At 43.9% G+C, this 54,435-nt stretch overlaps 1 protein-coding gene across 4 annotated transcripts; it reads left to right on the forward strand.

The window, feature by feature from the left end:
* Positions 1-16,013: 16,013 nt before the first annotated feature.
* HEMD (uroporphyrinogen-III synthase family protein) lies at positions 16,014-50,566 on the forward strand. Of its 4 annotated transcripts, none has more exons than XM_087385977.1 (11): positions 16,014-16,144; positions 16,267-16,394; positions 16,510-16,597; positions 16,691-16,757; positions 42,681-42,790; positions 43,065-43,160; positions 43,387-43,442; positions 43,709-43,794; positions 43,967-44,098; positions 49,985-50,146; positions 50,293-50,566. In XM_087385977.1, exons 1-10 carry the CDS (start codon positions 16,075-16,077, stop codon positions 50,040-50,042), a joined length of 891 nt encoding a protein of 296 aa, XP_087242103.1. In that variant the 5' UTR covers positions 16,014-16,074; the 3' UTR covers positions 50,043-50,146; positions 50,293-50,566. The 4 variants fall into 4 exon arrangements, with proteins under 4 accessions (XP_087242103.1, XP_087242102.1, XP_087242104.1 ...); XM_087385976.1 differs by having other exon boundaries at positions 49,985-50,119; XM_087385978.1 differs by lacking the exon at positions 50,293-50,566 and having other exon boundaries at positions 44,014-44,098; positions 49,985-50,118.
* The last annotated feature ends 3,869 nt before the right edge of the window (positions 50,567-54,435 follow it).

Here is a 54,435-nt window from a genome sequence, read left to right on the forward strand (position 1 = left end):
ATCTACAACAAGTTGTGATTTTTTTGCCAAAATCTCAAACGGACACTTTTATGTCCTATTATGCTACTAAACTAGTGTTAAAGAGACAAAACATGCCATCTGGCACAACCAAGGTTGCAACAATTGTTAAGAATGTTGTTAAACCACGTGCATGGCAGAGATTGTGATGCACACTCTATCTTGTTGTTGAAGTCCATGGCAGAGTGGAACCAAGGGTCCAGCCCATGTGGCTCTCTACTTTTGAAAACCTAAATGTTGTCTAGCAGATGCTGTGACTTGGTCTCCCATAGTTGTAAATACTTCTTAGTATTGTTTGTAAATGATGAATAAAATACCCTATTTTGAGGAAAACCTTGTAATATTGTTCTCTTACCATGGCAACCCCCATTTGATATTTAACTAGCTTATGTTCTATGGTACTTTACTCGGTGTACTAGATTTTCTACTCAGTGCACAAGTTATGCTATTGAGCACACACTGATATACTTATGGTCCCAACTACCCTATGTTAGTTAGCATTCATGCAGAGAGTACTAACTTGCCAAACTTCTACTTATGCGCTAGTTAAATAGCACTTGTAAGCTAATGTTTTATTGATAGAAACATACTAGATAGAGGTACTCCACTTATTTGAGCTTTCATTGTTGGATTGTTGTTTTCTGTAGATCCATGAATGTGTACTAGAGCTGCACGTGCTTCAACTCTAGAGTTGTAGGATAGAATTGCACAAAGGTTTAATAACTATTGAGATATTGAGCTCCACTCGTGATATGCCAGGGTGACTGTTGTGCATTTATGCCACCGACTTGTTAGTTGCAGATGCAGTTGGTACACCGCCCATGAATAATAGCTGAATGACAGCTATCCTTATCTACTCTAGTTCGTGGCTCAGTTAGTATGCCACCTTAGTTAGCTGAGTTTGGTTTGAGACCCACATATAGGGTTCTTCTATTTCTTTGTACTTGAGTCCTTTTGGCTTTCACAACTAAGAAGAGGAAAACAGTTTTCAGCCTCCACCTTTGTGTGTATTCCCCCATTGTGTATTCCCCCATTGTGTATGTGAGAAAGCCGCAAGTGAGACTCCTTCCTTCTCTCCCACTATCTTCACATGGTATCAGAGCCTGGTTCGTGGTAAGGAGCTCAAGAAAGCAAACCAAGTTCGTAGTGTCCTGGTAAGAGGACCAGTGTTGCTTTCCTTTTTTCGAGTTTGGGAGAAAATCTCTGCAGGTAGCATAGCAGAAGTGCAAGAGTGCACTGTCTCAGATTGAGATGCCCTTTGCGGTGTGGTGAGAGGGCAATATATGCTGCGGGTAAGGGCAAAGCCCTTGGTGACTATATTTTTCTGATTCGAGGCCATTTTGAGGCCCATTTTGAAGGCGGAAGTTCTTCGCGGGCACTCAGAAAAAGGCCCTATTTTTGCTATGCGACCACTGCTCCGCAGGTCGGTGAAAAGTTGCCATAGAAATTGCATCGTATGCCTGTGCGCAGAGATATTGGGAGTTATAGAATCATCCTTATTGCCTGTTCATGCAAAATCGTCACTAGGAAGTGACTATGTGGTCAAATACCACTTTCGTCAGTTTTGCAGATTTGCCTGTGTGAGGCAGAAGCTGTGTTTTTTTGCAGTGTTCTGTAATGGCGTCTGATTCTCTTTCACAGATTGTCACTGAAAAGCTTGACAAGAACAACTTCCAAGCATGGAAGTTTAGAATGACGAATTTTCTTATGGGAAAAGGCTATTGGGAGTTCATTACAGGAAATGAAGAAGAACCAGTTCTTCCTAATGTTCCCAATCAACAGGAAATGCAGCATTTAAAGGATGGCATGAGAGAGCCAAAAAAGTTATGTATTAGTTGTCTATCAGTATTTCAGATTCTATGATTGTGCATATTCAGGATGCAAGTACGCCAAAGGAGGCATGGGATACTTTGGCAAAAATGTACAGCACAAATACGCAAGTCAAGAAAATGCAGCTCAGTAGGAGTTACACAATGTGTGGAGAGAAAATATGAGCATCAATGACTACCACATGAAGGTGAAGAAAATTGCAGATGCACTTGCTTCCATTGGGTCGCCAGTGGAAGATGATGATTTGGTTTCTGTGACCTTGAATGGTCTAGGAAAGGATTATGCACAGTTCCGGACATCCATTGCCATCCGTGAAAAATTTCATGATTTTGAGTTGTTTGCTCTTCTAATTTCTGAAGCGTAGAGAAATGGTGGTGCATCTTCTTCAGGAGGAATTTCAAAAGAAACTATCTTCTACTCAAATGCTAGAAGAGGTAGAGGAAGAGGTAGAGGAGGCCGATCTGGAGGCTGTGGTAGAAATCAAAATATGCAGCAAACTCAAGAAAACCAGTCCTATGGAGGAGGACGTGGTAACTCTAGAGGTAGGGGGAGCCAAAGAGGCCGTGGTGGATGGCAGAGAGGTCAAAATGCAAACAGCAATGTTGAATGCTACTATTGTGGTAGAATGGGTCATATGGCTAAAGACTGCTACAAAAAGCATAATGACATCATGAATCAAAAATTGCAGCAAGGGAATTATGCATCTTCTAGTAGATAGGGTGATGATAGAAATGAGCATCTATTTATGGTGCAGCACATGACCAATTCTGTGACAAGTGCAGAAGAAAGCAATGATGTATGGTATGTTGACTCAGGTGCATCAAACCACATGACAGGTCATGCAGAATGGATGCAGGATGCAAGGAAAATGGAAAGACCAGGATTTGTGGAGACTGGTGATGATACTGCACATCCTATTGTGCAGATTGGTAAAATTCCTTTGTCTATGCAGGATGGGAAAAAGAAATACCTGTCTGATGTATTTCATGTCCCAAACATCACCAAGAACCTGGTTTCTGTTGGTCAAATGGTTGAGCAGGGCTTGCAGGTCAGATTTAATCCTCATGGATGCTTTGTTGAGGATATGAAAAATAATGGTCGCTTGATAGCAAAAGGAAAGAAGAATGACAGGATATTTACGTTGGATGCGGACATGGCTGAATTGAGTGCAGCAATGTTTGCACATGGGACCGGTGTAGTTGCAGATATTGATATCTGGCATAAATGCATTGGTCATGTTAATGTATAGCGACTTAAATCAATGCAGGCCCAAAATATTGTTGCAGGATTGCCTAAATTCAAGGTTGCAGAAATGCATAAGATATGTGAAGCCTGTCAATTTGGAAAACAGGCAAGGAAACCATTTCCTAGGCATGTTCAAGAGAGTAAGAAGCCATTGGAATTAATCCACTCTGATGTGTGGACTACTAAAGCTGCATCTATTGGAGGCTGTCATTATTTTGTCACTTTTATTGATGACTACAGCAAAAAAGTTTGGGTGCATTTTATGAAAAAGAAAAGTGAAGTGTTTGGGCATTTCAAAGCTTTTAAAGCTATGGTTGAAAAAGAAACAGGCCTGCAAATAAAATGCCTAAGGTCAGATGGAGGGGAAGAGTACCTCTCAAATGAGTTTGCAAGGTTCCTGCAGGAGCATGGCATAAAGCAACAATATTCATGTAGTCATACCCCATAGCAAAATGGACTTGCAGAAAGGAAAAACAGGCATATTGGAGAGGTATCTCGGGCCATGCTAAATGAAAAATACCTACCAAATTAAATTGGGCTGAAGCAGTTGCTACAGTAGTTTACATAATGAACAGGACTCCCACTGCAGCAATACATGGCATGACGCCAGAGGAGATGTATACTAGTAGGAAACCAGATATTTCTCATTTGAAAATTTTTGGTTGCATTGCCTATGTTCATGTGCCAGATGAGTTGAGGTCCAAGGATCCAAAAGCTGAGAAGTGCATCTTTATTGGTTATTCTCTGCAGCAGAAATGGTATAGATGCTATAACCCTTCTACTTGTAAGTTTACAGTGAGCAGAGATGTTTTTGATGAGATGAGTAGCTGGTATAAACCAGTAAATGTGATTGATGATATAGATGCACAAAATGGTAATGCTGCATAGAATTCACAGCAGCAATCACAAAATATTAGTGGACTTGCAGTGTCCTCTAGCAGTGGTTCACATACTTTGCCATGGACAGGCAGATTGAGATCAGGAGAATCTCCTCAAAGCAATGCAGATAGTGGTATGCAGGTATCACAAAAAGGAAAAGAGAAGGTAGATCAGCCCATGTTTGATGTGAATGCAGGTCACTCTTATGTGGATGGTGAATCCAGTGGCTCAGAACAGAGCATTGATGATGAGTTAGGTATTCCTTCTGATGTTACACCTGGAGTAAGGAAGACCAGGGATGTTTTGAGAGCACCTGGAAGTGAGCCTATTTTGCGCAGGTCTACCAAAGCTAGGTATCCTGTGGATAGGCTGAAATATGATGGATTTACAACCATTCACTATGCCTATATGGTCAAAGTGATACAGTAACCAGAACCCACTTCTTTTGAGCAAGCCATGGGAAAAGAAAAATGGGAGAAAGCCATGGATGAAGAAATGGATGCCTTGGAAGCAAATGCTACATGGGAATTGGTGCCTTTGCCTAAAGACAAGAATGCAATTGGCTGTAAGTGGGTTTATAAGGTGAAGCACAATGTAGATGGTTCTGTGAACAGATACAAGGCAAGATTAGTTGTCAAGGGGTATGCACAAACATATGGGATTGATTATGAAGAAACATTCAGTCCGGTTGCAAGGATGGCAATCGTAAGAGTAGTCATTGCTATGACTGCATCGAAGGGATGGTCTTTACATCAGATGGATGTAAAGAATGCCTTCTTGCATGGTGATTTGCAAGAAGAGGTCTTTATGGAGCAGCCACCAGGTTATGTTCATGCTGTCCATCTTGAGTTTGTTTGCAGGTTGAAGAAAGCATTGTATGCCTTGAAGCAAGCACCTAGAGCATGGTCTGACAAGATAGGACAGTATCTTGTCACTATTGGGTTTCAGATTTCCAAGGCAGATTTCTCACTTTATGTGAGAAAAACATAGAAAGGTATTATGTTGCTTGTCATCTATGTTGATGATTTGATCATCACAGGTGATAGTGATGAGGATATCCTTCATGTGAAAATGCTATTGAAGCAGAAGTTTGAGATGAAGGATTTGGGAGAGCTGCGTTATTTCTTGGGCATTGAGGTGATTAGATCACCAAGTGGGATATGGCTCTTGCAGAGGTAGTATGGATTGGACATGCTGTCCAAATATGGGATGACAGGCTGTAAGCCTATTTCAGTTCCTTTGGAGCAGAATGTGAAGTTGAGCGCAGATGTAGATGAGCTTCTGGAAGACCCTACTATGTAGAGACGCATAGTAGGAAGTTTGATTTATATGACTATTACAAGGCCGAATTTGAGCTATGCTATTGGATTGGTAAGTCAGTTTATGCACGCTCCAAGGAAACCGCATTTGGATGCGGCTAGATGCATACTCAGGTATGTGAAGTCCACATTGCAGTATGGACTATTTTATGAGGCTGGGGTTCAGATACAGTTGCATGGATACACTGATGCTGATTGGGCTGGTAGTATTTCTGATAGATGATCTACCAGTGGATATGTGTTCTCTTTTGGGAGTGCTGCAATCACTTGGAGCAGCAAGAAACAGCCTACAGTTGCCTTGTCGAGCACAAAGGCTGAGTACAGGGGTGCAGCAATGGCTGCATGTGAGGTAGCTTGGTTGCATAAGCTACTTTATGATATGCATCAGTCTACAGATGGGCCAGTTGTCATTTATTGTGACAATATGAGAAGTATACACTTGGCAAATAACCCATTCTATCATGCTAGAACAAAGCAGATTGAGGTGCATTATCACTATGTGTAGGAAAGGGTTTTACTAGGTCTTATTAATCTAGTTTATGTCAGCACAGAGGATCAGGTAGCTAACATATTCATGAAGGCATTGGGCGCAGAGAAGCTACACAAGTTCAGAGACCTGCTTGGTGTGCAGGAATTGGGATTGAGCTCGAGGGGGAGTGTTGAGATATTGAGCTCCACTCGTGATATGCCAGGGTGACCATTGTGCATTTATGTCACCGACTTGTTAGCTACAGATGCGGTTGGTACACCGCCCATGAATAATAGCTGAATGATAGCTATCCTTATCTACTCTAGTTTGTGGCTCAGTTAGTATGCCACCTTAGTTAGCTGAGTTTAGTTTGAGACCCACATATAGGGTTCTTCTATTTCTTTGTACTTGAGTTCTTTTGGCTTTCACAACTAAGAAGAGGAAAACAGTTTTCAGCCTCCACCTTTGTGTGTATTCCCCCATTGTGTATGTGAGAAAGCTGCAAGTGAGACTCCTTCCTTCTCTCCCACTATCTTCACAATAACATCATGAGAGACCTTATAGATGCAAGGTATAACCCAAAATATATTACAACTGTGGATATCCAAGACCACAATTCCTCGAGTCACCTATTAAAAAGGATGATGAGGAAGAAGGGCCATGATCTCCTAGGTTCTAGGGTCATTCCCACAACATAGTATACTGGGGTGTGTGGAGTGTAGCATAGAGCTATTGTATCCAAGTCATTTGGGATGTATACTGGGGTGTGTGGAATGCAACGCAGAGGTATTGTATTCAAGTTGTTTGGGCTATTTACTAGGGGGTGTAGAGTACAGCACATAACTATTGTATTGAAGCCATTTGGGCTAAGTAATAGAAGCGATATTTATAGGTTCTTGATTTTGTATGGCTCATTATTATATATTGTTTGAGGTTATGTCTCATTGAGATTTTATATGGCTCATTCTGATTTTACATGTTTGATATCATATGAGTGATTTTATATGGCTCCAGGTGTTGTGCCTCCTATGTTTCCTTACTCATAGAACCAAGAATGCCTTGCCCATTACATCGGCTAGATCTTAAGCCTCACACAAAAAACCTGTTCCAAGTTGACAGAGGTCTTTTAATCCAAGGGAGCAAGCAAATCCAGCCAATGAGCAAGCAAGCCAAACAAAAAGGCTATGAAGTTCTACCTTCTATCAAGCTCGAAGCTATGAGGACAAAGTCCTTAAGCTCTTCTAGAGTGATGCCTTTTACAAGGGCCATACCCACAATTTCACATAAAAGGTCTTGTTAAATGATCTAAGAAGGATTTGAAGAACAAATGTTGTGAGAAAAGGTTGGATAATGAATGCAACTTGCATGCAGAAGATGCTTTGCCTGGAATCCGACATTATCACGCCCAAAATTGGTTCTACACATTAATCACAAAATCTTCAAAAACCAAGGTAATAACACGTTGCTGAATATTTCATTTACACAACAAGAAACCACACAAAAAAAAAAAGAAAATATTTTTTTCCTTTGAAAGTTGAATCATCACTAAGGCCTCCCTAAAGGGCATGCCAAAAAAAGGTGGTGGGGCAGCTACCCTTGTTTGGGCCAATGGAACCACAACTCTTGGGCTATAGTGTGTGCTGCTAGATTGCTCATAGACATGAAGATGACTTGGAATTTCTTTTGCTCCAGACATGACAAGGGTGAGCATGATGGGGTGGGTGTAGTAGTGAAAAGATCTTTAACACATGAGAAACTAAAGATAAATGGGAAAAAACTATAATGTGTTGTAGATGTTGTGGCCTTCTTGATAGCTAAATTGTCCCATGGTGCAAAATCTAGCCCTCCAAAGGGAGGGATGTGGCAAGGGTGTTTTGGGAGATCAAATATGGCAAAGTTTGTAGAGACAAAAATTGGGATTGTAAAGCCATTCAAAAGAAACAATGTTTAAGGGTTTTCAAAAGAGGATGGCAAGGCATTAACATTAAGAAGCCTGACATGCTATTGCAATGCTTGCATGCAAGGTAACTACAATAGATGCATCAACAAATCATATGTGAAGCCATGGAACAATCATACCCATTCTAGATGAAAGTGAGGATGAGGAAGCAAGAGAGAACACTGAATAGATGGTAAAAAAGGTATTAAGGAAATAAGGCACTTAGGGTGCCAAAGAGAGTGGAAGAAGAGGAGCCACCCAACTCCGGTAACTCAAAGGTTTTGGACTTGATGCAATGGATGTTCAAGAGGACCTAGTGCTGCAAAACCTAAGAGAAGAGGAAGACCTCTATGGCTTCAAGGATCCACTATCGGTGGTGAGGGAGACCTGTCAAGAACCACATGATATTGCCAAGTTATTAGCCTTTCTGTCCACAGAGGTCAAGATGCCAATTGCATCCTTGTTAAGAGGGAATCTTGCCTTTGGCAAGACCTCTCAAACCAAATGAATGGACAAATCCTGGCCCAAGGTCCTACCAACCCTAAAGACAACCAACCTCATGAGGGTTAGAACCTACCTAAGGTCCCCATCAATAAGTTAGGCCAATACTTCAAAGGTGATGACACTAATGCAGCTATCCCCATAACCTATCGGAAGCAAAAGGTTGACACCATCCTAGATGGGAAAGCTAGTGTGTGTTTGCACCAACGAATGCTGGGAGATGTAGGGAAAGCTTGCCCTCGAGAAAACCCTAGTAAAGCTAGCTGATAGCAAAATTGTTAAACCCTTGGGAGGTCTCATTGGTATTAACATTAAGGTGTTTGGCTTCACGTACCCTGTTTGATTTGTGGTTATGGACTTCGCCCAATAGCCCAAATATGAAGCCATCCTAGGTAGGTCCTTCCTGTGAATATCTAGACTCGTACATGATTGGTGCATGGACAACATCTATTTATGTCATGAGGAGCAAATCGTGCATGGACCTGCGCACATACAAGTCCCACCCACTGTTATGCCACCTATTTGCTATAGACTCTGACACATCAAGTAGGAGTGCATCCCTGAAACTGTTGTTCCAAACTTGTGAGAGAGAAGGTGACAACGGGAAGGAGGCAAGTGAGTTTTTTAATCCCCTCTCCCTAAGCCAGAGCTCTCTCAAAATTGGATTCACATTTTGGCAAACATTGATGTCCCATAAAGAATAGGGTTCCAAATAACAACCCCTGAGCTTGAAGAGTTGAATACGATGGTGCTCCTCATAATGTATAACATGCTCAAACCCCACGAGGTGAGCAGGGGGGTAGTAAGGGTCAAATCAGACCTCCATTGGCTAACATATGTGGGTGCCACTACTGCCCACCATGAGTTTTCCTCCAGTTGTTTGGGGATCTCGGCTCAGTAGAATTACCTCTCCTATTGGCTCCATGAGTACCATGGAAGATCCCCCTTTAGGTCTGCAGCTCCAAAGTTCCAAAATCGTAAAGGCTTCCACCAGGGGCAAGCAAGAAGCCACCCAAAAGGGAGTGGAGGAGGAGGATGAAGAAAAAGAGGACCTGTGATAGGTACCTTCTCATTGGGGGTTGCAGGGTCTAGGAGGAGTCCAAGGTTGAGGAGTGGAGAGCTAGTCTACTTTGCAGATTCAAGGGGTAGGGGTTGAGGAGAAGGGAGGAAGGAAGAGGGAGGAAGGAGGAGGAGGAGGGAGGAGGAGGAGGAGGAAGGAGGAGGAGGAGATGGAGGAGGAGGAGGAGGGAGTTCAAGGGAGGGAGGAAGGAGGAGGAGGAGGAGGGAGTTCAAGGGAGGGAGGAAGGAGGAGATGGGAGGAGAAGGGAGGGAGGAAGAGGAGGAGATGGAGGAGAAGGGAGTAGGAGGAGGAGGGAGTTCAAGGGAGGGAGGAAGGAGGGGAAGGTAGGAGGATGAGGAGGAGGAAGGAAGAGGGAGGAAGGAGGAGGAGGAGAGAGTTCAAGGGTAGAGAGTGCAAGGGTAAGGGCATGCTGGAACACGATCGTGTAAGAGAGCATGGATGCAATGGAAATCAATCGCATGAACACAATAGTGAACTTGAACACTGAATCCCAAAGAGTGGGAGCTTCATTCCATTTGAGAGATATTTATACATGTTAGTCTCTCCACTTTTGGGGGGGACCTTTTGGGTCTCTACACAAAGTGCAGGGACCTCCAAAAGTGTAGGCTTTTAGTCTTTCTCTCTCTAGATTTAGTATTTCTCTCTCTAGATCCTGATTTTGCAAGTATGATTGGATCTTTTCTAGAGAGGATTTTGGCTATCCTCATCTTTTAAGATTTATCATACTATCTTTCAGGATCAAGATATTACAAGCGAAGCTTCGCCGCTACTCTACACACACAATGCTCTCATAGTTGTCCTAGACTGCACTTCTGGCCCTTGTTGCCATAGGGTTAACAACTCCCTTGGACCGATTCGATTATCCGTCCTCGGGTTATGGTTGGGTCTTTAGACGATGTTGTGATGCGGTTGTCTTTACCCAATGAGTATGGTAAAGATAGCGGCAGTGATAGATGGAGCGAGCTTCTTGTCGATTTTTTCCTTGTAATCCACGAACACCGTAGTTTGCTTGCTCAGTTTTTAAGAAACCAATGTCAACCATTTCTTCAAACAAACACACATAATGTCCTTGAAGAGATATGGCCCTTTGAAAGAGGCAACTTGTTGTTTGAGCATCTATCTGTCATGAAATTTGGGTTCAATCCGGGTGCAATTTGTTCTTTAAGCAGCCGTGATATGGGTTCCCAAAAAAAGGAGTCATTATTAGGGGGTTAGAGATGTGTTAGTGTCGTAGGGACCGTCGTGTTGAAAACGTGCCTAGGATTGTTCCACGTGAGTGCGAAAATGTGCCAATGTAGACAGATTATCAATCGGAGGTCTTGGCGGAATTTTGTGAGCGAAAAATTCACCCACACGGGGGTGAAAATTAACATGTTTTATGGATGCCTAAATGGTGTGGGATGGGCTAGAAAAATGCCCATAGCGTGGTGTTTTCGTGTGTGAAATTCTGGTTCAAACGGGGTCCAATTTGGGTCCCAAATGGATGAGTTACAAGGGTTTAAAGTAAGGGTAAAAATGATCCTTTTTTGTGGGGGGGTCCTTGCCCTTAAGTTTGGTATGAATGGTCCTAAACTCTAACTGGGATGGACTAACTGAACTAAGGAAGATAAGCTAATCTACTAGTTAAGCTAACTTTGTAGTTACAATAACTATCCTAGCTAACTACAATTAGGCCACTAACTGAAATACACTTAGTCTAACCTAACTAACTAAACCGAGGTTTTACTAACCTAATTAGAGTCTATCTAACCTAATCTAGGTTAATTTTTAGGGCTTCTTTAACCCCCTTTTTTTTCAGAGGGGGGGTCAACGGGCGGTGGCTTCGGTGGTTTTTTTTTTTTTTTTGGGTTTGAGGGGGGGGAAAAGGCCTAAAGCCTTAGCCTCTTAAGGCTAAGGCTTGGCGGGTGCTGCGCTGCCGCCTCTTGGCGCACGAGCGGGTGCCACCGCCGTCGGTGTGGGTGGGCTTTGTCGCGTGGCTCTAGTGCCGCCGCCATTGGCACGCGGGCGGGTGCCACCTCTATGCGAGTGTCACCGCTGTCGGTGTGGTTGGGCTTTGCCGCGTGGCTCTGGTGCCGCCGCCATTGGCACACGGGCGGGTGCCACCTCTATGCGAGTGTCACCGCGTGCAGTCACCTTCAAGGCTTTAAGGCCTAATGGCCTTATGGCCTTGAAGGGGAGGGGGGGGGGTCGACAAAGAGAGAGAGAGAGAGAGAGAGAGAGAGAGAGAGAGAGAGAGAGAGGAAGGGGGGGGGGAGGGGGAGGGAGAGAGAGAGAGAGAGAGAGAAGGGGTGGAGGAAAAAAGAGAGGGGGGTGAGGGGGATGGAGGGAGGGGTAGAGGGGGTGAGGGGGGGGGTGGAGAGGTGGAGGTAGAGATGGGGGGAAAGAGGGAAGGGGGGGTAGAGGTGGAGATGGTGGGGAAGGAGGGAAAAAAAGGGGAACCTTCCTCCAAGCCCGTGCAAACACCATCAAAAGTCACCGTGACCCGCTATGTCACCCGGACCTACACCTCCTATCAAATCAAAGGTCATGGTACCACAAGAACCTACTGTGACACCAAAATTTGATTTTTTTAAATTTGGCATTGGTATTGTTTTTCTCTATGTTTGATAAGAGTTTGAGTATCAAGTGATAGCCTAGCGGCTCTCACTTATTTCTATTTTCTAAGATATTGTATGGGATTGAGAGGATGAGTGGAATGGATCATTGTAAATATCAGGTGTATGAATGATAAACACCTTGGTATGGGGTGAGAGTTATTTGTGTATGGGATATTATGGGGTTTTTAGAAAATAGGAAGAGTGAGTCATATAAAGGGGTGGGCTCATGTCCATGTGTTCCAATAATATAAGAGAGGCCACATGCCAACCGTGTGGAAGGCATGTGGAGGAGTGTGGAGTCAAGAGGAATCCTTCTAGAATTCCTATGTGGAATAAGGAGGATGTGGACATATGGAAAAGAGAGGGTCCCTATGGACTCCATGTGGGGAGACTCTTGACTTTCTCAATATTTTAAGAGTCTTGAGCATCTTTTAATGGGACACATGGCAAGAGTAGCTAAAAAGGACATGGATGGTGACATACAGGCTTCTTATGTGATTGATGGGGAAAGGAATCTACACAGGCAGCAATTGTGAATGGGTGAAGGAGGGTGATAAAATCTCTATAAAGGGAGCCCTCCTCTCCCTTGTTCATTATCTCTTTCACCATTAGGCCTCATGTTGATGTAGCTCTAGTCTCCTCAATCCTCTTCCATGAGCCTTCTCTCTCTCTTGTAGGATATTCTCTTATGTAGACTCTTGAGTCCATCTCTCTCTAGTTCATTCTCTCTCTATGAGTAGTCTTGGAGCTTCCACTCCCTCTTGTACATATGAAACCTCTTCTTATCCCTTGTGTTTATAGTATTTTGAGTTGCATTGGAGTGGAGTCTCACTCTATTGGTAATGAAGGTCACTTCAGGCTCTCTCTCTTGAGTGTCTCTTCCCTTTTTCCATCGCTTTCTCTTCCAAAGTGCTCAAAAGTGTTGTATATTTGGCCGCTCATTGCGCATACATGTTTTATCTATTTCCCAAGCCACAAAGGGAGCTCTTCCTTTCCTCCTAGGTGACCTCTGTGGGACTTGGATCGTTGATTAATTCTAAGCATGGAGATAGTATTCTCCCAAGTTGGCACCAGTAGGAGTAGGTGTTTTTCATGACAGTTTGACCCCCTGTCAGTATTTTGCTCATAACTTTTTGCTCGATGGTTCGATTTGGACGAAACTTATATCAACACAAAGCTCTCTTCAAGGAGCATAATTCTTGTCTTCAGTTATTATATTAGATGTTAAACCAAAAATCTATGACTCTCTGTGTGTGACTGTTTCTTTTTCAGATAGTTTTTACCCCCGTCCAGTAAACTGCCCATATCTTTCCGACTGCTTCTCTGTTTCTCACTAAACTTATATCAGAGTGAAGCCCATTTGAAGGCGCATCTTGATATCTGTTTGAATATTTAATATCATGTCTCTGCTAAAAGTTATGGGTCTCTGTGTCTTATGATATTTTGTAGAGTGTTTTGAGCTAATTGTAAAGGTATTTATGAAGGAGTTGCAATGTTTCCCCGGAACCTACCCATCTGACCCAATCAGCCCCTTCAAACTCCTTGATATATATCAGCTTATGTCATGTTGAGCTGCAAGATCTTCTTTCAACAACATATCACTCTTCTCTTTGGCACAGACTGGCTTGCTGAGATTAAAATTATGGCCTCTGCTGATCCTTTCCTTCTCCCTATGCTTGAGTACAACATCACTTGGGATGTTACCATCTTCATTCTCATCTAAGGGAGGAAAGTATGGTGTGGTCTCTTAGAATAAAAGCTTCTTTTTAATGTCCCTTTCCCAGTGATAAATATCTCTATCACTCAGTTTGAAAGCAGTAGGAAGTGAAGAGGTGCGTGAAGTTTATTACCCCCAACTTCATGTCACACTACCTTGCAGCCACACAAGAACCCGCATGCCTTATTCCAAGAGAGATCCATCAAAGCAAATGCCAGACAACCCGCATGCACACCTGACAACTAGAATGATTGTATATCTTCATGTTCATTGTCAATACACTTAGTGTACAGGTAGCTATATCATGTGCACTCCTCTCTCTCTCCCTCTCTCACTTCCGTTATCAAAATCCATGTATAGATGCCTAGTATGCATGCAGGATAGCCTAGGTTTAAAATCAAAAAATTTGGTTGGAGTTTGTACACCCTACATTATATTTTTTATTCCTACACTTGAAATTGAATAAATTTGACTCTCCACTTCCACGACCCCCTCCAACTTGCCCCTGCCACTCCATTTGTGGAAAAAATTAGGTAGGTTGAATCTCATTTAAAAATCTTGAAAGTTTTGAAAGAATGAGAGTGAAATGGGAGGGAAATGCAGGTAGAGAACAGAAGTGATGAGATTTTGGCGTGAAAGTCCATTCGATGAGAGGAAGAATAGAGAAAGAAGATTCCCGCTCAACAGCCAGCAAGAAATTTGAAAAGAGGGATGCAGCAAAGAAAAATTCGAAATGGTGCTCAGAAATGAGGGGGAAGGAAGAGGAATGAGAGAGAATGAAAGGAGTGTGGTAGCAGGATAGGAGGATTTGGTTTCAGGTCAAATGGTACAAGTTTGATTGAGAAACTAGGTTTCGCAGTTTGGTTACAGTTAAAAAACGTGATGGGAGAGTTGAGGGAGCAAGTGGGTGCTCCACATCATTGTTTGGGCCATTGAAGAAAGAAATAGAGAAGTCAGACCACTTCCAATATTCTATTGCCCTCCACCAACCAATATTCTATTGGGTTTGTCACCGAAGGGCTCCCTTACAAGGCCCTTTTTGAGTCCAATTTTTTTGTAAAGCATACATTTCTTCTTACTAATCTTCTATGAGTCTATAAACATGGCTCATTGCAGGAGCTATTTATGGAATCCAAGTTGTTGTGTGTGCATAAACATAAGAATTGATAGATTGCTTTGAAATTGGCTACTAAAGAAGACAAGATGTGAATTCCTAGATTGATCAAAGCTGGCAATAGAGGAGCAATGGCAAGAGTGTACTACATCAAGGATTCATGAGCCCTGAAGGAGCATGCCACCCAACAATCTCGTGAATAGTGCATTCTCATCTAGATTTTTTCATCTCTAAGGACAGATTGGGACCAATGTGGGTGAAAGGAGGTGAGACAATTAGCGACACTTAGTAGCAACACTATAGGGAACTAGTGTGGCTTTGTAATGAAACAAATTTAGCTCACCACCATAGCCATCTAATTACCTACCATAGCCATTCCTCAATTGAATATTATAGCTACCTTTTAAATTTTTGTGTGGATCAAAAAAATAAATTCTAAATTCATGCATCGCTCATTCTAGTGTGTCAGTTCATGAGTGGCTTTCCAACTTATAGCTCTACCGCCCTCCTCCATGTCAACAAGGTGCTGCATTGGAGAGTTGAAGCCGGGGGTGCACAGTATCACCAAGCAACTTTACGTGTTGTTAACAATGGAGGATGGGAGCCTATCGAGGGGGGAAGGGGGGTCGATTAATGAGGGAGGAAGCTATGGGGGAGGGGGATGGAAGCGTAGCATGTTCAAGGGTCATAAATGGAGGAATTGGTGATGGGAGTTGGAGAAGCAGGAAGGCAACGCAAAGGGTAAAAGAAAAAGTGGGCAACGTCTACCTTCTCTTCTAATCTCAGAATACTATAATTTGTTGTGATTATGTTAATTGTCTTCTTTTTTTTCCTACTCTAGTCTAAAGGCTACCTACCCAACCTAGTTGAATTCTCGAGGAGCTTCTATGAGAAATTATGGAGAAGGTAATGTGGTGACACAAGAACGTGCAATGTGCATGGATATTTTGCTGCTTCCAGGTCTTTTTGAAAGCAACTGAGGTTGGGTTCACACCAACCGGCGGCAGCCAAGGGAGCTTGACGCGCGGTTGCTGTTGCGAGTCCAAACTATCTGCGACAGCCCAATCTTGAAGTAGTCTAGTTATTGGCTGTCAAGGAATGCTGCAGCAGCAGCTTACATCAGTCTTGGATTGGTGCAACTGTGGGTGGGTTGGCGGCGGGGAGAAGTGGGGTGTGTGCGAGAAGTTATTTCCTCTAAAACGGACAATGCAAATGTGGAGTGGGAAGTGTGCCTATTACAATCTTGTGCCGCTAGTTATATATCCATGTTCCACAATCAAGGTAGGTAACCATCATTTAGTTATCCATGTTCCACGTAATGAGCGACCTTTTACACTCCTTGACTACTAGGGAGTTGGAGCTTCAATGGCTATGGCGATGGAGATGCGAGTCCCTTCCCCTCTCTCCTTCTCCTCCTCTCGACGCCAAGTTTCTGGTTTCTTTCTGCCACCTTCTTCCCAGTCTACTCAAACACAAATTTCCTGTTTTTGCACCAGATTCTTTGCTTTTCAATCCTCACACTTTGACGGCCTTTCATCGTTTGGTTGGTTTTTGTAGTGGATCTGCATCTCAGACGCCTTGCAGTTCAGGCCGTAAGCGCACCATTTTTGGGCGCAAACGCATTGTCGACGTCCGTAGTTGCGACCCGTGAGAAAGGGAAAAATGCCAAGCTGATAAGTGTCCTGGTAGGATCCAGCGACCCTTCTCAGCTTGAATTGATCTCTCAGGCGACTCGCTGTTCTTTCTATTCGAATCAAGGGCTCTCTAAAACAGATAATTGCGTCCTTTTATTACTTTCAGCGTACCCATGGAATTTCTAGTTTGGAGCTACCGCTTATTGAGCATAAAGAAGGGCCGGATTTTGAGCGACTACCAACTTTTCTTCGTGGTATGTCAATTCAAATGCGCTAGAAGACTGTGAAGGGTAATTCTCGCCTATTTGGAGATGGTTTTAACTTATAACGCTGTGTTATTTTACCAGAACGCAGCTTTGAGTGGATTGTTATTACGTCACCAGAGGCAGCCTCAGTCTTCCTAGAAGGTTGGAAGTAAGCTTCGAAATCTCAACCATCATACACATTAATTGAGATGCATTTAGAAAACTGGAGACAACTAGGGGATCAGAAAACGGAACCATTGCAATTTGCACACGTCAAATTTTTGGTGAGACCCAAAAAACCGCGGAAGAGCAACTTCTTTCGAATTAAAAACATTGATCATTAATCGTGGACCTAAGCTCGTCGTTCAATGCCTTAGCAGAGCCTCCCCAGCTCCACCTGCACTTCCACCTCCACCTCAACCTCAACCTCAGAATGGCTCAATCATCATCAGGAGCAGTCGGCCTTTTTGGCCTGCCATGAGGTAGGTCTAAGTGAAGGCTATTACCAAGAAGCAAAAAATGGTCATTTTCGATTTTAGAATTTATTTTATGATCCCTTTGCTATTTTCTTCTCTATAAACCTCCATATTTTTAGCCTTTCTCTCCTTCGCCCCCCCCGCCCCCCCACCCCCCCCTCTCTCTCTCACACATGAGCTTTCAATTTATCATCTTTTTTGCGCTACAAATTCAATTCATCTTCTTTTTTGGTATTTTAGATTATGGGCAGGCCTTATGAATGATTTATTATCATTCACCTTGTTTGTCTTTTAGTCACTTCAGTCTATATTGGCTTAGCAATACATAATTAAAGTAGAAGCAAGTTGCAACCAATGCCCCACATTAGGTGCATATGAGCACTTCGCTTATTAGCACTGCCTTCCAGGCAGGGCTATACTAATAGTTTTGTTAAAAAGTGTCCCACACAGTTTGTTGCCAAGTGGCCCCTTCTATTTTGGTTCTCACACACACCCACACACACTTTCATTTTTTAAGAACTCTCTCTCTCTCTCTCTCTCTCTCTTGCACACACATAGCGTTTGCAAATCTCTTTGCATTTGCAAGCGGTTGCATCATCTATTCATCTTGACAATTGTTTGCGTCTGGCAAAACCTAAGGCAGTGCTCACGAGTACTTGTACTCACTTGTTTTGGGTCATTACTTTTTTAATGCTTGCACTGTTAGTAAATAGCATGTGCATGTGTCAGATACAGTGGGCAGGTTGCATGCATGCATTTTGGTATCGAGCTTTAAAGTTTTTTGGGAGCAAGCAGTGGGGACTTTCATGGTGGATAGCCTTGTTGCAAGCCGTAGACAGACGTCCATCCATTACTTGTTGGGGGGCCTTTCAGCTACCATGAGCCTGAACGTTGTTGCATTTTGGATGATCCACTGCCATGATGAACGCCTCAAATACTATGACATCTGACAAAGAAAAATACGGTTTGGAATGAGACTCCCTCAAAGAATGGGAACACGTGACATGAGAACCCAAAGAAGCCTAGGACCGTGACTTGTTGCTCTCTTGATTTGCACTCAGAACATGGATACTAGAGCATCAACATAGCCATATCAGACATCATTCCAGGGAAAAATTGATCTCTAAGTTGTCGGCTTGGTTGTCTGCAAGGTTGGCAATAGACAGATTTATGGTCAATGAAAGCAAATCGTTCCCCCATTTAAAGCACTAGAGCAGCCCAGACAAGCAGCATGTGCTGGGTAGAGGAGGAAGAAGAGTGTCCAAGCAGGGCCTATGTTCTTACCATACTTCGATAGGCTGGCTTCTATCCACCTAGGCTACCTACCAAAATAACCGGCATCCCTGAAAATTTTATTGTAGAATTAGCTTAAAAAGCAACAATTTTACATGAAAATGACCATAGTGTGGTGCTCCAAAAAGCACTCTCTATCTCCTAGTTTGTTCGTTTGCAAGTAAGTATTGACAAATTCAATTCTAAGCCTCTGTTCCATGACTTGGTTGTGGGCCAATACCCTTGCATCTAATGAGATCCTCTAGCTTATTTGTAAGAACCTTGGTGGACATGTCAGCCTAATCTATTTGATGCTAACTACCTTCTGTTTTAGTGGCATGTCCACAAAATCCCCTATGTTGCTTTTCAAGAGGCAATTGAATTCCATTCCATGCCTGTTCTATCCCCAAAGGACTTTGGCTTCATGACCTCATTGATTTGAGCCTTTATGGCATAGCTCGATTATAATGCAACTTTGGTTTTCATATTGGAATATTGTAGTCTTCAATTGTGGAACATTCATGTCCTCTAATATCCATTTCCGCCATATAGACATGCAGATCGCCATGCATACAGCCTAAATTCGGTCTCTGTTGCTTCTTGTTGCTTCTTTCTGACCATGACAAGAAATAATATCCTATTGTTGAACGTTTGGTGTTGGAATCACCAGCTCACTCTGTATTGCAATAACCTCTAAATGTAGTTTGAGATTTGCGTGATGTTATCTTGTCTTTGTAAACCTACTCGGTGCTAATTACTTATTGTTTTAGTGGCATGTTTACCAATTCCAAACGGCTTCTTCAGAATGCAATTGACCTCTGTCTCCATGGCTGCCCTCAATTCTAGACTATCCTTTCCAGCATGAAAGACTTCAATTCTAGACCATCCTTTCCAGCATGAAAGACCTCAATTCTAGACCATCCTTTCCAGCACGAAAGCACAGTTCTGTTAGAAATCACTGACCTCACATGTGAGCCCCGGATTTGAGGGGACAAAGGGGCAGTAGATTGTATTGGGGAAGGGTAGGCACCACTACAGCATAGGGGGCCTGCACATAAGGCCTTCACAAGGGCCTGGAAAGAAGGCTGGCTGTAGGGCAGCAAAGGCCCTACAGCAGGGCCTTAAATAGGCCTAGATTAGGGCCTGATTGGTCGGCCAAATGGCCGACTGCAGGGCCCCCCATGCTGCCCAGGTCAGCTGAAGGGGCTGAATCGGCCCCTTCTGGTCAGTTGTTTTGGCCCAGCCCAAGCGCTATAAAAGGGGGTCCTATCCCCCCTCATTCCTCTCTCACTCCAGCCCGCTTATTACTACAAAGGACAGTGCATCCAGGAGGAAAGTGAGGAGAGTTTTCCAGCAGACTTGCCTCAGTTTGTGAGGTGTTCTTGTGAGCTCAGTTTTTCCACACTTGGTGGATCAATATACTCTTAGTTTCTCTCTCTCTTGCTGTCTACATAGATCTCTATCTGTGAGTGTTTCTGAGTGTTCTTTGAGCTGAAGGTTGAAGAGAGGTGTGAGAGATTCTATCCTCCGATTTCCAACATGGTATCAGAGCAAGGTGTCCAGCTCTAGAAAGGAGTTCCTAAGCAAGTAGGCGACTCCAATCGACACTCAGGCTTGCTGCATGGTCAAGTTTTCTGCTGCAAGTCCATTTTTCAGTTTGCTGTGCGCTATTATGCGAAGATGGAAGAGAAAGAACCATCTATAGCCTCTTCATCCCATGTTCGTCCTTCCTCCTCCTCTTCTCATCTTCTTTCCTCATTCATCCCCATCTTTGGTGAGTCTAGGAAGCTGGTTGGACCTAACTATCCCATATGGAAGGTGAAGATCCGGAGTCATCTCATGGCTCAGAAACTCTAGAAGCTTGTGACGGGTATTGATGAAAGGCCGGAGGATGTTTTGGACAAGAAGGAAATAATTTTGATTCCAGTAGATGTGGACAATCTCGCAGCGTTGGAAGAGAAAGATGCCCAAGCCCTAGCCATGCTGATAGGGATGACGGCAGACACAGTAATTCCCAATATTCAGATGGTGGAGACGTCTGTAGAGGCGTGGGCCATCATGAAGGATCTATACGAAACAGATAACACGTCTTGGATCCTCACTCTCCAGCATCAGTTGTACAATCTGGATATGAGTAAGGGAGACAACGTTCATGACCATATGACGAAAGTCAAGGTGGTAAGGGACCAGCTCGCAGTAGTTGGTCAGAAGGTAGACTCAAGTCATCTAGCATTGCTGACACTACACAAGCTACCTTGAAGTCTCAAAAGTTTCGTGACGACAGTCACTACAGGACAGAGGACCAAGCCTCTCACATTTGAAGAGCTTGGCCCTTTACTATTGCAGGAGGCAGATCGGGAGAAACTATCCAATCAATTGGACGAGAAAGCACTTGTTGCAAGGGACAAGCCAGGGAACAACAAGTCCAAGGATTCCAAGAACAATAAGACCGAGGATGCAGAGAAAAAGAAGATGAAATGCTTCTACTGTGAGAGGCTTGGTTACTCGGCTAAGGAATGCCACAAGAAGAAGGCAAAGCTCAAGCGGAAGGAGTCTAAAGCCAATGAGGAGCCAAAGACTGAATCGGCCAACATCACTACCGGCGCACTTTTTATCATTATTGAGTACTGCTCAGCCTATGCAGTTAGCGAAGGCAAGGAGGGCTGGTATGTTAGAAATGACCCAACAGAGGGTACGCACATCGGAAGACTGATAGAATAGCCCAGGAGCTCACATAGTGTGGTGTGGGTGTGGAATCACAAACTTCTTAACTTATGTGCATAGATGTGCAAGCCAGTAAATAGACAATGCTCAGAGACAAATATAGAAGCAACACTTTATATTTCCATCCGTCTAGAAAGTAGGGCAGGATACAATACCAAAAGGTTCTCCTACTACAAGCCTGGCACTTCTAGATCTCTGAGCCTGCGTGCTCCACCTCGAGCAAATGTAAACTCTCTGTCTAGATCCCTTTCACCTTGCTGTCCAGAAGCCAGCCTAGGTGGGCAGCACCTTGAGCTCAGTCTGGGTGGGCTAGGTGCTGCTGCTGTCTGCTCCCCAACTGCTACTGCAAGTGATGATGAATGAGGGCTGGAGGCCCTCCTTTTATAGGGCACAAGGCCTGCCCCAAAAAAACCGACCAGCAGCCTGAATTTGGCCGACCCAATCAGGTCGACCAGGCTGCTATAAAACTGCCCTGAAAGGGCTCACTTAACCAGGGCCCCTGGCCCACAAAACTAGGGCTTTGGCCCTCACTTCAAGGGCTGATGCCCTCTTATATATGCGGGGTCCAGCCCCCTTTTGCCCTGCCATTTCTAGGCATGGTAGGCTGGCTGGAACCAGCCCTACCAGCCCTATGACTGGCCGACCAGGGTGCTGGTCAGCCCCGTCCTGTTGTGCCTCTGCCAGGTCTTTTTCCAATGCCGTACAGATCTGATAAGCCTCTGTACAGCCCCGTACAGTGGGGCCATACCCTGCTTGTCAGCGTGCCCTTCACAGGGCCTTGTTGTAGGCCATACGCCTGTCCTTTGCTTTGACAGCTGCCCACATGGAAGCTCTTGTGCTGCCCATGTGACAGCCCCAATCTCTCCAGGTCTACCTCCCCCATGCTCTCTCATATGGGGGCTTACAGATGGGGAGGTGACCATTCCAACATGGTATGTGGATAGTGGAGCCTCAAAGCACATGTCCAATAAGAAAGATTGGTGACTCCAAAGGTAACTGTGGGGGATAACCGGACATGCTGTGTGAAGGGTGTTGGTAGTATCCCATTCATCACGACTGCAGGAGACGAGGAGGTGTGACACGTCCCCAGCACTCCTGAAACCTCTGATCTACAAGCAAACACAAGAACACACCAAACGTGAGGAATCTGAGCAGGCTGCTCACCACCCAACCATGACATCTACAGGATGCGATCCCGAATCAGAAGATGTCCCCTCCGAGCCACAAGCTGAGCTACAACCAGATCCTAACCGGCCTGGTGTCCCATACCACCAGGTGGCGCCTAGAGGCCTGGAATCTGCTGTTGGGCCTTGGGCTACACTAAGATGCAAGTGCGCGTCCGCGACTCAATCCAGGATCAGACCTAGCACCTAGGAACGAGACTTGCTCCCCTCGGCTCTCTGAGAACTGAACCTCTGGGCCCCTTATATAGACTCGGGCCCAATGCGCCAAAAATAGCGAAGACCTCTAACTGGTTCGTACCCTTGCCACTCAACCTGAGAATCAGGCCTGCCTAGCCCTAAGCCTCCCCAAGCTACCTGAGCTAGTCTTGTGTACCCCAGTACACGTCAGATACCAATCCGTGCATATTCACTAAAAAACCCGAGAATGTCCTTTGGAGGTTCAGTAATGTCTCCCATGTTGCATCCTCCTCAACACGATCCTTCCACTTGATCTTGTATTCCGTGATAGTTCTATTACGAATCTGTCTTTCACAAAATTCAATAATACTCTCAGGTTCGTGTGGAATAAAGGTCAAGTCTGTAACCTCTACTATTTCTTGAGGAGAAACAAGTTGATCATCTGCACCCAGTAACTCTTTCAGTCTACTGACATGAAACATTGGATGTACTTTAACATCAGGAGGCAATTCTAGTTTATATGCAACTGGTCCAACTCTTTTAATAATGTTGAAAGGACCATAGTATTTGGGGGATTTTTTAGGAACCAAACCAGTACTTAGACTCTTGGATTCCTTGGGAATACGTAAATATACCATCGTCTCTTCAAAGTACTCTCTAGGTGAACGATGTCTATTAGCATAAATTCTGTCCCGATCTTGGGCACTTCTAATAGACTCCTTGGCAAACTGCAACATTTCTTGCATGTCTTGTAAGAATGTCCTTGCAGCATAATTTTGAATTTCCTTGAACCCAACCATAACTGGTGACTTAGGTTGAAACCCGTACATAAGCATAAAAGGACTGTAACCAGTACTTGAATGCTTTGCACTGTTATAAGCAAATTCTATCATGGGGAGATAATCTTCCCATGAAGACTATCTCTTAGAAACATATGCCCAAAGCATATCTTCAACCAATTGGTTGACCTTCTTTGTACTGCCATCAGATTGTCCATGATCTGAGGAACTCATACTTCGAGTAGTTTCCAACTTCTTAAAAACAAGTGTCCAAAAGTTACTTGTAAACTTAGAGTACTTGTCACTGACAATGTTAGAAGGCAAACCATATAGCTTAAACAATTGGTCGACAAACTCGTGAGCCAACTGAACAGCTAATATGGTCGATCTAGTAGGTATGAATCTAGCCATTTTTATGAGACGGTCCACTATGACCCAAATGGAGTCATGACCCTTGCGCACTCTAGGCAAACCGGTAATGAAATCCATGGAAATACTTTCCTATTTATTACTCGGGATTTGCAATGGTCGTAATAAATCCGCGCTTCTAAGACATTCTGCCTAACCTGACAAACTCGGCAACCTACCACATAGTTTTCAATAAATGCACGCATCTCAGGCCAATAAAAGGTATGTTTCACAAGAGACAGAGTTCGATGTATACCTATATGTCCAGCACTAGGAGCATCATGACACTCCCAGAGAATCTTGGATTGAAGATCCGAAACATTTAGCACACATATCTTTCCATACGGAACAGCAAGCCGTTCCCAATCATCCATTGACCTCCTGCCGCTTGTACCATAGGTGGCATAATCCCCGAGTCTTGATCAACCATGGAGCTCCCATCCTGGACCTTCTACCAATAAGAACTGAAATGACTATCAGTTGCGCAAAGCCCTCTCAAGGATTGAAATAGGTCTGAGGATATTTCCGTAAATGACATTGCATTTACAAACTTGACTTGACTCAAGGCATCTGCTACACTATTCATGGAACCCTTTCGATAATGTATTTCAAAATCAAAATCTTGCATTAACTTTGCCCATCTAGCCTTTCGTCCCCGCAATTCAGACGAGTCACACACATACTTGATTGACTGATGATCTGTCAATACAAGGAACTTCGAACCATACAAATAGTGTCTCCAAACCTTTAGAGCATACACAACTGCATATAGTTCTTTTTCTAGTGTGGGCTAACGATATTGGGTATCGTCTAACTTTTTACTCTCAAAAGCTACAGGTCTGCCCTCTTGGAATAAAGCTGCTCCAATCACAAAATCACTCGCATCGGCCTCTAAAACATAAGGCTGGGTAGGATCAGGTAATGCAAGAATAGGAGCTTCCTTGATAGTTAGCTTTAAGGTTTCAAAAACCTTGTTCAATGCATCATTCCAAGAGATCGGCTGGTAGACCTGCGTCTCCACGACCTTTCAATATGTTGGTCAAGGCTGCCGTGATGTTCGAATAATCACGCACAGACTTCCGTAGAAAAACCGTGAATCCTAGGAAAGAACGAATTTGTTTCTTTGAGGGATGGGCTATTTTAAAACCTTCTGGATACGATCTAGATCAATGCTAATACCTTCAGAAGAAATCTTGTGTCCTAAGTAAATGATCTCCTTCATAAAGAAGTCACATTTACTCATCTTGGCATAGAGCTTATGCTGTCTTAGAATAACTAAGACAATCCGGAGGTGTTCAATGTGATCCTTTAGCGTTCGGCTATATACCAAGATGTCATCTAAGAACACGACAATGAATTTGCCCAGAAAATCTCGGAACAAATCGTTCATCATTTGCTGAAAGGTAGCAGGAGCATTGGTTAGGCCAAAAGGTAATACGAGAAACTCGTAGTGGCCATACCTAGTTCGAAATGTGGTTCTATCTATGTGTTTAGCGTGGATACGGATTTGGTGATAACCCGTACGCAAATCAATCTTAGTCAAATACTTCGCTCTAGCCAAACGGTCTATCAAATCATTGGAACGAGGAAGAGGGTATCGATTCTTAATAGTCACTTTATTTAGTCGTTTATAATCTATACACATTCTCCGCGAACCATCTTTCTTCTTTCTTAAGAGGACAGGTGCACCCCATGGTGATTTACTTGGGTGAATATAGCCCATATTCAGATAATCTTGTAGTTGTAAAGCTAACTCATCCTCCTCAAGCTGGCTCATCCTATAACGTGGAATACTGATAGGTTGAGCCCCAGGTACTAACAACGTTCTCAATTCATGGTGTTCAAGCACGCTTAAATCATTTTTGTTATTAACAGAGACAACAAATGAAGAAAGCGGAATCAAAACACATTGATACACATCATAGATACAATAGGTGTCCCTGTGTTAGAAACTCACTGTGCGCACCTGTGAGCCCCCGATTTGAGGGGACAAGGGGCAGTGAGAGGTAGGAGGGCTGGGGAGAGAGAGAGACTCAGGCCGGCATCATAGGCAACCAGCACACGCGCTGGTTGCAGCCTGCAACAGCAGGTAAAACAGGGCTTTAGGCCTCACATGGAGGCTCCTGCAACAGCGCAGACTGGCTGCACAGGGCACCCTTATATAGGGGCCTGTGGCAGGCCAAGTCGGCCCAACCAGGGCCACCGACCAGGGCCAACCCTGGTCGGTTTTCTAGGGCCCATGTAGTCGGCCACCAGATAGGGTACTGACCCTGCTGGTGGGTCAACTCAAGGGGCCTATAAAAGGCCTACTCCTCCATTCATTCCAGCATCCAGTGCAAGACTTAAAGCCCCTCTCCAAGGCTGTGTTCAGCACTCAGATCTGGAGGAGTGGCTGAGAGAGAAAGTCCATCAATATTCTCCAACACTTTGCTGTGTTTGTACTGCTCCCTTGGCTATTTTTCTGCCCACCATCTGGTGGATGAATAAACTCTCTTTCTCTCTCCGTCCATATTTATTTATGAGAGAGTGTTTGTTGCATCTGTGATCATCTATCTGAGTTGAGTGTGTGTAAGAGTTGGAGAGATCTTGGGTGGAGGTTTGAGTGATTCATTCCTTCTTGATTTCTAACATGGTATCAGAGCCATAGGCTCTCAACTCTTCTTCATCAAAGCACTCTCTGAAGGAATGAGTCCCTTGGCAGAAAGGCGATTCTGTTTTCAGCTCAGGCTAGCACAGGAGGTCAGTACATCTTTTTTGCTTCAGTTTTACAGTTTGCTATTCACCGAGATGGATCAGCGTTCAGAAGCCTCTACACCCCCTGCTTGTCCTTCCTCCTTCTCCAGTCATCTTCCTTCTTCATTTATTCCCAATTTTGGTGAAGCTGGAAAGCTCGATGGGACGAACTATCCAATCTGGAAAGTCAAGATACGAAGCCATCGGTTGGCACGGAAGCTGAGGAAGATAGTGATTGGGACCGAGGAGAAGCCGGTGGACATTGTGGACAAAAGAGGTGAAGTTTTATTTGAAGCCGACTCAGGCCGGCATCATAGGCAACCAGCACACGCGCTGGTTGCAGCCTGCAACAGCAGGTAAAACAGGGCTTTAGGCCTCACATGGAGGCTCCTGCAACAGCGCAGACTGGCTGCACAGGGCACCCTTATATAGGGGCCTGTGGCAGGCCAAGTCGGCCCAACCAGGGCCACCGACCAGGGCCAACCCTGGTCGGTTTTCTAGGGCCCATGTAGTCGGCCACCAGATAGGGTACTGACCCTGCTGGTGGGTCAACTCAAGGGGCCTATAAAAGGCCTACTCCTCCATTCATTCCAGCATCCAGTGCAAGACTTAAAGCCCCTCTCCAAGGCTGTGTTCAGCACTCAGATCTGGAGGAGTGGCTGAGAGAGAAAGTCCATCAATATTCTCCAACACTTTGCTGTGTTTGTACTGCTCCCTTGGCTATTTTTCTGCCCACCATCTGGTGGATGAATAAACTCTCTTTCTCTCTCCGTCCATATTTATTTATGAGAGAGTGTTTGTTGCATCTGTGATCATCTATCTGAGTTGAGTGTGTGTAAGAGTTGGAGAGATCTTGGGTGGAGGTTTGAGTGATTCATTCCTTCTTGATTTCTAACATGGTATCAGAGCCATAGGCTCTCAACTCTTCTTCATCAAAGCACTCTCTGAAGGAATGAGTCCCTTGGCAGAAAGGCGATTCTGTTTTCAGCTCAGGCTAGCACGGGAGGTCAGTACATCTTTTTTGCTTCAGTTTTTCAGTTTGCTATTCACCGAGATGGATCAGCGTTCAGAAGCCTCTACACCCCCTGCTTGTCCTTCCTCCTTCTCCAGTCATCTTCCTTCTTCATTTATTCCCAATTTTGGTGAAGCTGGAAAGCTCGATGGGACGAACTATCCAATCTGGAAAGTCAAGATACGAAGCCATCGGTTGGCACGAAAGCTGTGGAAGATATAGTGATTGGGACCGAGGAGAAGCCGGTGGACATTGTGGACAAAAGAGGTGAAGTTTTATTTGAAGCAGATGCGGATGAACTCAGTGCATGGGAGGAGAGGATGCTCAAGCCTTAGCAATGCTAATTGGCACGACAGCAGATGCTATGATTCCTCATATCCAGTTGGCAGAGACGTCTTCAGAGGCGTGGGCCATACTGAAGGAGCTGTATGAAACCGATAATACAACTCGTATCATTACTCTTCAGCATCAGCTTTATAATCTTGATATGAATGAGGGTGAGAGAGTGCATGACCATTTGACAAAGGTGAAAGTCGTGCGGAACCAGCTCGCAGCGGTTGGTCAGAAGGTGGACTCGAGTCAATTGGCGTTGCTCACACTCCACAAGTTGCCACGGAGTTTCAAAAGTTTTGTGACTACGGTCACTGCGGGTCAACGGACTAAGCCAATCACCTTTTAGGAGCTTGGCCCACTCCTGCTTCAAGAGGAGGCTCGAGAGAAACTCTTTACGCAAATTGACGAGAAGGCATTGGTGGCCAAAGACAAGCCTGGAAAAGACAAGCTAAAGGAGTTCAAGAAGTTAGAGGACGCTGACCGAAAGAAGAAAATGAAGTGCTATTACTGTGAAAAGCTTGGCCACTCCGCCAAAGAATGTCGAAAGAAGAAGGCGGATTAGAAGCGGAAGAGAGAAGAGAGATTAGGTGAGAACTGATAAGGCTAGTTTTAGCTCTATGTAGCATTTTGAGAATGTATCAGTTGGTAGGTGAGCTGTGGTTGGAAGCTTCATAGTTCAAAGGCTATGAAACTCAGGGATGTTCTTCTGGTGATGGGCAGGGTGGCCAGCCTGAGTTATTACTTCTCTTACAGCTTTCCTTGTGAAAAGTTTTACTAGGAAGCTGCAATTTGTTTCAATCTCACTGGCGCATTTTTTCAGGAAATTAGAGATCCTTGACTGTTTTCCTGCTGCTTTTGATAATGCAGCCCACTATGTATCTTTGCTTACTCAGATTATTTTCATGAAAGTTAAAAAGTCCAGCATTCCAGGACAATTCCTTCTGTAGATTGCCCTGTCTGGGCTGTGGACTTCTAAAAATGGTTGAACTTGACTTGATTGTTAGAGAAACCTAGATCCTTGGCTAATTTGGTGAGGAGAAGGATATCTCTGGAGTACTTTATGTACCCAACCTTTGCAAGAACTTACTGTCTGTAAGTCAGATGGACAAAAACAACATGGCAGTTCTCTTTCAAGATGGCAAGGTCACCGTGACATCTAAAGCAAATGGACAGATGGTGGCTCAAGGAGTTGAAGAGAACGGACTGTACCGCCTCAGTGCAATGTTGTTTCATGAAGACAACGGAAAGTCCAAACTTTGGCATGAGCGCTTCGGTCACGTCAGCTATGGAACCTTGGCTGAAATGTCAAAGTCGAAGATGGTGGATGGACTTCCACCAATTACAGGCAAGGATGATGTCTGTAGGGCTTGTCTAGAAGGCAAGCAGCACAGGGACAAGTTCCCACAAGAGGCCTCGTTTCGGGCCAGCAAACCTCTTGAGTTGGTTCATGCCAACATTTGTGGCCCAATGTCTACAGCATCGTGGGCAGGATCCAGGTACTCACTTCTCTTTGTGGATGATTTCAGTAGAATGACCTGGGCGTATTGCTTGGCCAAACGAAACTTTTGCTCCCACAGCTCGCATGGTTACTATCCGGACAGTGATTGCCCTTGCTGCCCAATTCCAGTGGCCTATTTTTCAAATGGACGTGAAGTCCACATTCCTTAATGGAACCCTGGAGGAGGAGGTATACGTAGAGCAGCCACCGGGCTTTCAAGATCCAGGGTCCCCATTAAAGGTCTGCAGGTTGAAGAAGGCGCTATACGGGCTGAAACAGGCCCCGAGAGCTTGGTACCAAAGGATTGATGTATTCTTTCAGAAGATAGGGCTAAGTCGGAGCCCTTCTGAGGCAAACCTCTACTTGTTCATTGAGAAGGGGTTGCGATTGGTACTCATCCTCTATGTTGATGATCTTATCTTGATAGGTGACCATGTCAAGAAGATTTCTCAGGTCAAGGAGCTACTCATGTCTGAGTTTGAGATGACTGACCTTGGGTTATTACACTACTTCTTTGGGATAGAAGTAAAGCAAGCCAAAGACAGGATCTTCATTTCACAGGAGAAATATTGCAGAGAACTTCTGAAGAGATTTCAGATGGAGGATTGCAGGACAGCAGTAGCTACCATGGAAGTCGGGCTCAAGCTAAGTGTTCATGACACATCTCAGCCGGTCGATACTCCTTTGTACCGACGATTGGTAGGAAGTTTGCTTTACCTTACCAATACTCGACCGGATATTTGTTATGCAGTTGGGCTATTATGCCAGTTCTCTGCTTCTCCCAGGAAGAGTCATTGGGATGCAGGTTTACGGGTGCTGAGGTATCTAAAGGGTACTTGCACCTACGGGATCACCTATACCAAAGGCATCGAACTAGGCGAGTTCTGTGACAGTGATTGGGCGGGTGATGCTAACACCAGGAGATCAACAACAGGGTATTGTTTTTTACTTGCATCTGGTGCCATCTCTTGGTTGAGTAAGAAGCAACCCATAGTGGCCCTTTCATCTACAGAGGCAGAGTACAGAGCTGCATGTACAGCAGCGTGTGAGACACTGTGGTTGAGGTGGATTCTGGAGGACATGGACATGTGTCAGGAGGATGCAACAGTGCTGATGTGCGACAATCAGAGTTGCATAGCCATTGCCAAGAATCCAGTGTACCATGCGCGGACCAAGCACATCGAAGTTCATTACCACTTTGTTCGAGAGCTCATCATCGACGACGTGATCGAGCTTATGTACTGCCCGACCGCCGACAACTTGTCCGACCTCTTCACGAAGGCACTTCCTCGAGAACAGATGGAGCACCTCATCAAACGAATGGGGATTGGCCCACAGTTGTGACATTGAGGGGGGGTGTTAGAAACTCACTGTGCCCACCTGTGAGCCCCCGATTTGAGGGGACAAGGGGCAGTGAGAGGTAGGAGGGCTGGGGAGAGAGAGAGACTCATGCCGGCATCATAGGCAACCAGCACACGGGCTGGTTGCAGCCTGCAACAGCAGGTAAAACAGGGCTTTAGGCCTCACATGGAGGCTCTTGCAGCAGCGCAGACTGGCTGCACAGGGCACCCTTATATAGGGGCCTGTGGCAGGCCAAGTCGGCCCAACCAGGGCCACCGACCAGGGCCAACCCTGGTCGGTTTTCTAGGGCCCATGTGGTCGGCCACCAGACAGGGTACTGACCCTGCTGGTCGGTCAACTCAAGGGGCTTGGGCAGTGCCTATAAAAGGCCTACTCCTCCATTCATTCCAGCATCCAGTGCAAGACTTAAAGCCCCTCTCCAAGGCTGTGTTCAGCACTCAGATCTGGAGCAGTTGCTGAGAGAGAGAGAGTCCATCAATATTCTCCAGCACTTTGCTGTGTTTTGTACTGCTCCCTTGGAGCTATTTTTCTGCCCACCATCTGGTGGATGAATATACTCTCTTTCTCTCTCCATCCATATTTATTTATGAGAGAGTGTTTGTTGCATCTGTGATCATCTATCTGAGTTGAGTGTGTGTAAGAGTTGGAGAGATCTTGGGTGGAGGTTTGAGTGATTCATTCCCTCTTGATTTCTAACACCCTAAGAAGAGGGAATATTATCACATTGAATACAAAATTGGGTGTCCTTGTCCAAAAAAGAGAGCGTATGCTCTTTCCATCCAATCCGAATATCATGGGTTTTAAACCACTCTTTTCTGATTAACAAGTCCACATGTTCCAAGTGCGTGACATAGCATGTAAGAGCAGCTATGTAGTCTTGAATCTGGATAGAAAGTGCGTCGACCTTATGATTCCAAAATTGCTTCCTAGCTGGAAGCTGCACCTCGTAGGTGTGATCGCTAGGTGTCGTGGACAGCCCCATCCTTTGCACAAGTTTGTAATTAACAAAATTGTGAGAGCTGCTCGGGTCAAAGAGAATGTGGACTCTTTGGTCCCTTACTTCTCCATAAACTCGGAAAAGGTCATGGGGGCCAAATAATGAATTATTAAAAGTGCAATTACAAGAAAGTGGGCAGGTAATGACATTTATAGAAATACCTGTCATCGAAGCTTGGTTAGCTCCCTTAGCTTTGGTGCCTTGTCCCGCATGGAGCTTTGGTCCCGGCGCTTGCATCTGGTTCTTGCACTTGGGACAATCATTCCGAGTGTGGCCCTGCTCCTCGCATATAAAGCAACATCCTTCTTTCTTTAACTTCAAGGTGCGTAAAAAACGGGCTCGACCATTCTTCGTCTGAGTCGAGTTCTTCTTGGAGGTGTTGTCGATTGACTTCCACTCCCGGGTACCAGTTGTTGAATGGAAGAACTTCCTCTTGTTCTTCCCACTCGTGTAAAAGGTAGGCTGGTACGAAGCTGAGGATCAGCCCCGAATCACTGAACCCTGCTACTCCCGCTCTTGGCTGTACCGTACGTCTGCAGCAGGTCGTACCACGTGACAGGCTCCCGAACAAGATGACGTGAAGAGGCTTCAAGCATGCCCGGTCCACGGGCTTGGGGTAAGAGGCAAATTGGCCGAGTTATAAGGTGGGTAAGCAGGCTTTTAGAAAGCCCTGCTTTTCAAAAGCCCGCCCTCCAAACTTGGAGGGGATGGTGCTTTTCTTAGCCTCCAGGCCCCCCCGAATAGCTCCCGGCCCAGACCGCAATCTGGCTCCTGCATGCTGCGCACCTCCCCGCGCTCCACTTTTGCACGCCATCATGTTCCCTGAGCAGCCAGCCCGTACACGGGATCTCTTGGGCTTGCCTCAGCTCTACGCTTGCCTAACGGCTCCCTTCGCACCTCTCCACCCGGACCTCATTGCTCCCTCCTAACTATACCTCTCTCTCTCTCAGCCCCTCACATGTGTCCCTTGTGGCTTCCTCATTCCATCGGAGCCAGACTTTGGAATGTCTTGGATCTTTAATCTGCTTGGGTCTTCTTTAACCATTTGGTGAGGTCCTCTCCTTTCATGGTTCAAGCTCCTCAGTCTTGGTGTCTTCCTAATGGCCTTCAGCTGATTCTTAGATTCTTTCCCTTTGAGTGCCACACCATGATCTTCTTTGACATCGGATGGTACACTACCTTTCAACTCTACATTGATGAGATGCACTTTGTGCTTTTCGACTCTAGCTTTGCCTTATCTTCAACTAATACATGAACAAACACATTAGAACAAAATACTATCTAGAGCGATGCCCTGCTTTTGTACTTCCGACTGCTCCTAAGAGCAGCTTTGTGAACTTGTGGGCCATCACTGCTGAACCCGTGTGCATTTATAGCTTCCAATTGTCCAACCTTTGCTGCTGTCCACCTTTGCTACAATCTACAACTGATATTCAGCCGCTTATTTCCACCCCCTGTTTCAATTTCATCCATATCTAAGGCAAAAACCTCTCTTTTGGTTACAATTTTGCCACAGCTTCCTAGTTTGCAGCCATAACTTGCAGTGCGCCACTACTAGAGCCGAGATCTTGCAACCATGGGGTTTTCCAGCTGAAGGCCAGGGCACCTCCTAGGCCAACGTTTTGCACCACATGCGATCATAGGCGATTTTCTCCAGGCCACATGTTCCTAGTTGCCATTTACTTATGGGGATGTTTTGGGTTGACCTTACCATGTTTTGGGGTTTTGGAGCTATTGTGGCTGATTTTTCTTCAGATTTGGTACTGGAAGAAGGTTATTTGGCATTATAGTTGTGTTTGGTATTGTTTTTCTACATTAGGGCACTGTATATTGTTGTGCCGAGAGTGGAATACATGTGGCAGAGTGTGCGACTCTACATAGCAGATTAGTATCAGGTCCTGAATTTGTTCTCAGCACAACTCTTGCTGAGTTTTGGCACCGGACACAGGATTTTGCATAGGTCTTGATTCTTGGACATATCTAGGACATTTAACAGAGGATCTTCAGCGATATTTATGTTATTGGAGTCCTATTTGGAGGAGGGATCGTTGTAATTCAGTTGACTGCTATATAATAGGTTTGTAGGTTGGATTCTGTCCAAACTTTGAAAATACAGTTGTATTTGAAGTCAAGTATCATTGAATAAATACATAGCCAAGAGTTGATTCCTGTTAGGGGGTCCTCATCACATACGATGTTGCTCTTTTCTTTATTTAGTTTGTCTCTAAACCATACCTTACTGTGGTTAAGTTCATCTCCTAGCTCAATTGCTATTCTAAGTTCTAGTCTTAATTAAGGAATTCACTGGAAATCATAGGCATCACTCTGACAGTATCAGAGCCAAGCTTCTTTCCTGATGGATTATTTGATTAGCTCTTGGAAAATGGTCTTATGCGTGCCTAGGATTGCTTGTTTGTGTGATTGTGTGACTGTGCTTGAGAGTTAGTGCTACCCCTAAACTTCATCATGGTAAACACAAGGAACCAGAATGTTAAGGGTGCAAAGAAACCAGCTGGCTCTTGGTCTAGAAGACAGCTCCTCGCAAGAAGAAACAGTGTGTCAGACATGGCAGCAAGATGTGATTTTTTGCCTTTGATGATGAGCAGGAACGACCAGTTTAAAACAGCCAATGCAAGCCACAGGCTAAGGACAAGGAATCCATGGCATTGTTTCAGCTTTTTGATGCTTTTAAGGCTGAAATGCAAACTGATTTGCAGAAGTAGTTCTCCACCATGTGCACAGCTTTGCCAAAAGCCTGGGAAAAGTCAAAGAGAAAGGATAGCTAGTCCAGAAACATGGTTCAACGAAGGGGAAGGAGAAGAGAAGAGGAAAGCAGTTGGATTCATAGATGTTGATAAGTCGTTAGTGGAAGATGATGTAGAAGGACATGAACAAGAAGAGAGAGAGGAGCCCGGGGAGAGATTGAAAGGAGCATATGAGGTGGTATAGGGTTGAGCCTCCTACTCCATCCAGTTTGTCATGGGAGTTGTATGGACATCACTGGTATCCCAAGCTGGCTTTTAGTGTGGGAGAAGAATAGATACAGATGATTGAGTATAATGGAGATCACAAGCCTGAGGTGTTTCTTCATTGGATGAAGAAGCTAGAAACGTATTTTGCTCAAGAGCAACTATTATGTCCCTTGTCGTAGCATCACACTGATAACTATATACACGAATAAAACTTTGTAAGGAATGTACATTTATACAAACATGCAACTCACCACCCAATCTTAGAGCCAATCCCCTTGAGCTGAGAAGTCTAAGGTCTCACAAAGTATCCAGTCGCTGCTCCCCCTGCCTGTGTGAATGCTGCTGCTCTCTCCTCTGCCATAGCCTCTTCTCACCCCCTCTCTTCTCTCCACCTCTTCCTTTGCCCTCTCCCTGCCGTGCTGTTCGTGGGAGTTTCTATTCTGGAAGCTTGCTGGTTCTGAAGCTTTCGACAGGTTGCGACTGTTTCTGGGAGCTTTTCTCTGGCTTGAGTGCGGACTTGGGCGTGTTGGCGCAGCTTTTAGTGCTGCTCTTCTTGTTTAGGAGGGGCTCCCGCTGTCTAGAGCCCTGACGAGTCTGGTCACGGGTCGTTTTGTGGCTTGTATGGGCTCTGTTTGAAGGCCATAGCCTTCAGTTCTCTGCTGCAAGTCCTTTTGGCTGCTGGACCCTTTTCCAGCGAGGTCGGCTTTTGTTGGGTTTTTGAGCAGTTCTTTTTTGTCTGAGTCCTTTGGCTGGCCTTTTTTGGGAGGACCTTGTTTGCTCCCCCCCCCCCCTTTGTTGCAGGACACAGCTTCTACAGTTCTACGGAGTAGTTTGAGTTAGATGGCCCCTTTTCCTCAGCTTCCAAGTTTGAGGCGTCGCCTTCCGAGTGATTTCTAGGGGCTTGGACCCTGGAACTACCTCGGCGTTCTGAATGTTTATCCTATTGCCTTGGATTGTGACTGTTTTGATCCTGCAGCCCCGAAAGGGGGTACCATACAGATGGTTCCTCTCTCCTCCTTTTTGGGGTTTCACCTTTTCCTTCATGGGAGAGGAGAAGTGGACCCCTTTGCTTTTTGATCTCACGACAAGGGACTAGATATTCCACATGATGGAGGAGTGGATGGGATCTGAGGGGATGGAGTTGTGGATTTCCCATGTTGACACAAAAAATCTTCCAGTTGGGTTTCTCGATAGAGAGACAAGGACTGGACCTCGTAGTAGATGTGCTTTGTTTGGGCCGAAGGTTCAGCTCAAGTAGGTTACACATTAGTCATTACAGCAGTGCGCTAGCTAGCTCAGGGTAAGAAGGTAGGCTCAGCCTATCATGCCTTTTGGAAGGGGTATAGTCGTGATCATACAGACGGCGACTATACCCCTCCCAAGCGCTCAGCCATAAATCTGAGGTTGTCGCTTAGGCTTCCACCCATACGAGAACCTTGTTCTCCTCCCCCCCCCCCAATGAGTTGGAGCATGGTGAGTTGGAACTCACACGAGCTTCACGATTGTGGGCGGAAGTAGCCACGGCAGATGATACTTCGTCAAGAGGTGCAGAGGGCTGTGGTAGGATTGGCAGTGAATTTTCTCTTGATTGAGGAGCACATGTTCTGAGCAGCTGATATTAGATGCTGATGCCACCTTCTGCTTGGGAGGGCCCTTGAAGTTTGGTCCCCTACTGTAGGTGGGAGTGGAGGGGTATGCATTTATGTTTCCCAGGCATTGGCTCTAGATGTGTACGATTAGGGCGAGGTTATCACAGGGTATGCAGTGTAGATTGGTCTACGCATGAGTAAATTTAGGATTGGCATCCTAAACATTCCCCACCCCCTCCCCCTTCCCTCTTTTTTGATAGCAGCGTCGTGCTTTTTGGAGGCAGCTTACTGAGAGCCTCCTAGATGTTGACTCTTGGATTGTTGGAGATGACTTAAATCACCTAGAGTTTAAAGAGGATAGGCAAGGCAGAGTCTCTCCTTAAGGATAGCGCCGGTAAGAGGAGCACGTGGGAGCAATTCATCTTCGCGATCAGGGTTCATGACCTGTGAGAGAGGCGGAGTTTTTCGGACTCCTCGGTAGCGTTCGCTTCTCCTTCGGCAAGCGGAGGCACGACGTCCTGCTAGAGCGTCTTGACATGTATTATGTGCGAGATTGGGTGATGCACAGAGGGGGTGCCACGGGTATTTTGGCATGTATGATGATGTTAGATCACTCCCCGATTGTGCTTCACCTAGAGCAGCCCCATTGTGGACCCCCACAGAAGGGAGTCCATATCCCTGATGCTTTACTATAGGAGGATGAAGTATAGTAGGCCGTTATGGAGATTTGGCAGCAGCTAAAGAGTCGCCCTGAGGGCGGTTGGGTGGCAGACGTGATCCAGAGGAGCAGTGAGGGGCTCTAGTCCCCAAGTTTTCATCGGTAGCATGCTCTGCAAGAGTGCGAGAGAGCACTAAGATGAGACCTAGACTCCACAGAGTGACTCAAAGAGTAGGACCCAGTCTCATAGTGGCTTGCAGGCTGTTATGTGAGGCTAGCTAGCCTTTAGGCCATAGAGATCTGTCGAGCTGAGTTCTCTTATCACCCTTCTCGAGCATAGTGGGTACAACAGGGAGAAAAGATGACTAGACAATTTTTTAAGACCACTGGCCGCTACTTAGCAGTGGACGTAGCTCTAGCGATTAAGAGATGCCAGCGGGCAGATACGCTTAACTTGTAGGAGATTTAAGAGAGGACCATGGACTTCTATCGACAGTTGTTCCAGTCTAAGGAGGGTCCCCCCTAGGCCCTTGTAACCCGGGAGGCAGTCTGGGCCCATATCTTGACAGTGGTTTCTCAAAATTTGAGCAGGTAGGTGGAGGCGCCTTTCACTGAGGAGAAGGTTTTGGAGGCCCTTAAGGTCCTCCCTCCTCACAAGGTGCCTCGGGGAGAAGGACAAATTGACACCGTCCTTCTTTAGGTGCTCATTCACACCCCCTTCAATTGGATTTTTAGGAGGGTTTCTACTCTAGTCCTTGAGTCGAGGTTGGATTTTTTTGATCTCGAAGAGAAGAATAGGTCGGACATTCGCAAGTGGAAAGTGATCACTTTGTTGGACACTACTTACAAGTTCTTAGCCAAGGTCCTGAGTTTGCTGTTGCGACCTCACCTCATTGATATCGTTCCATGACATGCAAACAAGTTTTATTTAGGAACATTGTATCTTGGGCAATATCTTTGGTTTTTTGGAGGTAGTTGATTGAGCCCGGGAGGAGTCTCAACCTATCACAATCCTTCTTCTGGATTTCGAGAACACTTATGACAGGGTGGAGTGGTCCTTTCAAGGGCACCATGTAGAGGTTGGGCTTTTCATATAGATGGATTCGGGGGGTTTCGGCTATGTATGTAGGGAGTCCCAACTAGATGCTCATTGACAGTCACACAAGGGAGATCTTGTTCAGTTTGTCTGGGTTGCCCTCTCGCTCCTTTCTCTTCCTCTTTGTGGCAAAGGCTCTGGGTTAATTTAAAAAACGCTCACAGGTAGTAGGCCTCATGGGGATGTGGCTTCCAAGTCACCAGCATGGGGAGCTTCTGGACTTAAAATTCATAGATTACATGACACTCTTTGTGGAGGGCACGGTGGAGAGCCTAGAGGGCTCCAGGGACCCCTAGAGACATACTGTTTGGCCTCGGGGGCCAGGATCAACATGATAAAATCAATTGGCTTCCTCAGAGCAATTGAGGAGGTTCAGGGGATCCAGGATTGTGGGGCTGCACTTTGCTTTTGATGGATTCCGCGGGGGCACACAGTGAGATACCTAGGCTGCCAGGTGGGCATTGATATCCAGGAGAGCAACAGATCACCCCTGTGCTGGAGGTGAGGTGCAACCTTTTATACTGGAGCTCGACTAAATTCTCTCTAGCAGGCAAAACCCTATTGGCTAAACAGGTACTCTTGGGTATGGCTTGGTTTATCTTGCTAGTGTTTTTACAGAGGCTACGTGGGTCAGCTCAAGTGCCTTGTGCATAATTTCTTATGAGATCGTTCGGATGGTATGAGGAACACTATAGAGCTAGGGTCGCTTGGCAGACGGTGATCCTGCCCTAGATGTAGGAAGGACTCGGCGTTATTGAACTTGAGATGCAAACCAGAGCCCTCTTGGGCCAGTTAGTGGTACGAGGTCTCACCCTAGGCTCCGAACCTTGGAAGCTCTTGCTTCAACAAGGGCTTCTTAGGAACACCCATGTATTGGAGATTAGTGGCAGCCAGGAACTCCATTTGTAAAAGATAACTGTCCCACCCAGATTGTCTCTTGAAGACATATGCTGTAAGAATGTCTGTGATAATATGATGAGTATGTTCAGTTTGTCCATTCGATGCAGGATGATTAGATGAGGACATACTCAGTTTGGTTTCGGAAAAATTATTGTCTTAAATTTTGCTTAAATTTTGCAGTGAAATTTGAAGCTCTTTCATTGACAACAATCTTGGGCAAATGATAGAGTTTGTATGATTGATCAATAAAGAGGTTAGCAAGCTCATAGCCCTTAATATTGATAGCAAGGGGGTAAATCTAGCCATCTTAGTTAGTCTCTCAACTACTATGTATATAATATTGTGATGTCGCCCAGTAGTACATGGTAAATATTACCACAAAGTCTATACACATACTTTGCCATTCGACATTTGGAATCTCTAGTGGATGGAGCATGCCACCTGCTCTTAGGCGTCGTGCTTTATCAAACTGTCACTATTGGTCATGTATAACATAATCATCCACATATAAATTCATGTGTGGCCATAGGAAGACATTTTTACCTAGGCTAAAGTTCTATGTGGCTTAAGATATCTTACACTAGGAACATTGTGACTGAATGAAATTGTATAGTCTTCACAACAAGTAGTTACAGCTTGAATTAGGAAAAGGTGGACTACTTTTTGATTAGCATCCTCCTTTAGTGCTAGCTTTGTCAGAGTTGAGTCTGCCCTTCATCCCTAGACTGTAGTCAACACTTACTATGAAGACCTTTGAAGTTTGAAAAAATGGATGCTCAAGGATGTGTGGGTGTGTGGATATGTATGTGTGAGAGCATATGTTTATATTAAAGTGCTACATCCATCATTGGGTACTAATGACGTTGGTGGAAACTACACACTGTATTGTGTTTTCAAAGGATGAGTCTAGGCGTGTTCCTAGATTCATCTAGATATATATACATCATTATGTTCAAACATAATTTGCTTGCGAATATCTTAGGATATTAGTAACAAAATAAAAGAGAATACAAACTTTACTTGTTACAACAAGAGACAATTACAAATTGAATATTGTTGTATCATCTTACTCTTTGTTGCTCCAATATGAGCCAAATTGTATGGAGACCACTAGCGTGGGCCCTGAACTAGTTGCCAAATTCTTTCGTTTTGCTCATGCCGTCGGAGAGAAATATAAAAGACTATAGAGATCTCTGTGAACAACACCTCATTCAGTTTTGGAAGTCTAATCAAGGCATCGGTAACTCGGTTGGAGTTTCCCTTTTGCGACTGTATCTGAGAATCAAATTCTTGGATAAGTTCAACCATCGAGCTTTCCAACCTCGAAGGTTATGCTGACAAACATGTTAAGTGAATGGTGATAAGTGCATGCAATGAATTTGGTTCCATGTGGATAGTGTCTTCAACTTTTAAAGTGCATAATTTGAGTAAGAAGTTTCTTTTCTCTCATAGTATATCTCATTCTTTCTTTGAAGCTCAAAGGCAGAAAGTCTACCATCTTGGAGTAGGGCTTCTCTTATTGCAAAGTCACTAGTATCCATCTCGACCACAAAAGGTTTCTTAGGATTCACATTTTTCAACATAGGAGTTGTGGTAACCATATGTTTTAATGTTTGAAAACATTGATTTAGTTCTTCACTCTATGTTATTGCTGGACTAGCTTTTCCTTTGTTACTTCTCATCCTTTTGGGGTGCCACAATCTTGGCATGATCTTTTATAGATGTTCAAAAAACCTTCTAAAACCAAGAAATAGTTTTACTTGGTGTTTCAATGTTTGAAAACCTCTATCCGAGGGTTATAGAAATTGGCCACTCTACAACTTGTGGGGAAATAGAGAGATGCTTGTTGTAGCCAACTCCCCTCCCCAGCGGAAGATTATTACCCAAGATCACACAACACATCAAGAGACCCACTCCGAGTGTACACAAGTGTATAACCAAACATATACACAAATCTAGAAAGTGCACATCATATAGAATAGCAAAAAGGTGTGTATAAAATGCTTCCAAAATGGACAAACCTTGATACAAATGTGCTTAGTGTGCCAACATCTAGTAGACAATATACTGCGTGGATGTGGCCCTTGGCACCTTGTAATTCTCATCTGGCACCTCCAACCTTTTCATTCTTGTGGCCCAACTGAGCTACATGGGCTGACTCCAATGCACTCCAAGCTCACTTTCCTGGTGGAGATTTGTGGACTTGAGTGCTTCTACAAGATGAAAGGGAGCCTCCCATTGGGGGCCCTTATGTAGGGCATGGAAATCCCATCATCTTCTCTCTTGGTTCAGCCCTGGCAGCCTTATTCTTTGCCCACGTGGCCACTTTCCTGCTTCAGGTCATCCTTCCCTGTGTCCTCATATGGGGGCTCATACGTGGGGGGTGACATCTAGATCTCAACACAACTTTCATAATTTTGTCAGTTTTCTGGAAAGAATGAGACTATAAATATATCATCTTTAAGCTTTTGTACATGATTGCCCATCATTCTCCATGATGAAAAAGAACCTTCACTTCAAAATCTTGTAATTGCTGAAGTAGTGGTACAATTCTTGCTAATTTTGAATGATATATTTTGCTTTTCTTTGGATCTTTTTGTTGGAAGTCCAAAATTTTTATTTTTGTCTCAAAACTTAGATTTGTTCAAAGCTGAATCTTGTGAAGCACAACTTGAAAAATGTATGAAAGCAGAATTTATTGATGCATTTTCTTGAGAGTTACCACATCGTGCAGTGAGCTATGTACCCAGCAACCTTATAGGTTTAGATAGAGAGATGAGGATGAATTGCTTGGTGAATTAAGGAGTATCTCCGGAGAGGCCATATTTGACTCTGTAAATATCCTTTGGAAGCACCCATTCTTCTTGCTAAGAAGAAGGCTTCTATGTTGATTACAAGAATCGACATCGTTTACCAAGAACGGATGACCTGATGGGTTGACTTCAAGAAGATTGTTCTCAAATCAAGGTATCATCAAATTCGGATTAAGTTAGATGATGCTCTTAAAATGGGATTTTCTATTTTGACTTTTACCATTGGAGTTTACTAATGCTCCTAAAACTTTATGGAAGCTTTACCACTTGGATTTCCTAATGCTTCTGCAACTTTCCAACATATGATAAAGATCTTTCTCGTCCATATTTGGGAAAGTTTGTTGTTGTCTTTCTGGATGATATACTATTTTATGGTAAATCCTTTGGAAGGGCATGATGTAGTAAATCCTTTGGATGATACAGTGAATCCTTTGGAAGGGGATGAGCAACAACTCAAGGTCATCAGGGGAGATGTTGAGACAATAAAAGTTGTATGCAAAACAGTCCAAATTACAGACAGGCTGCAAATACCAATAATATGCCTCATAGTCTTGAATCGCGTTGATAAGTACTGCAAGAGAAGATTTTTAGAGGAGCATACAAATGTCTGACTCACCAGCCAACTGTGGAGCCAATCCAACCCTGAGCTGAGAAGTCTAGGATATGTACATTAATGTCTTCATTTGGTCTGTTGTTTTCCATCTGTTGAAAATGCTCAGCTGTACAAATGATTACTTGTGTGGTCTTGGCACCTTCTTCATGTAGAGCCCTGTTGGGAAATAATCTGCAGTTCTTAGCCTGAACTGAAGGAAGCCTTTTCTAGTGAAGTTGAGTCATCTTCTTTTTATGCATCGATGGATGCTAAAAAGTTGAAGTGGCCCTGCTTAGGGTTTTCTTCAGTATGCTTCAACTACATTTTCAAGTACTGTTGCACTCAGTACTTATATTATAATTTAGTATTAAAGCTATTTGGAGATGTGTATGCTGCATGTGGAGTGAAGAAAGTCATTTGTGATTTTATTTTAGAATCTAGTTACATCTTTTTCATTGTGTGATCACATAAATTAAATCTTTGTTTTACATTTAACTGTTTAAGTTTGATGCTACAGAACTGCAGGTTCTCCTGAGGTCAGGCTTGCGGTTGTTGGTAGTGGAACAGCAGAGGTTTTTGAGGATGTTCTAGGATCAAATCTCCAAGTTGACTTTATACCTTCGAAAGGTTATAAGACACTCTGATGCATCCTTGTTTACCAAACAAAATGTACTGCAACTCTGAGGTCCTGTGCAAGATTCAATATTTCCTTGATTCCAGGGTATCAGGAACAATGCCTGCAAGGACATGAAGTTTTATAAATAAAAGTTTCGTTATGATGATGCTTTGTTGGTTTCTGAAAATTCGGCATGGAGATATACTTTTTGAGGAATGTAAAATTAAGGGAATGGAAGGTTAAGATGAGCTGAAGGCCAACACTGCTGGAATATATGTTTTGCAGCAAATGCAAAAACTTTGGTAGAAGAGCTGCCCAAGCCCACGGTGGACAGAGGCAACGTCCTTTATCCAGCATCTGCAAGGGCCAGCAATGAACTTGGTAATGTCTTTAAAGGTTACTGTTGCTATTGATTGTGCCTTGCCTGATTTATAACATTATAAAGGCATTAATGATGGTCTCAACGTGTGACGTGGAGCTGAAGTCCTTATTGTCTTTGTCAGTCATGTGTTTAAGGCTTCAAAGAAGATATGGACTTAACTCTTGGATACTCCCAAGAGATTGTATGGGTAAAAGAACAGTTTGCTGTCTGTAATGGTGGCTGCAGAAAAAGGTCTATCAGCACGCGCTTTTGAAGTAATTCGGCTTAATACATATTCCACTGTAAGTAAATCTTCTGGTTGTGCAGAGTACATAGATACATATCATCTAAACTTTGCAGAGACGCCAGATTTGTGTTCAATGGAGTGTCTCACTTAGAATGTAATGATTTCAACAAGTAAACTCATCTCTTTAGAGATACTGGTTTGGCAAATTGGGAGCACCAGTAAAGCCTTGGATGCGTCTTAGGCAAGAACCTTTCAGTGGCATTGGAATTTTACAAAGCTTTGCAAATATTTTGAATCTCTCCGTCCATGTTGTTTATGAAGGAATCTGTGAAAGTGGTAGATCCAACACTTGTTTCTCTTGCGACATCAGCGCCAGTGGTCGCATTGGCTTCTCCTACTGCTGTTCGGTAAGTTTGAAGCTCTCAAAACTGCAAAAGATGAGCTCACATTCCAAAGACGAGTTTTGGCCATATATCTGACTATATCACATAGTTGCAGATTTCTCTGTACTTCAGTTCCTTGGTGCTCTGAGCATTATTTGCACTTCTGAGGCTTCCCCATATTATGTCTGTAGTGCAGAGCATGGGTCGATCTGATCAATATTGCAACATGGGGTGGTGCTGCAGCTTGCATTGGACAGACTTCTGCAACTGCTGCAAAAAAAGCTGGTTTAAAGAAAATATTTTATCCAGATAATCCAGGCATTGATGGGTCTCTCTCTCTCTCTCTCTCTCTCTCTCTCTCATGAGCTCAAGATTCTGATGCTTAGTAACGTCTATGTGATGTCCCAAGTGAGGAACCAGCCCTCTAGTCACACTTACAAATGAATTTGTCCTCTAAGTGGCATACAAATGACCTAAGTGGGTGGAAAATGGCTTAAATGATCTGCAAAAAGGTCCGATCACTGGCACAGAATGGGTTAATGAAGGCCCTACAGTGCCCCTGAAATCGGCCTACTGACTCTAGGACTACGTATTAGATTGTGCTGCACCACTCCATGTGGTTGCTTCTGCAAAATGGACACGATTGTCTGTCCTGGGCCCAAAATTGTACTGCTTCATTCCTGCTATCTTTAGTAGAGACTGAGGCTCTTTTTCTGCCTTTATATCAGGGCTCATAACATGGGTCATAAACTGGACCTCCTAGATATCATAATGTGATACTCGCTAGACCCACATCAATGCACACTAACGGAATAGTGATGCATGGAAATGATAATAGCTTATTAGGATCTGATACTTTGTAATACAAAGGAAGTTCTAGGGGTTTGGCACTAGGGATGTTCTCCTTATGATATTAATAGGAGCGTGCGTCATGTTGTAGACTATGCCTCATGTTCCTTTGTTTCTTCTTGCTTCTTAAACCTCAGAGGTTTGCATATAGAGACTCCAATGAAGGTTGTAGGTCTTGGTTTGACTTAAATGTTTGGATTCATTTTTGAGCAAGGTCTTAGAAGATACAATGCTTAAGCTCTTTAGTTTTTAATATATTTTATAAAACTTCCCATTTCAAGCGCTTCAATCAAGTAATGTATACTGTACTCAATGGAACATTCTCAAGTGCTTGGCCTTAAAAGCTTTCCGATCTTTAGAAAAGAGCTTACATTCAATGCATTTATTTTTCTTATTCTGGAGAAGATGAATGTTGAATCAGTTGTGATTGATTGGGAAGTCATGATTCATAGAAATCGTTGAAATTCTGCCATCGTTAGTAGCCCTCGTTATTCAGTCATCAACAAACGTGTTTTGTTTGGTAGAAATGTATAGGAACACGTTTTTGATAGAAATGTGCAAAACAGCCTGCTTTTTGGCAAAACAACAGTAACTCTTGTCTACTTTTTTATATATTTTGAGAAGACTTGACTATAGAAATTCGCATTGAAAGTGTTGAGAATTGAAACCTGAATTTGATGTGACTCTTGATCTTGACCTTTTGATTTGACTCTTGAGTCGTGACATTCCTCTTAGTTTTTACTTTTGTTTTTTGCGCCAGGGGGGGGGGGTGTGGTTAGTTTTTACTATTTAGTGTATGTAATAAGAGATTACAAATAAGTGTTGCTGAAGTTTTAATTTTCCCTCTCTAAGTTTTGATAATTAAGATGACACACGTACACGCCCATGCGCACACATATGGTTGTGTATTGTGTAACACATTATGCATGACCTATATGGAATTCGGATCTTATATATATGATAGTAGATGTAGAGAATAGTATGCATTGAAATACAATCTACATATACAATTACTGATATAATCTATAGAATGTAAGTCTGTATTAGTGTATTCCAAATTTGCATATACTTTATATAATATATATTTACATATATTAATCATGCACGTTTCTAGGCAAAAGTCCTGTTTAAATTTCAGAAGGTTGGTCTTTGAAACTATTGAAATGCATACATTTTTGGAAACGTTCCCCTCGACTTTGTAATTGATAAAATGTTTGCCTTCTTCTTTATAACATGTTGTTATTGCATATACTTCAATTCTTCCTATTTTTTCTGAAGGGATTTCTTTTTACGAGACATTAAATTCTGACTTTCTTCTTCGAAGCTTTTGTGCCTATTACAAGCCACAGATAAAGGAGTTTTAATGTTTGCTCTTTAGATAGAGGAACCATCTTGAGTTCAAGGTTTGTTACGACGTTTGAACCGATTACTTAATCTAGCTACATCAAAACAAAGAAGAGTCATTTCAATAGTTGTATTGCTCTCGCTTCAAGGGACAAAACATCTTTTTGTAATTTCAGTAAAATTTTATGTTCTCTTAGTAGACAAATGGTCAATTAATTGTCTTCACTTGCAACATGTTTATTTGCAACCTCTTGTGGTAGAAAATAATTTGTAGCAAACACATATGCTAATTGTTCTATACCTTGAGAGGATGTGATTTTGAAGCACCAAAACTGTTGTAAGTCATTTGGTTCGTTTGCAATCAAAGTCTACCCAGTCTTTGTGCAGCCTGCAAATTTCATAAAACCCTAAGAGACCTAGATTTATTGAACAGACTTCTGTAACAGATATCTCTCAGTGGTCGAGTTATTGTTGGTTGAGTTGTTGCTTCAAAGATATCAAGTTAGAAGAGCTGAAACTATAGATTGAGATCTAGGTGAAGGAAGCTTCATCATTGTAGAGGTCTTCTGAAAAAGGGGGAGGTAGAAATGCACACCATTTCAGCAACTCTTGTTAGGTAAGAAGGCGTGTTTTTCAATGGTAGAGCATATGTGTGAGGAGGGGCTCATATGATGATCCAAAGCAACAAGACAAAAGCCTTTACAAGCAGTTTCATGCCTTATCTTTTTCCAGAGAGGAAATAGTCAAGCTACGAAAGACTGGGATGGCAAGAGATCTTGAGAGCTTCTAGAAAAAATATTTCATGCACTACTGTAATGCACTTGGGTCAAGTTCGCATGGGTTTTCCACAAGCATGGCAAGCGAATACAATTCAGCAATGGACAAGTCGAGGGACCCCATGGACCCATCCAACTGTAGACTGATAATGATTGGTCATGGAATCTTTTGAAACCTAGATGGCAGCTTATGCTTGGGTACTGGTGAGAACATAAGCGTAGCTTTGCTTACTAAGTTATTTTTTCTCTTTTGTGCATAATTTGTCTAAAGGCTCTTGCAAAATCCCTTCTTTCCTTTATTCTTGTGCTTGTTTAATAAACAATTTCAATTTGTAAGATTTTACATATTCTAGATCTTATGAGGGTGTATGGTAATGATTGGATATATCATGCTCATTGGAAATTCTCGTCAGGGTGTTTGCATAGTAACATGGTTTGAGGGCAGGCAGACATATCTTTTTTGGACATGACTATCCCACATTGCATCCATCTTTACCATCCAAGCACTCGTAGAGGAGGCCAAGCATTGCAAACAAAAGATTTATTGTGTAAACGTCAAGAAGGCCTTTGACAATTGACTCTATGCAATGGGCAATGCTTATGCACCATCTAGACAGCCCTTAGGAATGCAGATGGGCAAACATGCTTTGAATGAGCATGTAAGAGGTGAAGTCCATTCAGCAACGAGGTTTTCCGTGGCAGTTTTCATCAACGCTTTAATGAAATGGGGATGTCTATTCACCATGCTTTTTGAGCTCCACATTGATAGACTAGAGACATGGTCTTGCAACATGGAGGAGTGGGACCCACACTCAATAATGGTCTTGTAGTTATCTGCATCCATGGGATCCCCTGCCTTGTGAATGGATAGTGTTGGAGATTTAGGAGGTCGGTAAGCCTTTGCAGAAGGGTTTATTAGACAGCTTTGCTTAGGATTGGCTATGCTTGGAGGCCCTCCTGATCCTTGGCTGTGCAATTGTGAAGTTTCTTGATGACCTCCGTCAAACGAGGTGGGGTGATGAGCACGAAGGTGGTGGGGCGAGCGATGTGCTCTAAGATGGGCATGGGTTGGTCAAGAACTCATGAAGTGGGTCCATGTAAGCTTTCCAAAGGCAGGGGTTCTTATAGGACATGGAGATCTTTCCAGCAATTACCTGCAAAAATATTTGGAATTATTGCTATACAGAACACTACAAAGCTCTTGTTCCTAGAGGGCAAGAAATGGTCGTTTCTTCCATTGCACTAAGATCGATACCCTTTTGCAGTCTAATAATGGTCAAAGTCCTCCTTTGATCTCAGAATGCCAACGTTGCTTTTGAGGTATAGACCCCTTGAGCAGCTTTCTTGTGTTTTGGAATGTGTAGGGGAAGGATTACTGTGTTGCAACGTGGATGGAATTAGTAAGGGGAAGAGCATTAGCATGTATGCCCAGTTCCTCATCCATGTACTCTAGCAGAGTGGCAAGATAGCTACCCTAGATGTGGTCCAGGGAGTAATCCTATGTGTGTCCTCTATAGAGTGGGGGATCGTTAGATTGAAGGATGGGGGCTTGTGGTCTGCAGAGGGTGTACTATGAGGTAGAAAACCTTAACGTGAAGGTAGGGTATCACATGTAGTCCACTACACTGGCGGCCTCCATGCAGGCAGCATGTATATTTGGCCACCTTTGTTATCCATTGTAGATGAGCAGCTCATGACTAGTGTGCATGTGTAGCAGATATCTCCCATAATGCATGACAGAAAATCTAGTATGTGTGTCCTCTGGCCTACGGCTGAATTCTCCTAGTCGAAGATCTAGCAAGGTAAAGGCATCCTCCTGGAAGTCCAAGATTTCTGCCCGTGTCCTTGGTCCTGGCAGGTTGTGGTCAGAGAGAAGCCACGTGGGCAGATGAGAAGGGCCAGATCTGAGGAAGAAGAGAGCTAACACATGGGCAGCATACAGGCTGCCATGTGGGAAGCAGATACAGCAGTGCAGCTGGCTGCAACAGGCCCTGCATGGGCAACAAATCAGTACAGCAGCTGTACAACTGCAGGACAGAAGGTAAGGGCAGATACATGGCCATTCAAAGGCCTGGAGCTGGTTTACAGCAGCTGCAGATAAGTCGGCTGATAGCAGACAGGCAGCAGGTGCAGTCGGTTACGGGTAGCTATACAACTATATGGTTGGCCATACACTTGCTGCCATGTGGTAGGGTACCGTTTGCTGCACGTCAGCAGTAGGGCCAGTCTCTGCTCGGCTGGTTTGTAGGGTTCAGGTCGGCCAGGCCAGGGTCTTCCAAGCCTATAAAAGGCCAATTTGGGCTATGTCAGGGCGGCATTCGTGTACCTCCAAGAGCACTTAGGAGAGCAGATCTACACACAGGTAGAAGGGTGGATAGGTGGACTCAACCTTGGAGCTACTGAAGCCTTGCGGTGAACAGGAAGAGTTCCTACAGCAGAGGGTACTGCATATGGAGCTCTTTGTGGTGCCATACCTCAGTGACACGCTGCTGTAGATGTTGGTACACTTTGTAACAGATTTGGTACTCGGTTTCTATATCAATACATTGTCCTTTTGGCTGTAGATCTGATTGTATTCTCTCCCAGATTTGAAGTGTCTCTACTTCTTGTGTGCACAAGACAGTGAAGTGTGATTTTTAAAGCATTGTGTGATTCCTGGACATAGTCTTCTGCTGTGGTAGTGCTACAGCAAGCAGACATACATCCCCTTCAATTTACTGTGTTTCTGTCATTGCCTGGGCAGGTGGATGACCATGTCGGGTCTTGGGTGCCCCCTGGAGCAGTTGAGCAGGCCCAGGGTGTTTGTGATGCAGTCTACAACTGCTATGGGACCCTGTGATTGGGCAGAAAGCGCTGTGGCTCCCAAAACACCGGTGGACAGTCTTGGACCTGCTGGCAACGGGGGAAGAGGATGGTCAGGCAGGGTGGGCTGAGAGAGATTGTAGGCTGAGAGAGGGAGAGTGTGGTGCGGAGGGGGGGGGGTTGGTTCCAAAGCCATAATAATTGGCCGTCACTTTCCATTGACTCTGATTAGGCTTTCTGCTTTACTTGTTTTAGTCTCCCATATAGTTTTTTGGTTGCTAGACTATCATGAGTTATTAAAAGGTTTTGCCTGGATGCTTTGTTGCCTGTTGCCACTTTACAGATATTTGGCAAGCAAACGTGTATCTTATTTTAAACATTTTTGTGCTTTATTTTATTGGGATGTAGCTTACTTTCTGAAGTTATCCTATGCCTTGAAACAGATGGGTACAAAGTATACTGGAAGCCCTCGAATCTCAAAAACGTGAATGTGCAGCCTAGTGGGAAATTCTAAAACCCAAGAGTCAATGATGGCCTTCAGATTAGAACACTTTGGAATACAGAGCTTGCCCAATATGGTATTTACTGATGACTTGGTGATGCATGTATGCCTTGAATGCCTAAGCAACCTAAATCCAATTACATTAAGCATTGTCCTGTTTATTGCTACAAAGGATTGATATTTATTCTAAAAGACTACCATTCTTTGGATAATGAAGACCTGTGCTGACTCTCGATAATGGCTTCCCAGGTTTGGTATGCTTGGAAGTTTAATCTTTCAAGGGCAATTTTGTTGGCGATAATGTCAAAGAAGGAAGTTCTACATGCAATTGTGGTGGCTGGCCTTGCTATCTGGGAAGCGATAATTTTTATACAAAACAGCTTGACGAATTTGTAGGATTAACAACTCAAAAAATTTGAGGACTGGCTCGATTGGGTTAATAATTGCTTAAGTTGGATTAAATCCCATATGAAAATATATTGTCCTGGATTTGGCATTCCAAATAATGTCAGTCTTTTAACAAGTTGTTAGTCTGCAGAACAAATTGCTCTTAGTTGAGCTAAATATTCAGTTTTCAGAGCAAAGAAGTGCTAAAGACCAAAAAAAGAGTATCAGCCTAAAAATCATGGACCAATCATTACAATTTGCAACATTTCTTTACATAGTCACCTATATAAGTGCAACCAATGTCTCAGCCTGAAGGCAATGCTTTTTATGCTCGAGTGTTGTGAAATGTTGATAGACTTGTGTACTGGCTAGAGTCCTTTGTGCAAGTGACTAAAGCTCAAGGGCCCACGCCCGAGTGACTACAGCAAAGAAAAGACCAACACCAAGGGCTTGCCTTGAACCACTAAGGATTGGTGCATCCTCTAAAAGCCCATCTCAAGGAGGTGCGGAGTGCAAAAAAGGTTGCCACAAAGGGAGGGGAGATGCAAGAGTCGTGCATCTGGTGGAGGTGGATGGATACAAGAAGAGAGAGAGATGAGAAGGGAACGGGAGAACACGAGAGAGATGAGAAGCCAAATCTTTTTTTAGCCATGCATAAAGATTGCACATTTCTTTCGGCTTTCTTCTCCTTTGTCTGTCCAGGATTTAGATGCCACACGCTAAGAGCATACAATGAGGTGGTTGCCACCTTATAGGTGGCTCATGTGGAGCTGGGGGGCCGGAACAGTCCCATGTGGCCATACATGAGGCCTTGGGACTGGTGGGATAGGACTGCGTCAGATGTTGCAGCAGCATGGAGCAGATAAGGCCCAGCAAGGACAGGCTGTTAGGGCCATGATACACTCACAGCTGTGGGGCTACCAGCTGAGAGTGCTCGAAGGAGAGAACCTTGTAGATGAATGCCACCAACCATTGTAGCAAAACTCTGTTGCATCTAGATGCTGTGACACGTAGTATTGGAGGGGGTCCTCCCAATTTTGGTTTGGCCACTTGTTCTGTCCATCGGACTTCGGATGGTAGCTGTGGTTGAATGCTAGCTGAGTATCAGCCAGCCAAAAGGTTCCCATGAACTATCCGTTCCCATCAAAAGCAATCTCCTGGTAAGCTATGGTACTTGACAACATTTTTATCAGGTGGTTGTCAGAGCATCACATGTGGCCTCGAAGGGGATAAAAGGGGCATACTTTGTGAGGAGAACAATTTTCATGAACATGCCCAAGCGTCAGTTACTCAAGGGCAGGTAGCGATGAAATCCATGGAGACACTCAAGCACTTCTAGTCAGGATTTGTAGAGGTTGCAATAGTCCTTGGATTGCCTTGTCGTCAAGGAAAACCTTACAAGTCTTCGCATATGCTACCGTATCCCTGTTCATGAGGGGCCACCCAAAAATTTGGGTGAGGAGGTCTATTGACTTATCCTGTCTCCGATGTCCTACTTCACCTAATACGAGTACTTTTCTTATTTTGGGTCAATGTTCTTTTAAGGTTGCACACACATTGGCATCAAGCTTTAAAGTGAGGACCTTGGTAATCTAACCATCCCTTGTTGGGGAGCCCGTCAACTACCCTCAAACCTGAAGACAAGGCTGTCACCCTTGCTTAAGGGATTTGCATGTGGATATAATTGGGCTTCCACAAACATGCTTGGGGATTCTCTGCATACCGTATTTCCTCCAACTCACGAGGATAGCAACACATCCACGAGGGCGTTCCTATGAATGATGGTGAAAGAGGGTCTTACCGCTTGCCTTACACGAAGGTTAAGATTAGAGTCTACTCCATTATAAATGTAGAGAATTAGATGCATGTCATTTCCAAGATACCCATTTAAAAAATGAGGATACAAGCATAAACAGAGTTTAAAAAAAAAATCAGTATAGAAGTAGTGACTTCCCAAAAACAGTCCCATATTTGTTTTGCCATTGAGGCATCGCCAAAATTATGAATGAGTCTATTATCTAGATGAAGCAAAAGAATAGTGTGTACAGGTTCAGATCCCTCCGCACTCTCCAGATCCCATACATATATGGCAATAAACTCTCTATTAACAAGGATTTTAAATAAATGTTAACGATTTGCCAAAAAGAATTTGGAGTCATGAAACCCTAAGAGATAGAGGAAAATATTGCTAATATACAACATAAAAAAGCAGCTCCCTTTGTGGTTGCCATGAAGATAAAAAGTGGCTGAAAAATAAGCCTGTCAACTTAAGATTGACCAACATTAGGACCTTATAAAGAAAGTACTTCCAAGTGATAAGGGGGGGGGAAAAAAAAAGTGCCATGTGTCAAAAAAACAGTAGGCTTTGGAACCTTAGCAAAAAATAAACCATGCAACCAAGAAATACGTCGTGGCGATTTGCAAAGCATCCAGTTGGACTACAAGATGTCTATAGCTTGATGTGGAACTCCCAAACGTTTGTTCTAGAAGGCATGAGGTCCCACAACGTTATTCCAGAGAGTGATGGAACAATAGCTTATAGAAAAACCTCTTGGTAGCTGCATGATAAGCAGTTGTAGAAGTAGATAAAAGCAAGACGGGGTTGTTCATAAACGAATGACTAGAATAGCTTCTTTTGAAAGAAACAGTGACAAACAATAGAAGGAAAAGCAACCTTCTGGCAAACCAAGAGTAGACGCAGAAGTGCCTGGCGATCGGAGGCCTTCTACACCTGAAATTCATTCTTCAAAACAACCAGGAGTTGTTGCTCTGACTGACGAGGTAGGAAATTGAAGCCGCTCAGCAGAATAAGAAGTTACACTGCCTTTAGTCGCCTTTCATATACGTGCCTCCAGGAGTTAGTAATTAGTTGCAATAGTAGACTAAAGGGAAGGCTCCTTGAATCAACAATGAACAAGAGCTCAATGTAGGCATAAATTATGCCAAAGGATAAAATGTAGGACTAATCGGCTTTAATGATGAAGTGAAAAATGACCATGTGCTTGAAGAAGCAAGCTAGAGTAGGCTGGAAAGAAAAGGAGCTACCATATGGCAAGACTAAAGGGGAAGGGAAAGAGCTACATAGCTTTGATACCATGTTAGAAGAGAGGAGAGGAGAGAAGATGGAGGAGACCATTCAAAGAGATAGGGATCAACACAAAGGATGCTATTAATCATCAAGCTTGTAATGATAAGGCTCCTAGGTGCTCCTCACAATACACACCTATTAAATAGGCAACCAAGTCTCCATAACCCTATCCCATATCTCATCCAAGATACAATCCTATGATAAAATCTCAATACTTTTTTTGTTGAATGCTACCAAATATCCTCGTTTCTTGTTGATGTGGTTATTGTTGTTGAAGTACTCCATGATTATTTGTTGAATGCTACTGGAGTTCCTTGTATCTTGTGGATTGCATTAAAATTAGTTGTGGGTCGGTGATGTTGCATGATGTTCTTGTTGATCATTGGACTTTATCAATGGTTTCTAGCAACAGGGCTCTAATTCGATTTAGATTTTGACTATGAGTCTCTTGACCTAGATAGTCGAGCTCTCTTTGAGCTTGTTTTTGTGGATCTTGGCATTATAGAGCAAAACTAGGGTGCCTTCATTTATTTATTATCCTTGAGTTATTTGCCAAACCATGCTTTCCCTTGTCATATTTTTGCTACCATGGCATGGTAGGCTATAACCTCATATCTGTGTGCTTCCCTAGTTGGTCCAACCTTTCTTAGAGGGATTCTTAATCTCCCAGATATTTTTTGAACTGCTACATATATGCTTGGTATGACTAATTTCTGGGGAGACCATTGCTTCAAGTCCATACACCAATTGAAAATGTGTAAATCTTTTAATAACCTTAAACATGGTCCGAGGCTACATTAAGGCTTTTTCCCCAGTCAAAACGCAATGGTTCTACCATTTTGGTGAGGACATTGTATAGTATTTTGTTGGTGGAATCTGCTTGTCTGCTACCTTAGGGACTGTAGGCTATGCCTCTT

The sequence above is a fragment of the Dipteris shenzhenensis genome, chromosome 15 (genome assembly GCF_047967505.1).
Source record: "Dipteris shenzhenensis isolate YYH24624 ecotype China chromosome 15, Dip_SZ_1.0, whole genome shotgun sequence".
NCBI classification, from domain to species: domain Eukaryota; kingdom Viridiplantae; phylum Streptophyta; class Polypodiopsida; order Gleicheniales; family Dipteridaceae; genus Dipteris; species Dipteris shenzhenensis.

Bases quoted from the DNA above. Each gene is read 5' to 3' on its own strand.
- HEMD (XM_087385977.1), top strand. From the start codon at position 16,075: ATGGCTATGGCGATGGAGATGCGAGTCCCTTCCCCTCTCTCCTTCTCC. The intron at 16,145-16,266 runs GTTTCTTTCTGC...TGGTTTTTGTAG, and splicing joins CTCTCGACGCCAAGTTTCTG to TGGATCTGCATCTCAGACGC. The intron at 16,598-16,690 runs GTATGTCAATTC...TTATTTTACCAG, and splicing joins ACTACCAACTTTTCTTCGTG to AACGCAGCTTTGAGTGGATT.